Source organism: Dermacentor variabilis, chromosome 4 (genome assembly GCF_050947875.1).
Source record: "Dermacentor variabilis isolate Ectoservices chromosome 4, ASM5094787v1, whole genome shotgun sequence".
NCBI lineage: Eukaryota > Metazoa > Arthropoda > Arachnida > Ixodida > Ixodidae > Dermacentor > Dermacentor variabilis.
Window position 1 is genome coordinate 88253475 of NC_134571.1, and position 72089 is coordinate 88325563.

The following is a 72089-nucleotide window of genomic DNA, read 5'->3' on the forward strand; positions in this document are numbered from 1 at the left end:
ACGAATTACTCATTTCAGAATTATGCTGTAACATATGACTATTCCTATCTAATAAAATATTCCGTGTGCTGTATCGGGGATACAGTAGCACTGGAGTACTGAGCGGTCTTGTGCTTGCTGTTTAGCATGTAAGGACACTATAGGATACAAAAACGACGTTAAAAAATATACAAGTGACATTTTTTTCACGCATTCCAAAGCTTACCCTCTTAGGCTACAGCTTGTGGGAGTCCCGCGATCAAAATCTTGCAATCGTGCTCACTTCCTATTCGTAGCTGACCCCCCGTGGTCAAAGGTAGTGAGGGCGGATTGGCAACCCCTACTGCCCGAATCTCGTGACGCTGTTTGTGGACCCTACATGTCGAACGTTGGGGTGCCATAACCGAGCAACCTTCAAAATTTTCCAAGAAGTTGCGTACTTGCAAGCCTTATAACTCCAAATAATCACATACTTGAGTTTTGTTAATTATCCTGACTATGGCTGAGTGAGCTCTCTCAAGCGCGATCACTCCCGCTCGGAGCGATAAATGTAGTGTCATACTAGGCTTCTCCGGATGCCGAGCGAGAAACTGAATTTAACTTCGATTGCGTATGCGAAGCGCGTACAACCGCTTACATCCGCGTACGCGACACATGCGTGATCAAGTAATGGCTCCTTTTCTCTACGAAACGGAACTAACGTATACGGCGCATGGGCAGTACGATTGCGCTGATATGGGCAATATATAGTTTTACGTGTTTTTGTTACATTTCACACACATCCACACACATGCAACCTCACATGTGGCTGAACGAAATGAACGACGTTTCATCTAAAAAAAGAATATTTTGTCATCGTGCTAGGTGCTATAAACTGCTAAATATATTCTTTGAAACCAAGTGTTTCTCTCTCTCTTTCTCTCCCTCTATCTGTCTCTCTTTCTATTTGAAGACGGCTCGGCTTAGCGACCGCCTTTGATTGCACAGTTAACGCTGTTATGTGTGTGCATGCGTCACTTATTATACCTTTCCTTCTCCTTTCATCCCACTTCCCTGCCTAGAATTTAGGTTCGCCAACCAGGTCCAGTCTAGTTAATCGTGTTCAACTTTTCTTGCTTTTATTTCTAGATTCTATCCGTCCTGTTCGACCTCTCGTTGTCAACGACAACACGCATACGGTCGCAATAATTTATTATTGGGGTGAAGTATTCCAATTTATCCTCAAAGACACTTATTGATAGTCGGCGAACGGAAGGATAAGTACTCATCCGGTGCATAAACATACCGTTAGTTTATGTACTGACATTAGTTAGACCGCTTCTCAATATATTTCCCCTCTTCAGCAAGAGTCGTTTTTAAGGAGTCTTGCCATCAAACCCTGAACTCAGCCGTGTTTGCACGATATTGCTACAACCATGTGTATTGCAGGTTGTCGTAGGCTGTCGCCAGACGGTGCTCTGGTTGATTTGTTATTTTCTAGGGCGCCACAACATTAACCATGCAGCTGACAGGGAACACGGCTGCTGGCGCTCATCGATCAAGCGTAGGGCTTAAGGCAGGCGGTGTTTGCAAGAGCCCTGATACATAATCAAGCATGTGAGCGCGTTTACTTATTCATTGTTGAAGAGCCGCCGGCAACATATGCAAAAAAGAAAAGTGGAATGTAAAAGCAGACATGCGGTAACTTGAACGTTACCTGGGATCAACTTGTAGTTGTAATCGACTAACTGCATCGGAAATTGCATACGTTACCACGGGGCGAATCGAATATCTTTTTCCGGAACAGAACGCGTTTGGTCGCTGCAACATGACAAAGTTGGCCGTCCGCAATATTTGTGGGAACTTGGGGGGAGAGCAGGAAATCGGCAAGATGAAAACGAAAGGCTTGTTACCTTCTAACGAATAAGACTTTTATATTAAAAGGATGGATTTTTTCTTCTCAAATTTAAATACGGTCTCCAATAGTAATATGTATGACTACTACAATTTGTTACTATTAGTTGCTCCGCATGGTCACTAGTTGGCGTCGCACTTTTCAAGAGGCAATTTGAAAATTTCATACAAATATGATAACTCAAAGGGAAGTTCATTACTTTTCGAAGCGAGATCGGGATGCCTTAGAACACGCACCTATAAAGCGAGATATAGGAACGAAGAAGAAGCATGTACTTGCTGCGGTAAAGCTTGGGAAACGATGGAACATGTTTTATTAAAATGTGAAGATATCTGCCCAGCGGTCGATTTAGGCGCCACAGGCCTCCTTGAAGCCCTCGAGTTCATCGATAGCAGGGGAAAAGTAAAGATGTCCGCAATAGAGATTAATAAGACGTGATTGGAAGACTGGTGGAAGTAGGGAAACGACAAAAAACTTATACGTACAAAAGCAAAGTTCGCAATAGGGGATCAGAAAATTTGGTTGTGGGAGTTCATAGTGTTGTTATTTTTTCTTTTTGGTTCTTCTTTATCCTAGGTAGGATATTAAGCAGTATAATAACAAGAGCTTGGTGGCGCAACCTACCGCCCCGTTAAAAAGGGGACCCTCATAACATCCATCCATTCATCCATCCATCCATCGGCAACAACAAAATGTCACACCGCAATGTCCGACTGGGCGCCCGGGTCTTCAAGGGTTAGAGGGTGCGATTCAACGCACTGTTCGTTTCAACAAACAAATGCGACGCCGGAATCCGCTTTCTGTCATCTCTTCAAACGCATTTCGAACTTCCAACCACTCTGATCTCTCATTTAGCAACGCCAACGCAACAACCGAAGCTCAAGTGCCACTTTCTCGAAGTAGTGTATGAATTCTATCCGAAAGTGCCATTTCATAGCTGCAGGCGCCAGTCAGATCCAATCCAATCCAGCGGACACGCCATGCGAAGCCGGTCTGTTAGTGAGCGTGCGATCTCTCGAACAGAACGCCTCTCGTCGCCTTCTGCTCCTAGCAGACGAGTGTTCGGGTTGAAAATGATTGACGGGAGCATGTCGTCATTTCGAGGTCACCGAAAGAATGGCTGCCGACGTCGGTGAGGCCTAGGCTGCCATGACTAAAGGCTGCACGAAAGGATGTTGCCCGATTTTGCATGCTCTGCGAGTGTGTACTGTGTTTCCCAAGTGCTATTAGGAGTCACCGGATTCATGTCCAGTAGCATTCTAGTCAAATCACTAAGGGAATCTCTACTAATTGCAGTAAACGGTACCCCTTTTTAATAGTTAGCGCCACTTTTTTTTAATTTCTTTCTTTTTTTGTACTAGAGCTACTATGAGGTACGGCCATGGCCTAGTGGCACTCTTACTCATCACTAAGGCCTACCAGGAGTACGCAACTGCAAAGCATTGCCTAGAGTATTATATATATATTGTTGGCTTCTCATGACAAGCAAGCAAGGGGATTAACCGAGGGGCCCGATTTCTTATTAATCATATCATAAGAAGCCAACAAACACTGACACCAAGGACAAAATAGGGGAAATTACTTGTGCTTAATAAATGAAATAATGAAACGATAAATTAATGGAAATGAAAGTGGATGAAAAAAACAACTTGCCGCAGGTTGGGACCGCACCCACAACATTCGCATTTCGCGTGCGATGCTCTACCGATTGAGCTACCGCGGCGCCGTTTCCCCATTCACTTTCTTGGGTATTTATGTTTCCTAGTAGAACCCTGGGAGTGTTAGCCAGCGCCACCACTCACAGACCTTGGCGGCGGACGTGGAACGTCCTTTCTGCCGCAGGCGTCACGAGAACGTGATCTTTTTGGGTGAAGGCGACTGGTCAATAAACCCACACATGCTACCTGAAGGCATCAATGTTGCCGGATTCGAGACACTCGTTGTGTAATAAACGAGAAGGAAGGGAATTAAGCGAGGGACCCGATTTTGTATTAGTCATATCATAAGAAACCAACAAACAGTGACACCAAGGACAACATAGAGGAAATTACTTGTGCTTAATAAATGAAATGAAGAAACCATAAATTAATGGAAATGAAAGTGGATGAAAAAACAACTTTTTCCTAACCGATGATGGAGGGTCTTACCGTACCGATCAATAACAACAAACGGTTTCAGTAGCTATCATTTTCTTAGCTGGCAACAAACACTATATATATATACTCAACTCGCTCAAAACTTTAGGCATTCTCACTTCGCAATAATGAATTAGAGACATTTTGCAGAACCACCGCCATCATTGATCATTTATGTTCTGTAATAAATCAATTGCTGTGGATAAGTGGAGGGCAGGGGTGCCATGGCAACACAGTTTCTGCAGTAATTTATGCCTACACTCTGCATTTCAAGACTGAGAACTCTAGGTACGAAAACAGCAGATCAGCCATGTATGAGCAAACATCGACGCTTCAATAATGCTGTTACCTCCACCAAAATGTTACGCGAACGAAGCATTAAGAACTGGAGACTATTTGCAAAGCAAATTTACAAAGTATAACCGCAGCGCTGGCCAGTTCAGCCGACAACTCGGGAGCCAGTCCGTCGTCTTCGTCGGGGCGCCCGCGTGCATCGTCCACAAGAAATACGCAACATGCATGTATCAATATTACTTAAACGGTCAGGAGAAAGGCAAACTGGACAAATCAGTAGTAGCATATAATCTCAATAATAGAGACAAAATGAACTGCAAGCTATGTGAGAACTGACCAGTGTACGGTCGCTCTTGTTTCAGTTAAGAAAACCTTATGCAGGATGTTTCACGTAACGTGAACCAAGGATTTATTATATGTGGTTAGCCGCAGCCGAATGAAACCAACGGCATATGGTTTGCCGTCATCCAACGCTCCGTGGAGTATTTTTTTTACATTCCGCTTTATAAGTGAATTAACTAAGAATATGCAAAAATTTTATTATTCACTTTAGTGCACAGTGCGTTCTGTTGCGTCGTAGAGGGGATTCAGAAACGACCGATCCAATTTTTCTTTTTTTCCCCCACGCGCATGCAGCGTGGGGATTTTTTTTTCTTTTGGCTTTTAAGGAAAGTCCACGAAATATGAAATAAAACCACGTGACTGCGCTCAAGCGCTATCTTACTGCAGCGCTTTCAGCCACACTTCCTGCGCGAAAAAACCGTGTAGGCGGACCGCGGAGAAGTTACTACCTCCCGGGCTCTCTTTAAACGGCTAAAAAAAAAAAAAAATGCCACGCATCGTGTATGCTACCACAAAAAATTGGATCATTCGTTTCTGAATCCCCACTGCAACACAACGAAACACACTTGGCCCTAGAGGGAATATTAAACATATAACATAGTTCATCTCAGTTAATTAACTTATTAGACGTTCGCTAATTTTCCTGTCCCCGCCTTGACGAAGGTGAGACAGCTGATTGCATCAATCAGGAACTTAATCAACGCCTCACCTCAATACTATTCCTACTTTCTGGTTATTATCCTTTCACAAATTCGGGCTACTTCATAGAGCGGCGTGGAAAACGGTCTCCATTTCATTATCTGTTGTCGGTGCTAACGCCTAACGATACGAAAGACTAAAACAAAGTGTTGCTCGAAATTATTGGTGTACCGGCTGCTGCAAAAGTTGATCTGATGCTCAAGAATAACGGTTTCACAAGAAAACAGTGAAATACGACCAACAAATAGCTTGAAAGAAAGAGGTGGAGAAGTTTCACATCGTGGAGAGGGGGGGGGGGGGGCGAAGGGCTTCAGTAAACGCACTTACAGAGCCATGTCAGCTCGTTCTATTTGCTGTGTTTTTCGCAATATAAATGAAGGTTGCAACAAAACTACTATAAAAGTTATCGCTTGCTCCTTATTAATTTCAATAATTGTCCAGTTACGTTTCATTGGACAGAAATTTGTTGTGAGTAATCGCATAACGAATGAGAGAGTTAGACACAGTGGTCTACCAAGGGGTTTCGCAGGAGGCCAACGTTTCGAAAGGTGGACTTGCCTTCACCACGGCAATCCTGTTGCGACCCCGTCTAACCTGTTAGTTGTTACTCTGGCGAAGGTAAGTTCACTTCTCGAAAGGTTAATTGCAGTGATGTACCTTTTTTTAAACCTCTGTCCATCAAAACAGCAAGCTGGACGACTGAGTATCCTTGACATCTTTGAAATCATATCGGCGTGACACCAACGAAGGACGAAGACTCATACAACACATGCACTGAAAAGTAAATAACATTTAACCTCAGCGACAAGACTACACCTACACACAATTTTGGTCACTGCAAGTCGCCATCTTCTTGTGATCCTCTTCCTTGTTAGATCGAACTGGTTGCGGTAGCAGAGCTGTGAAGCTGAAATTTAATGTAAACTCATTGGTACTTTATATCGTTTTGTTTTCTAATGTCAATGTAGACGAAAATATGGATGTTAAGGTCATCTGCTGCTGATGTGGTGTCCCATTTAACCTAACAAATGCATCACTGACTCGTTACTTCTAATTTTTTCCCCTACTTACGCCATTTTCTTTCGCTCTTCCTCTTCTTAATTTGTCATTTACGCTGCTCTAGCGAGACACTTGTTTTTTGTAGAAAGGAAACGTGCTATTTTAAAAAAAAAGTTATTGACGATTCATTGCCAGAGAAATTTCTGCTCGTCGGCAATGTTAATTTTACGCTTACCCGTAATCAGCGAAAATCTGCTTGCACTTCTTTCTCTCCATTGCATCATTGTTGGGTCCGTATACGTGCGCATTGGCTCGCTATGTTCGCGCTGTTTGGGGCTGTAATCGCATGGTTCATGCGTGGGAGAGATGTCGTCTCGTAAGGGACAAAGAAAACCTGGTGTATTGGGATTGGTGCGAATCGGAGGCGAGAATTAATAAATAATGATGGCCCGTGAAACAACAATAACGCAAACAAAACAGGGTCCGGGCAAACAAGACGAAATATTTAATGTGGAGCGCGGGAACCCTGGCCGGTGAAAGCCCGTGTGCTCGAAGAAATCGAATAGTACCGGCAAAAACCGGTGCTGTCGCGTTAGTAATTTATGACGACATCATTTTCTCCTCAATAGAGGTTCATTCTTCAGCGCAGGTTTGTGTACACTCTCCTTTTGTCGAAACCATTATTGCAGCAGCATTCAAAAACATTTTTTTTTGGCCCTATTCATGCTGCACCGCTATGTTCCCCTGCGCAGCTTTGTCTTTTCAGATCAACAGCGTCTCGCCAATGCTTAAAACCCCGCTGCTCACAATGCAAACATTTCCAACAACGGAGGGGTCGCAAAAAAAAAAAGAAGGAATATCCGTGCTTCACCTCTTCCCTAACATTTCATCTTTGTTCATGGCATTATATTTCGCAGCCTTCTCCATTGTTGCCTTAGAAACATCCTGGCATGCTCATTAAAACGACCCGGTCGCCTTATTAGGCAGCCCATATCGATTGTCAATGTTATCCCTGCTGCATTTTCGGTTGTGTTTACTGGATGAGCGAGACCATTTATTTTGCACGTGTCACATCGCACGACGACACAAGACGAGCTTACCAGTTGTGTTCATTGTTCTTATGTTATAATTTTCTTCTTGCTTTTCTTGTTTTTGATGTTCTTTTTTTCTGGTTTCTGTTCGACGCCCAACGTCCGGCCTTTACGTTAATTCAGCAACCTCTCAGCGCGACGCTGAAAACACGCTTCGAAATGCAAGCGCTCTTTTCTCGCTCGTCCCACGCCCTCTGACAACATTGGGCCACAGCCTCATCCTATTAATAGTGCAGCATTCATTCTTCGCCAAATCATTAGCCCAGGCAATTGTCGACACGTGTCCCTTATCTCTCTACGCAGCCCTTACACGTATGATGTGGAAAATTGATCGGAATATAATTGACTCAGTAAAAAACAACTATATTAAGCAGCACTCATTGCCGACAGCGCGAAAATTATTGAGTGAAATATTTAAACGAAAGCGATCCGCGTTCCCTATAGGCTGAATGTGAATCCTCTACGCTAAGTTGACCTGATGGCAGAGCATTCGCGAAAGAAAAAAAAAATCAGTTTCGCCCTTCAGGTAAGCACTTATTGAAATAGCGAATTATTACGCAGCTATATGAAGTAAGGTTGGTCGTTTTGTCAGCTGTATATACTGCTGTAAACATTAGACTACTAACTAACTTAACAAGCACGTTGTTAGGCGCACACGGGCAACCACGAATACATCTCCCGCGCGCACGATACTGATGGCTGGGAGGGGTGGGGTGGGTACGCTTAACGGCGGCGGCTGCGTACGGCATGGCTGGGCGCAGCGCGGGCCCTATCTTGACAGCGATCCGCGATTTGTAGAAAGCCTGGATGCGCCGATGGCTGATAGCTTCGTCTTCGCTGTGTTCTCCCCGCTTAGGACGCGCTGAAGCGAGAGGCACCACGAAGTTCAATTCGCTCGCTGCTGCTGCCAATCTATCCCACGCAAGCGTTTTGACACCGAGGGTCCAGGTTCGCGAAGTGTTTTTATGCTTGTCTGTCCGCGCGTGATACCAGGCTTGTTAATGTAGTTATTAAGCGAATGTTCACAAGTAATATACTGCAGATAAAACCACTATGCTCACTTCGTAGAGCTGCCTAATAATTTGCTATCGCAATCTATGCTTCGTCTTTCGGGCGAAAGAGCGACTTTTTATCTCACTTGGACATTATACGGAACATCACGGTGACGGCGACAATGACGGTGGAAATTCGCCTGGATTGTCCCATACAATTGACATTGCCATATAAATATCGGGACCATGGACTGCGCGGTCATAAGCACAGAAAGCCACCAGAGGCTCGCTACACTTTTTAATGACTGGGCTCAGCGACTGCCTTCGAATCCATGGTGAACGCTGCTATCAATGCGCGCGCATTATTTGTTGTCCTTTTTTTCCTTCTTCTGGCTTTCATCTCCCTCAGTAAAGGGTAGCAAACCGTATGCAACATATTGAACCACTCCACCCTTTTCTCTTTTTGTCTCTCTCTCTCTTTACGATTTCAAGCCAATGTCTCAGCTAATGCGCTGGTGAATCTGCATTGTTACGTGCCAAAGAATTGCGGCAGGGTCTTAGACTTTTCTCAGGTAACAGGAGTATCGAAACCACAGGTTTTGGATGCCTTTATGTTCCCCTTGATATTTAAATATTGCTCGCTGCTGCGAATAATCATTACGGATCCCGCGTAGGTTGGCGCCATAGCACACGGCGTCTGTATGTGAGCTCTTCATCGTACTTGTCCTTCATTGTTTTCGTTCCACGGCAAAAATGATTTCATTGTCTCTGCAAAAGGACAATCAACACAACCACAAGTGCAAAAAGAAAGAGGAAGGAAGAGACTGCAGTCACAGTCACGAAGAAGTCTAGGGCCGAGACGGGAACTACGCACGCCTAAGCACCGTAGTTCTTGGTTCTTGTCCCCTAATGAAACGTTGAAACCCACTTTGGGGATCGGCCATGAATCGGTCAGTGAAAAGTAGCTGTCCAGCTCACTTGTAAAGTTACGTTATCCTAGCGGATTTCACAGGGTGTTGTGGAAAATCTCAGTCGTCAACCCAGCTGGCGTGTTGGCGATTTCATGTCAGAACATCTGCCGACTCTGCTTTCTTTAATTATTCAGAGGAACTGCCGCAAAGCGCAGTGAAAGGAGAATGAAATAGATTAAGTATAACCGCAACATTTCTGCATCCCATCGCTTCATGTCTACGTGTCGACGTCACCTCGAACCGCGTGCTCATTGTCGCCATTGCTCAATATCATCCAGTATAAAGCGGTTCCTCTCTCTCTCTCTCTCTCTCTCTATATATATATATATATATATATATATATATATATATATATATATATATATATATATATATATATATATATATATATATATATATAAACAAATTCACACTGAACATCACCACTTTATGCATGTCTAAATATTTGTGCAGGTCGGCGAAAACGCGAGAGAATGTGTAGCGGTGTCGCTCGCTCCTCTCGAAAGGACCCAGCTGACCTCTAGCCCAAGCCAGATGGCTGTACTAGAGACCTAATTTTGTGCGTTCACTTTTTGAGCAACTCATTTTAGTTGGTCGAAATGGACATCGACGAACAAATAAAAAATTATGGCGTTTTACGTGCCAAAACCAGTTTCTGATTATGAGGCACGCCCCAGTGGGGGACTCTGGAAATTTGGACCACCTGGGGTTCTTTAACGTGAACCTTAATCTAAGTACACGGGTGTTTTCGCATTTCGCCCCTATCGAAGTGCGTCCGTCGTGGCCCGGATTCCATTCCGCGACCTCGTGCTTAGCAGCCCAACACCACAGCAGCCACTAAGCAACCACGTTGGTTAAGATTGTAGCAGAACGTGGTTACATCGACGAGCAAATGAAATAAAGAAGTCATATCGAATTCCTTGTAAAACTGATCAAGAATAGCACCAAAATTTAGGAAAGGAACGGGCCACGGAAAGGATGCCGCAACAAAAGAACTCTTGTTCCAGTAGTTTCAGGGTTTCCGACAACGCCGTGAATACCGAAACGACGACAAAAGATCAGAACGTCTTTCACCCTTTTTGCAAAGTTAAAACATCAGTCATGCGCATTCTCTTGCACACAGTGACAGCCAAATAACTGTGAAAATTATATGAGAACCACGTGGTGTGGGAAAAATGTCCGTTCTCAGAATTCCGATAAAAAATTTTCGAATTGAAGATGCATTGCGCCAAGATAGTGCCAATACTGCTGACTCCTGTGCGAAGGCTACAATGTAAGTAACGTTGCATTTATTCTAGAATTTCATACGACAGCGATGAATTCTTGCAATGTGTCGTCACCGGTGACAAAACTTTAATTTGCGAATACGACATAGAGCTTAAGTTGCGGAGCAAGGAGTGGAATTCCTGCTGATTGCACTAACGCAAAAAGAAAAGGAGGGGAAGAACAATTCAAAAGTCGGTCATATTCATCGTGCTTTTTTTGATTGCCACTGAATTCTGCACCACGAAATGGTACCTGAAGGTCAAGCTGCCAATGCAGCTTACTACGTGGAGATCCCGAGGCGTATGAAAGATTGTGCCTGCAGAGTGCGAACAAATTTGTCGAATGCGGAGTGCGAAATACGGCACCACGGTAATACTTCTGCGCACTCACGATTGATAGAGCGTGATTTTTTCGCACGCAATTCCATAACTGCTCTCCAACACCCTCCCTGCTCGCCGCACTTATCCCCCCGGACTTAACCTTACGCAGATGTATTACTTGATTTTTCCTCCTCGAGGACATTGTCTTTTTTGTTGTCCTTGTTGATCCACTTTATCTAGTTTTAACAACGAGTTGACCTAACGGCCGAATTGCCAGCGCCAATCGAAACGGTGATTCCGCGGAGCCCTTGAAGCGCCTTTTCTACCGCAGACTGCAACTCACATGGCTGGATTCAGAAGTGCAAGCATCTCTGCAGAGGTTTCCGTAGTTAACAACACATACCCATCTGCTATCCCCACTTTTACCAACAATGTAACTCAGTCGTAACGATCGGATAGCTGAATGCTCTGTCTAAAGAAGGAGTTATTTGGAGAATAGCGCAATCGATTTGGCATTACTTGTCGCCCTGTTTGCTTGAATCGTCTTCCACAAAACCGGCAGGAACGTTTTTTTTTTTCGATTGACGTTGGGTCCTGGTTCAGGTACGTTCCTAGAATATCGTTTCAGGTTGGAGTTCAGTTCCGGCCTAAGTTCCACTTTTCTTCGGCATTCTGCTTCTCTCCCCTTAAGCTGCCATTGTGAACCTTTGAGATGTTCGGCTAGTAGTGCGGCTGTAAACGCACATATCCTTTTTCTTACCAGCCATGTTGATGCCGAAACCTGCTTAGTTATTCACTCGAAGCGCTTTGCAAGTACTGGACGTCCTGCATTCAGTGCTTGCATGCTTTCGGTAGGTATCACGGCTCCTCAATAACGAAGGTACCTGAGCCACGGCTGTGCATGTCAGTGGAGCAGAATGCAATGCGAAGATCTCTACAATACGTCACGTCGACAGGTTTCTGCGATATTTTCTTATAGACTTGCCAGGAATCTTCACGTGTACGCACAACCAGTGCTCTCTCCCTTCCTCCCATTTCTTTCTCTCGTTTTTCAAATCTTTATCTCATTCCCCGAGTCAACCATATGGGAGGCCTGTGTTCGCTCTCTCGGGTTACTACATTCATCCTTATTCTTTTATATCTGAGACTGCCACAGAGTTCAAAGGAAACACTATGGCTGACGTGCATTTAATCTGTGGGGTTTAACTGCTGCCTTTGAACAAAATGACTTAAGCAAGTGCTTGAAAGCGTTACACGGCCGCTACCCGCTATTACCCTGTGTCTTAAAGAAACTGCGCGTGACACAGAGTGATCATTCGGTGGGAATTCAGGTCGTGTTGGGGCAGATATGCGGTAAGTTTAATGTTTCTGTCCTGGCAAATAATTAGTGAATAATATTTCTTCCTATTTTGGTGCATTATACAGACGCCCATGCCGTCCTCATTGATCTAAATGAAGCACCTTGATTACGTTTTGTCAAAACAGGCGGCGGGTGATGCTAGTTGTGTAGGCAAAGTTCTGAGTGTGCGGCTTGATTACGGTCGTTGCATCAAATTATTTATGGAAGGACTTCAGAGCGTTATTAGTGTGTTTCAAGAACTACAAAGAATTCAGCTCGGCTCTTCTGAAAAAATCATAACCGCCTCCGACATCATATTTGCTGAAACTAGGGTAAGCATTATGGCTCAAGTACGTGGCGGAGTTCAAGGCGATTATGTGAAGTAGACTAAATATGCCTTAAGCAAGTGCACGAAATTGCCAATGCGTGGTGCCAGTGTGCGGTGTAATTACGGCCAACTGAAATTGCTCGTCCAACTCCTCCAAAGAAGCAGCTACGTGGGAAATTGGGCTGCAATGCTATCACGCCGCACACGTCTGCTGTATTGTTTTTTTCCCGGCAACATTGCCCTTTTGTTGGAGAGTGGCTTCCATTGTAAAATAATGTTGCTGCATCTCTACCAATCATGAGGAGGCCACCAGCTTTCAAGTCCATATGATCATATTGAATTTCATTGCAAAAGTAAACGAGCTGCTGATCAGCATTTTTTTTTTCTGCTTTCTACGGATTTCTTAGTTCATCATTCACTGGTGCATATGAACCAATTATGTACCGATGCCGAAACCCCAGCGAGGCAGTATGCGGAAACGTGAGCCATAAGTTAGAGAGAGAGAGAGAGAGAGAGGCATGGGGAAAGAAGTAGCGGAACGAGCCGGTCGCTATCGACCGCATTGCCTGCAGCTTCCGTTAATCGGCTCCGTACGAGCGCCCGGCCCAGAGCGGCCACCATTTGCGCGGCGTGTTCATTATTCACACCGGCGGGATCACACCCTCTCCGAGCACCTACCTCTCTTTACGGGGCATTTGAGAACCCTTCCCGTCACCCTCTCCCGGCGTTCTTTTCAATCGTTTCTCGGTTCTAACCTGCCTTGTCGCTCAGCCCTTGCTCTTTTCTTTTTCCCTTGTTCTTTGGTCTTTCTTTTTTCATTGCAACTATCAATCTCCATCGCGCTCTTTCCCTAACCTTTAATTTATGCTTCGTTCTCTCTTACTATGACGTTACCCTCTTACTCCATCATTCTAAACTCTTATATTTCATGATTGCCTTCGTGCCGCTTCTTTCATTTTATTGTATTAGCGATGCCACTATGGACACGCATTCAGTCCCGCGACAGCGCTGAAAACACGACTTTTGATCACGTGCCCGTGAATCCTTATTTCTTTTGTGTGTGAGCGCTATAATACTTAACCTGAACATGCCTAAGTGACGTATCGTACATTCTGCGGACAGTTTCATGGCGAATCCGCCTTCGAACTGGGAGCCTTTTTAATCATCGTTCTAAAGCCAACCTTCTCCTCGTTCGTTGGTATTTTGAGTTTGCGTGTGATATGTGAGAGTGCTAGAAGCCGATCTGACGAGTGCGCTTCACTTCTTACAGTTGCTCCCCACTTACGTCGAAATTTGGCGTCCTTTAGTGAAGATAATACTGCGACTTTTTAATATCAACGTAGTTATTTCTCGAACGCTATCGTGCCAGTGTGACTTTTGCTGCTTTGCTCCTCGCTGCTTCTTTATAAGTATAATTCTTGGCCTAACTGATTTGACGTCCTTGTCGATCGGATGAAATATGTAGTGGCCTACGACATCGGGCTGTACTTGCTCCAGGAAGTTGTCGGTGGCGGCAAGATGACAACAGAAACAGACGGTAACGGTGTGGAGGGTATACAACAATGTTTAGCTTCTATCCATATGCATGCGCGCATATGCATGCCCATGTTGATGAGCGATGTGGTTAAAATGTGGCACACATGACGGACCTGAATTGCATGTCCCCAGGGGATTTGTAGGTTGCGAACAGCACCTAAACATATACCTATTGCGAGAACCGTCGTCTTCCAGTGCCTTCCGGTGTGAAACCAGCGCGTTTTTTGACACTGGATTGCAATGGCGACGGTGGCGCTCGCTGGAAGTAACCGGGATACCAGTGAGAACGCTGGGTAAGAGGTGGCACACTAGACGAGACGCTGGCATGGCGCTGGGCGCACTGGTTTGTTTTGCACAGGCGCTAGTTCTCGCTGCAGTTCGATGGCTTGCACTGGAAACTGCGCTGGTTATGTTTGTGCCGCACTGGTTCCAGTACGCAAGGAGCGCTGCTGAATATCAAATGCTTTATATACAATTTCATCGCTTGATACTAGTCTCTTGTCCTAAATAATGCTATATCTTGAGGTCATTAAAGTCTATTTCATGTCGCAGCTTGGAATAAAAGTGCGTGAGCTGCTCTGTTTATGCATCCACATTTCACAGTGAAGATAACTTTCGTTTTTTGCATTTTCCCTTTTGACTGAGAGGAGAGCCAGATTCTTGAACGAAACGATGCAAACGCAAACGCCGCTGCGTTTTTTAGTAGTTTGCACGTAACCTATGACAGGGAGTTGTCGTTTTTGCAGTATTGTGGAGTCGACACGAAATCCAGAAGTCGTTCAGACTCGCTCGAACAGACCCCGAGTTCGAAGCTGATTGATATTACCTCACCGATAAGAAAGCTGAGGTGATTCTTGCGCTTCCACTTTCCCTAGTGTACTAAAACAAGGTTCTGAGGCTCGAATACGCACATTTTAGCTTTCGCCAGCTACCCGCGCGCCGAGATCGGTACCCACCGAAGCTTAGGCCAAGCCTATCCGCCAAGTCCATCTACACGCTATCGGCGCATCTGAGGTCAGGAATCAACAAGTCTAACAAGTATAAATCACTCTATAATTCAGCTTTCGCATCAGTGTTCTTAAATAAACCAGTTTTCCGTGTCTAGAGTGTCAGCACAAGAAGCGATCAGCGCCGATTGGACGCGTCAGAAACACAGGTATAAGTGCTGTCGCCGACGGCTGCCAGCACTAGCCTACGCTTCTCTCACGAAGATATATGACGACACAGACGTGTCAATTGAAACGCATCAGTGAACTACGAAAACGTTGCATATCCCTTGCGTGAATAACAACAAACGGCTTTCGAAATCAGCAGTAACAGTCCATACAGCGTCCCGGGTCGGTGGTTTATTTAGGAATTTTTTCGACGGTAAAATACTCATCACAAGCAAAAATTGATGTTGTGGCACTTCCAAGCATACTACTGAATACGGACAGTCACTTTTCTTTCTGGTACAGGCGTAAGTTTCAGTCGATAGGCGATAGCGCATCTACCATGTCTGTGCGAGGCATGGTAGATATATCTCTGTGAAACTAAAACTGCTCCTGGATCGTGTCATGGCAAGTTATCCAGCGATGTCCATCTGCTGGCGTGGCGTATTGGTAAGGTACCGGGCTTGGGATTGTAGGTGTGTCGATCGAATCATGGTCGAAGAACATTTGTGTATTCTTATTTCTTTTATTGCACTAAAACGCTTTTGGTATTAAAAAAGCATATATGCGGTGGCAAGGCACCGTCTATTTAACAACCTAGAGATATTTTTCCCACCAGTATGCCCAACGCCTCCCATGCAGTACGCCGCCCCTGCCCAGCGCCCCAGCATCCAGCATGCAACACTGGGCCCATAATCCGGCATGGAACTGGATACTGGGTACTGGGTTTAGGAACAGGGACGTTTTGTGCATGAACATTATAACTGACGTTTTAGTATTATATCTTATCGTTATTTCCGACGTCTACATTGTTTTAAGCCCCATAATTATACCAAAGGAGAGAAATAGCCAGCGCCACCAAAAGGCACCGGCCACTTCTTTAACACAGCTAATATTATTCATAAGAATATTCAGGAGATCTTCCCGTAAACATTTAGGGGAGTGAAGCAAGGAAGGAAAAAGTGGAGAAGGAAAGGCAGGGAGGTTAACCAGTTTAGCTTAACCGCTTTGCTACCCTACACATGGGAGAGAGATAGGGGAGATGAAAGATGGGGAAGGGGAGAGGGAGAGAGAGCACATAGCACAGCACACACACATCGTCCGTTGGAGTCCATCAATCTGGCATGGTACGTGATATCACTGTCACAGCCGCTTGTCCAATCCCGTCTCTTTGAAAAACCGAAGTAGTCCTTTCGTCGCCTTCACCTGCGATGTCATCTGTCGGCGGCATGTGAAAATCGTGTCGAGGGACAATGGTATAGTGTCAAGGTGTGCTAGAACAAATGCCAGGGACTGTCGCTGAACATTATATTCAGGACAGTCGCACAGAATGTGTTCCAGCGTCTCCTCGAAAAGACAGGTATTGCAGAGAACGTTGTCGGCCATTCCAATGCGGAAGGAGTAAGATTTCCTGAAAGCCACCCCTAGCCATAAGTGATAAAGCAGAGTCGCCTCTCTTCGGCGGAGTCCATTTGGCATATAGAGATGCATCAAAGAGGGCAGGTGGTATTGACGGTTGCTCTGGTTGGTCTGGCTGTTTGGTGTGCACCATAGAGAGAGCGTGATCTCCTGTGCAAGCACTCGAAGTCTGCTAGCTGCGTCGGATCGTGAAAGCGGTATGGCATCTTCTTGTGCGTCTTCAAGAGCTGCCCGAGCGGCATTATCGGCGTCTTCGTTGCCAGTGACGCCGCAGTGACTTGCCAGCCACTGAAACGTCACGTGGTGTCCTGTCTCCTGTGAATATGGAGTAGGCATCTAATATCGAATACGAGCAGTTCGAATGGCCCGCGACGCAGAGCTGATAGTACAGGTTGTATGGCTGCCTTTGAGTCGCTGAAGATTGACCACTGTCGAGGTGGCTCCCGATTGACGAAAAGAAGTGCAGCGCGAAGAGCAGCTAGTTGAGCAGATGTAGATGTTGTTGGGTGGTCAGTCCTTAAGCTGATGGTAATAGCTTTTGCTGGGACAACTACAGCACCGGACGAATACTGGATGTATGTGGAACCATCACTATAAATGTGTTCACTGTCCGCGTACCTCTCGTGCAGTAGAAGCAGAGACAGTTGTTTCAGCACAAGCGACGACAATTCAGACTTTTTCCCGATTCCTGGTACACTGAGGTGGACTGTGGGGCTGATAAGACACCAAGGGGGTATCGATGGTTTAGATTCAGCGGTGAAGCCCGAGGGAAGTTTGTCGTTGTACTTGATGATAGTTTAGAGAATGATGACTGGTCCCTGTCTGAAGGTAGCGCTGCAATGTGGTGATATGGGGCACGTGCAAAATATCTGATGCGCGTTCTCAGGGCTTCTACCATAATGTGAGTTCGCATTGGATGGTCCCGAGCAATCGCAAGAGTTGCCTCTGTTGACGTGCATCTGGGCAAACCAAGGCAGACTTTGAGTGCTTGAGCTTGTGCTGCCTGCAGAACACGAATATTTGTCTTGCTGGTGTTGTTCAGTACAGGTAGACTATATCTAAGAAAACCGAGAAAGAGAGCTCTGTAGAGTTTAAGAATTGCGTCTACTGACATCCCCCACGTCTTTCCTGTCAAGTATTTGACATCCCCCACGTCTTTCCTGTCAAGTATTTAAACAACTGGGAAGTTGCTGTCAGGCGCCGTTTCATGTAGGCCACGTGCGGGCTCCAACAGAGGTCTCGGTCAATAATTACGCCAAGGAATCTGTGGGTTCGGACATAGGAAATAGTCCGCCCATTGATTGAGATGACATAACGCGTCATCGGTTTGCGAGTAAATGCTACTAGTGCGCATTTTTCTGGTGATATGCTGAGACCCTGTTTACACAAGTAGTTCGCTGTCAAAGTGGCCACTCTTTCAAGTCGCGCCCGTATCTGAGGACGTGTGACTGCCGAAGTCCAGACACAGATGTGGTCAGCGTATATTGAAAGTTTGATGGTAGTTGGCAAGTATTCAGCAAGTCCAACAAGAGCGAGGTTGAATAGTGTCGGGCTGAGAGCACCGCCCTGAGGAACGCCCCTGCTGGTATAGCGTTGGGCCATCGTCAGTTAACACAAAGAATGATCTTGCAGATAGGTAACTTGCAATTCACAAAAAAACTCAACCACCTAGGCCAACCATCGCAAGGCCGCCGAGAATGGCCTCATGTAATACGTTATCGTATGCCCCTTTCACATCTAAGAATAAAGCTGCAGATAAACGCTTACGGGACCTTTCGTGCTGGACATATGAAACGAGATCAACTACATTGTCGATGGAAGAGCGGTCACGTCGGAAACCAGCCATGGAAATCGGATAAATCTTGTAGTATTCAAGGTACCATTCCAGGCGGCCAATGATCATCCGTTCCATCATATTTCCTACACAGCTGACCAGCGCTTTTGGGCGGTAAGAGGTAAGTTCTAATGGGGATTTGCCCTGCTTTAAGAGTGGCACCAGGCGGCTTACTTTCCATTCGTCAGGAACATTTCCCTCCTGCCATGAGGAGTTGTAAAGGCTCAAAAATTCTATCCGTGCGAAATCTCCGAGATAGCACAAGGCCCGGTATGATATGCCATCCGGGCCCGGAGATGATGAGCGCCTGCAGAGAGCTAGAGCCGCTTCGAGCTCCTCCATTGTAAAAGGAAGGTCCATGAGGCAATCACGGGAATGGGGGACGTCACCTCGGGCTGGAGGATCTGGACGAGTCGCTTGGTCTGCGATCCGCGCAAAAAAGTCTTCTGCGACATCGATGTCTTGCCGCCCTTGAAAATGTGCTAGCGCCTTGAATGGAAAACGTCGTTCCGGAAGGCAACGCAGACCTTGCACCGTTTTCCAAATGTGAGACAGTGGCTTGTGGGTGTCGAGTGTCTGGCAAAACGTTGCCCAATGTTCCGACGCTAATCTATCCATACGACGCTGAACCTTCTTTTGCATCCTCCTGGCTGCCCCAAGGTCATGAATTGATTTTGTACGCCGATATCGACGTTCCGTCCGGCGACGAAGCGCCCGAAGTCGCTCTAATTCTTTGTCGAAGTCATTTCGCGTGGAAGAGATTGTCATCATGCGAGTGGCGTTTTGCATCGTAATTTTAATCGTTTGCTCTAACCCAGATGGTAGGCCCTCGCGGCAGGCATCTTCCATCTCAGATTTGAAGTTGGCCCATTGAATCGTCCGAATGGTATTCCGTGGGCCTGATGTAGACGACAAGCCTTTGATGTTCAGATAGGTGGGAATGTGGTCACTCCCATGTGTCTCAATGTCCGGAAACCCCTTCACACATCTGGCGAGAGAGTTGGAGACGAAAGCAAGGTCGAGGCAGCTGCCGTATGTCACGCCTCGAAGAAAGGTGAGGCTACCTTCGTTCAAGAGAGTAAGACCATAGTTGTGGGCGATGCTTGCTAATCTTTGTCCTTTTGCATTTGTCCTTGTACTTACCCATGCTGGATGGTGTGCATTGAAATCTCCTATGATGATCCATGGGGCGGGACAAACACTCAAGATATCCGCAAATCTTTTGGTATCGAAATTGCTGGAAGGCGATATATACACGCCTATGAGAGTAAACAAGAGTTTGTTCTTTTTAACTGTGATGCATATATATCGATTGTCGTCGGGGGCGCACTTGTTTGCAAAACATAGGTGAGTTCACGACGAACAAAAATGACGATTTTGCTGCATGCGCCATTTGCTGATGACACGAAAAGGGTGGAAAAAAGTAAGCCCCTGAAGCATACGCACAGAGATACAGACATCGTGCCCCCATGGAGGGCGAAATAATTCTCTGTATCTTCACTAGATCTTGTTCAAGTACTGTCATCTCTAGAGTTGCGGCACGTACTTGGTCCATGAATTAACGCTACCTGTTGTTGCTGCTTTGGGAGACGAGAAACCTAGTCTTGACGCTGGCGAAGGAAAAGAGAATAACTTTATACAATATGTGCAGTAGTTCGCAAAAAATATCAGGACGATAGCGTTCATATAGCAGCCAAATCGCTATCAAAGGCCACCTGACCGTCTGGATCAACTGGCGGCGCTTCTCTTCCTCTAACAATGGACCGACACGACCTCAAATGCAGTTGACGACGCAGACACGTTGGACCCTAACGGTATGTAAGAAGGCAGTGCCAGTAGTAACGTTAACCTTGTCGCATTCCTTATCTCAAAGTACAAACAAGTCACTGAATAAACTTCAGTCATTGGCGCTGGCCGCGCCCCTGAGACCATCCTGCAATGAGCGGGGCATTTCCGAGAATTGCAGTGAAGCTCACATCACCGCGATCAAGCCTTGGTAGAGCTTGCGCACAACACTGTGCATCTCCCGCAGGGAACGCACGTTTAAGCGTCCTTTAGACCCTGGTAGTTTGTTGAGCGTTGTGGTGTTTTCTCCATATGTTGTGCACAATTTGTGTGTGTGACGTGCACTGTGCATAAATTTCTAGGTATAATTATACCCGTCTGTAGTAGCACGTTAGGTATGGCGCCAGGCCAACCGGTCCAGGATTCAAGTCCACACTCTCTCTCTCGCATTTCTTTGACGAATGCACGCGAATGTGCTTACAACGAACACTACCAGACGCGGAGAAGCTTCGTCACAGAAGCAATTTGCTGAAGATGTGGCCGTTTCTTAGGCACTCGACGTGTTTGGCATTCATTTCCTGCCTGCGATATACGACGCGTCTCTATGCCATTCAGAGTCTGTCTCACCCTCTAGCTCACTGAAGCGGCAGTGTTCCAGAGCTCGTATCATGCTGTGCGCGTGTCTCTGAACAGAACCGCCAGAAGGAGGCAACAATGACAACGACTGCCGCAAATGGCGCGGCAGCCTCATTCTAATTAGCCTAATGCACTTTCCTTTTTTACTGCTGCGTCCGCTAGGTTTGGCGCATGTTCTCCCCTTCCTTCTTACACGCGCTTTGGGGACCTCGCGTCGAAAATGCATTAGCCAACGCGGCCAATGTGGATAGGATTGTTATTTACGCTTTTAAGCGCGCTACTGTCAAAGTTTTTGGCGAGGACTGGCAGACTTTCTACAAACACAGTTCGTCACTGATTGTCAGGAGAAAATAACTTGGCGTACTCTGGATGTTGCGCTTTGTTGAATAAACTATCAGGCCGTAACCGCCAAACAGCAGTGACGGAAGTTATAATCCTCTTTGAAAAACGCATACAGAATGATTGCCCCCGACAATGTAAAGCAGGTGGATGAGGTTGCACGTCACAGTTACTTGAACGACCGGTTTTACACCACCACGGCATCACGACATGATGACAAACAAAACAGGGTGAAAGAGGTAGGCTATGGATGAAGTAAAACAACTCATTATGGTTGAAATTAAAGCTTCAGAGATTGCTAGATGGCCTACACGCCAGTGACAAAGCAGTCCACAATAAGTTGCTTGAGGACATATTCAAGAGAGAAAAAAGAAGAGTGGAATTCAATGAGAACGAAGCCAGGTTGTCGCCTTACTGTTCCCTCTTCCCGTAATCGTGCTCCGAACCAATCTTTCACTACTTTAAGCAGCGTGAGCGTGCTCAAACGACCACTCGGATATGCCACTAGAATGGGGAATCTGAAGCACACGTAAAGTTAACCAGTTTTCTTTCAAAGGCACAGCGTTCGCAGTTCGAGGGGCATTATAATAACATAGCAATTCCCCTGCGGCGGAGGTGGTGGTGGGTCGTAGCTTTAGCTATAGTTTGAAGCAAAAGCTTTGATGGCCGCAAACTTCCGATTTCGCCGTGGCGGTGCTCCGAGGAGGCCCATGACGTCACAACGCGCGCCTCGCCGCGGATATTTCTCTCGCTCTCGCTCCCTAGTCACTACTGCGCATGCGCCACTAGTAGCACCGAGCCACAGGTGTTCCGCCACTGCGAAATGCCGCGCCTTTAATTCCGCCGCCTCAGTTTGGTATGACGTCACATCGAGTTCCTCGTCGTTGCGCTCACCTCCGCTCGCTTCGCCAGCTGCGTCACATGCCTGATAACATGTCGGAGGGTTGAAAAGGAGAGCTCGCGTGCCCCGCAACTACAGGTGAGGCGGCAGTATGGGCGGCGACAATTCTGATAAGCAGGAGGAGGCCTGGAATCTACATCAGAACGAGATGAAGAGGAAACGAATCGCCCAGGAAACAGACGAACAGCGCGCCGAACGACTGACTAAACGCCGCAACACTGCTAGACAACCAGACTAACCTGGACTTGCAATCAAGATTGACCAAGGCTAACCATGCTATGCCTTAGCTTTTGCTACGTATACCCTGGCATAGCCGAGCTAAGCCACTGCCAAATTTTTTTTTCTTTCTATGGCAGCCAGATACAACCGATCCGACCGTTCACCACCCTCTCCTATCATCCTTTCCTACTCTCCCCCGTCCGCTAGCACTCGCGCCTGCTTTACAGCAGTGGGGGAGAGTGCCATCTGTATGGCGCCTCACAGCGGAAGTCGGAGGAAGGCTGACAGACTCGTGATAACCTGACACCTGACAGACGCAGGAACGGCAACAGCGCGCGCTCAGGCGCCCGCGTTACGCAAGCAGGCGTACCTAAATTAACCGTACCATCTGGGCAGCGTCGCATCGCGGCAACTTGGTCAACTGAGGCGCCTCAACGGCCACCATTGAGGAGCGAGCGATTGCACTGGCATTGAAAAAAATAGAGGAGGCGTTGATCGCCACTATTGCTAAAAACGTCTGGGGAAGCTTGGCTACCTTATTTTGTCGGCGATGGAGGGAAAGCTTTGGGGGGCGGAGGTTCTGCACGTGTGTTATCGCGCCACGTAATACACCAGCGTCTGACAGTGCTTTTGGTCGCACGGAACAGACGCTGAATCGACGCAGCTTCCACGTGCGACGTTGTCGCGTTTGCCTAGACGCGCAAGAGAAAAGCCGCAAAATAAGTAAACTTATACATTTAGTGGCATGTTTTGTCTTATTTACCTGTTGCTAATAAGGTGTTTTTGGTTTCTCTTCCCCAGCTAACTAAACATGGATGAAACAAAACTAACATGGATGAAAACACGGGACTCTTTTCAGAAGCGCTCTCACTTGTGTGCGCTTTGCCTCCGTAGTTTTTCCTTCATAGGCACAGAAAGTTGCCCGCGAGTATAGGAATAGCCTTTACAAAATCTTTCGCTTCCCGTAATAGAATTACTGACAACGCTGCTTGCGATGACCCTACGGTCACGAGGAAGCAACTAAACATGTTTTGTGCGACTGTCCTCGATACAGTGTAGCGAGACAATTGTTCGCGACTGCGCTAGCTCCTCTGCATGACAGACCATCGTCAAAGCAAATCACATTTAAATACCTACTTCACAAGCCATCGCAACAGCAGGCTACGAATGAATTATTAATTCTTACGGAATACAAAGTTACGAGTGTTACTTCCTATCTTGTGCAGTGAATGACAGTGATTATGTGCATATGCTTTGTTTCTCTCTTTCTCTATTTCCTTCTTACCGAAACCACCTTTCTTCGCCCCCAGATCAGCAAAGAAAACTACATTTTGTTTTGGTTATCTTTTCTGCCTCTAGTTTGTTTTGTCTCTGTCTCTTCAGCATGGTAAGCACCAACAAATTAACAAATAATGAACCTCGGCTGGGAGCATGCTTTCGATTCGGCATCATGCCTTTCTCCTGTATACCATAGCGATGGAATTGGTAAGCGGCTGATGTGACTGGTACGCTTTTGTACGGATGCTTCTAATAAAACTAAATATTGATTTATTTTGAGCCTGTTGCAAAAAATGGCGGGTACAGAAATGTATACCAAGCCCTTTCTTTTAGTGGGTACAGCACTGATATGGCAGAGTTGAAATTCGTAGTTTTTCTTCGCGTAAGGCCACCTCTGCCTGTCTTTTTCAAAGTTCTCCTGGTTCGTTTTGTTTCTTCGGTCCATTTAATGCAACTGTAATGTCACTACATTGCAAACTACAGCCGAAAACGTTTTTTTTTTATGTAGTCATTATGTAATCACTGTGCAGCTGCACCATCCAGCTCGAAGGAGGGACAAAGCTTGTGCATCTTTCCTTGTCGCTCTTAAGTCTATACGAAAAAAAGTTCTTCCTTTCGAGTAAGTTCCTATGATTGGTGGTATTCTCGGTCTATCGCTCGCAAAGCGTTTTATTCTGCATCGTTAAGGCTGTCAACGAGAAGCAGTCCACATGATTTCCAAGTGCACAGAAATACTTGCCTGTTGAATAGTATATGAGAAACCAACACTAATTGGCCTTTATACGATGTCGGTGTGTCCTATTACAGCGTCATAGCACTTCACTGACTTCATTTATGCAGCGCTGTAGTTCTCGTCTCATTAAAATCCCTGAAGACGAACAGACGATACGAGGGCCAAATGAAAAGCAGCTCTAATGAGATCAGTGAGCCAAGTTGAGTGGGAAAAAAAGTAATAATTACGGAGAAGGCTACCTCCAGTCTTTGTAATAAAATATGAGAATAACGGAAGGTGTACAGTGCCGTTTCGTACTTTCTCATTAACAATATATGATGTAGATTTCATGAAGGGAAAAGAATACAGGTGTACATCTTCAATTGGCGTCTTGAAATTGAAGATGTAGTGCCAGTATAACTGGAAGTAGAAATTAATCCATGGAGCATCAGGTATCATGGATTCCAAGCGGCATTCTTTAAATTATGAGCGATGTATCATCAGTATGCTTTGCTTTTCTAGCTAGAGTCCAGATATTTGGAAAAAGTATTGTGATTGAGGCATTCTATGTTTGCTTTCTTTCTCTGTCATAGTTTCAGTCACGTTATTTCACTGTGTCTTCCTGCTTCCTGCTATACCCGTAACTTGATCAGATTGTCTGCCATGGCTGGTCATGCATTCTTATTTCACGGAAAGAAATAGCGGTAGGAGAAGCACTGAGTACCGGGCGCGGTGTTGAGCGCAAACACTGTAATAGTCTGCCACTTTGTTTAAGCTGCTTCTTTTTTCTTGTCTTTAACTTAGCGAATGAAAGCATTTCCACTTCCTGACCACCTCTGAGTATATATTCTTAACCATTTTCAGTCCTCTGTAAGATGGTTGATACCAATATAGCTCGGATGCAACTTTCTTACTTGTCACACCTACGATAAACAATGAATTTCAGCTACCTGCTCGTGAATATTTTTTGGGTAGAGGCTGACGTATCTTAGAAAGACTTGCCGGAATCTTTTACTTTGAACGTTAGTAAAATGCATAGAACCCGGCGTGCCCAGCTAAGGCCTTAATGTAATTAGATCTGCAAATGGAACCTGGCTGATGTGTTGAGAAGAGAGATAGAGAGGCTATTTTATGTAATCAGAAGATCTTTGCATGTTTGCGAGGTGGCACGCATGTCATCTTACTTCAGATGAATGCATTTAAACGGAAAGATTCTCACAGAAGCTACGACACTCATCATCCACACATAGCACACACATAACGCAACATACAACATTTAGCAATACACTGAGAATACTGAGTGTCTTAAATAAAATTTAGAATGCCTTAGCAGCGCGGACGAACAGGTAACACTAGCCCTCGGTCAAAGTACACGCTTTAGTTCGAGGTGTGAGCCTGAAGGCACATCTAGTCTGGTCATTAGGACGGTCCTTTGGAGCGTGAAAAGGCTGCAATAGCAAAATAAATGTCCTATGTCTGCGCGTAACTTGCACACAGCGCACTGGAGCTATCGTACCTGCTTCATTTTACACGACATGTAGTTTTGCGGGACACCGTCCCAATAATTAGTCATGGTTCCACACAGAGGTGCGCGAAATAATCTTCCGGATAAAAGAAAGATGAGGAACACGGCACTGGACAATAGTGACGATTTGACAAGAACACAGTTCCACATATTTGCTCTTTTGGATATTCAAAAAAGCAAGAAGTTCGACTACGTGGAACACCGTTAACTATAGGCAAACTGTTTCACGTAGCTTGAACGAAGGATTAAAAGAAGTACTTAACCGTAGCTGAGTCAGAATAACGGCATATGATTTGCAGTCATGTGGCGCTCTTTAGAGTATTTTTTTATGTTCTGCTTAATTAGTTAATCAACTCAGATCAATCATGCAAAATTTAATGTTCACTTTAGGGCCAAGTGCGCTTCGTTGGGTTGTAGAGGGTGTTCAAAAACTACGTTCTTTTTCCTTTTTCTTGTGTGGCAACGTACATGCTGCGTGGCGAATTATTTCGGTCTTTACAGCCGCCGTGGTTGCTCAGTGGCTATGGTATTGCGCTGATGAGCACGAGGTCGCGAGATCGAATCCCGGTCACGGCGTTCGCATTTCGATGGGGACGAAATGCGAAAACACCCGTGTACTTAGATTTAGGTGCACGTCAAAGAACCTCAAGTGGTCCAAATTTCCGGAGTCCCCCACTGCGGCGCGCCTCATAATCAGAAAGTGGTTTTGGCACTGTTAGGGTTGGCGTCTGGCACCACGTGTTGAAAGAAATTTCAACCGATCATCTCACCCTGCCTCGTCGAAATGAGGCGTGACTTCGCCTGCTATTGTTGGCGTACCGCTCCACGTGCAGAAAGAATTTCTCTCACCCGACCTTCTTCCACCAGGCCTCGTCGAAATGAAGCGTGACGTTCTAATTCGCCATGACCATTTCGAGTGTCTGCCTGTCTGCCGGAAGCCCCCCTGTGTACAGGCCTCTTTTGTGTGGGTGTGCGAGTTTAGAGAGACCCTGTTATCGAATTGGACCTAGAGGAGACCTTCCACGAACCCGCAACGCGCAGAAGAGGCGGACAGGCGTCTATAATTTCAGGAGGCGGGCGACCTCTTCCTTTCAGCAGGCTCGGTATAACCAGAGGCGGAGGGGCCCTTTTTCTGTGCTGGTCACGTGACGTCGACGGAAGCAAGATCCCGCCCACGATTGTAGAGAGCCTATTTAAGGGGCTCTGAAATGTACTTTTGATCACTGCATTCTCTTCTCCTTTTTGTTCGTCTACATTTGAATAAACCACGAAAGTTTCGCACTAGAAATCGTCTCGCCCTTGCTTGGTCGCCAGGGTCTACCGGATGCCTGCAGCCCGCCGACAACGCCACGCTACCCAATAAGTAACGTCGGTTGAGCTTCGATAGGCAAGCGTCGCTACTTCTCGGCAGCAGTACGATAGGCTACCCTGGAGTACGCAACAGCACGTAAAACCCCATAATCTTTTTCCGTCTTTAAAGAAGGCCCGCCAGATATGAAATAAAACCGCGTGATTGCGCTCGTGCTCTATGGTTTCGTCGAACCTATCGCTTATAAGGGACGACGACACCACCTTTCAGTGTGCCACCGCCAAAGATGCTGACGGACTGTGAAGCCGATGTGTAGAGCCGTGGCCGCTCACTCCTCCGCCGTCCGCGTACACGGTTCTTTCGCAGGAAGTGCGGTTGAAAGCGCTGCAATAAGATAGCGCATGAGCGCAGTCACGTGGTTTTATTTCATATTCCGTGGGCTTTCTTTAAAAACCTAACGAAAAAACCAGCAAGCAGCATGTACGTTGCCAAAAAAAAAAAGAAATTGGATCGGTCGTTTCTGAATCCCCTCTATAACGGAACGAATCCCACTTGGCCCTAAATTGAATATTAAAAAATTTTGCATATTCATCCTATTTTATTAAGTAATTAAGCGAAATATAATAAATACTCTAAATAGCGCCACATGAAGCGATGCATATGCAGTTGGTTGCATTCAGCTGCGGCTAACATCTTTATTTTTTGTAATTACCCACCGTGGTTGCTCAGTGGCTATGGTGCTGGGCTGCTGAGCACGTGGTCGCGGGATCGAATCCCGGCCGCGGCGGCCGCATTTCGATGGAGGCGAAATGCGAAAACACCCGTGTGCTTAGATTTAGGTGCACGTTAAAGAACCCCAGGTGGTCGAAATTTCCGGAGTCCTCCACTACGGCGTGCTTCATAATCAGAAAGTGGTTTTGGCACGTAAAACCCCATAATTTAATTTTAATTTTTTATTTTTGTAATTTTTGATTCAAGTTACGTGAAACATCCTGTATGTTGCGATTTACTGTGGAACTGCGTTCCACTTAGGTACGAAGAAAATATATGTAAAAATTTTGTACTAATCCCTGCCATAAGAGCGGAAAGAAATTTATAGCGTAGGCGTGAGACGACATTAGAAAAACAACAAAACTAATACTGCTGTTATCGCTCTCCCCTCATTTATCTCTCTCTCTCTCTCTATCCAGAGTAAGAGCACTGATATCGCTTTTAAATGTGAACGCGCAAGACCTAATTAAGTTTCGCGTGATAACAGTGTGCGCCGAACGTAGTGCTGCGAACGATCCAGTTATGTGAGTAGTCGACCAACTTTTGACGGCCTTTTTGCAGCGTCCAAACAAACTAACCTGAGAGAAACGCGCATCGTTTTACATCGGCAACTGTTCGAGAGCTAGACAACAAGTAAGTAGAATAAACACCATCAATAACACGCTGGGCACGCTATGTTGGACACGATATGCCAGCTGCTCATAGCGCACGCTGGTACAGCTTGTCGCGGGCACCTTCGCGACGTTGTCGGTTTAATTCCAGTCACTGAATTTTGAGCTGCGGGCTTTGATCCCGTTTTGACAGATGGCTCTTTTTATTGCGATAGCAATTATACGGACACTCCAGGTGCATTTCTGCCTTCGTCGTCGGCGTCGCTGTGATGTTCTGTGTAAAGTCCAAAGTTGATAACACTGTCGCCGCACGTTGTACGCTGCAGGTGCGAGTGAAAGCAAGTGAGGGAAGCCAGCGATCGCGGCTAAATCTGGCGCGGGCGTAGGAAGGAAACAGAGTGCAAACGCGTCGTCGCCGACAGCGCTAAATGCCGTAGGGGGATAGGAGAAAGGGAGAGGGGTTGGGGCGGCGACAGGCGGCGTTGTGTCCAGCCAGGAACTCCGCATTTCGCAACCGGACGCAAGGGGAGCTGATGATCGTGGCTCAGCCTCGCGTGCCATATGTGGAGCAATGCAGGAGGCAGCGCGGGAGGGAAATGTGGAGCGGCTTCGACTCCGCCAGGTGCGTACTTTGTACGGCCGCGAGCAGTCGCGCGCGCCGTATCTTGAAAGAGGTCTACAGACGGCTCATGCCTTTGTGCACGCTGTGTTCTCGCCGCTCTTGCGTTGAAGCGATGGACCGCACTAAGGTAACTTCGCTCGCTGATAAGGCCGCGCTTGCTGACACCAGCGCTTTGACAGCGAGTGTCAGCGCTCATCGAGTGTGATGGGTTCATGTTTGCTGGTGCGCGCTAACACCATGCCGGTTAGTTCAGTGAGTAAGCGACTGTTTCCAAGTTTATACGGCCGATAAAACTACTATCCTTACTTTGCATAGGTATCTGCTAATTTGCGGTCGCATTCGGTGATACGCTTTTCGGGCGACGTTCTTTGTTCGGGCCGTTTCCATTTTTTTTATTTGAGGAATTGAGTAAAATTGAATTGAATGCCGACAGTTTGATTACGATAGGATGACGAAGGAATGTTAATGATAATTGAATGACGAAGGCGGTATGACGACGACTTCATGACGACAACGGTGTGACAACAATGATGAATCACGAAGTTAGAATCATACAGTAGAACGACCGCCATGACATCCCAACAGCCGTATAACAACGAATGCGTGACGATGACTCTATGACGACGAAACAATAACGAGAATGACATGGCAGTGGTGTCAGGACAATGGGATGAAGACCAGTGTATGACGACAATGGCATGACGAAGGCTCTATCACGAAGCCTGTATGAAGACGATGGGATGACGGCGACGGCATAACGAGAGTCGGAAGACGAAGCTCGAGTGAGGGCGATGGAACGCCCCCGACGGCATCACGACTGCGGTGTGACATGGAATGCATGCCGACTATGATGAATATGGCGCAGTGAAGATGGCATGGCGAGAGTCGGAGGACGAACCTGAAATGACGACGATGCCGCGATGACGATGGCATCCCGATCACGAGCCCATACCTAGTGTCCCAAGCTGTTACACAAGTTGAGCCATTCGGTTGTCGTATAAGGCGTGACGACAGCGACTCGACGAGAGTAAAATCGCGAAGCTGGATTGACGAAGACAATAGATAGATAGATAGATAGACAGACAGACAGACAGACAGACAGACAGACAGACAGACAGACAGACAGACAGACAGACAGACAGACAGACAGACAGACAGACAGACAGATAGATAGATAGATAGATAGATAGATAGATAGATAGATAGATAGATAGATAGATAGATAGATAGATAGATAGATAGATAGATAGACAGACAGACAGACAGACAGACAGACAGACAGACAGACAGATAGATAGATAGATAGATAGATAGATAGATAGATAGATAGATAGATAGATAGATAGATAGATAGATAGATAGATAGATAGATAGATAGATAGATAGATAGATAGATAGTTAGATAGATAGATAGATAGATAGATAGATAGATAGATAGATAGATAGATAGATAGATAGATAGATAGATAGATAGATAGATAGATAGATAGGCAGGCAGGGAGGCTCAAAGCTCCTAAAATAGGCAAATGATGAATATATTGTCAAGAAAATCCCTCTTTAACTACGGCGGCAAGTAAAAGCTGTACTGTAATATTTTTAATGTCTGAAAGGGGCAGCGTATAGAGCGGAAACATAGCCTTACTATACTCAAGAGCACTTCCTTGCGTGCGCTCCAGAATTGAAGAAAGGCAGCGCATCAATTCATTCACATATATTCTTTATGTATACTTTTCCATCGTGCGCACCGTACGATTATGCATTCAACACTACTGGCACGCCAAGGTGCTTCGCACGCGAGAAAGCACTCTGATTTTTCTTAGAGTTATTTTTTTACGCATATAATGCAGCAGTTCCAAGAGTTGGAATCTATATACAGCGAAGCTTTGTGTGAGTGCATAAATAGTCGAAACGCGAGTACACCTAGGCAGGCTAGCACACACACACACACACACACACACACACACACACACACACACACACACACACACACACACACACACACACACACACACGCGCGCGCGCGCGCGCGCAAGCGCACGCGCAGGTGAGCACAAATTATATCGAGCCTTTTGTTAAGCGGAGCTGCTGACTACTAGCCAATACGACGTATGTCTTGAACGCATCATGGTTTCATGGGCGGCATGCGCATACGTACGTAGCGCAATTAAAATCCACTCTATCCGCAAGATGGTTAACTTCCTCATTACCGTGGCACCGCAGATGCACGAAGGCGAGCTTTCTGGTTCTTTTTATTTATTTCGCCCGCGCGGTCGGCGCCGCCGTTCCTGGGGTGATGATGAGGATGATGATCATTTATTGGCACCCCCTTTTAAACGAAGGGATGAAACATATTCACATAGCCTGCTTTATTTACTCAGGTATGCTGTACATGTATTAAAGCCGCGAAGCTTTCTTTTCCTCTTCCTTCGACTTTTTCACGGCCGCGCCTGCTGGTGCTCTCTTGCATGTCGCTTCGGGAGATGGTAGAGAGCGTGCATATAAATGGCAGAAGCGCGTCAGAGAGGAAAGGCGACGCGAGAAGCTCGTTTGGCCATTTTCCCAGCGTCGCGTGTGCACAACGCCCTCAGGAGCTCCCTGGGCACCTTCACAATACCCAATTGACCGTTGTAATTATTCGCGCCCCCCCAACCCACAAAAGCTTTGCAGAAACTGCAGGTGTACATTTTAACAACGAGTAAGCGGCCACAGGGCAGGTGCATAGAATGGTAGAGAGGAGGTAGGGATGAAGAGTCAGAGAATGGGTATAACCGACGGATGCCACGAAACGAGTGAGTACTCTTTCCTTGTACCTCCATATATGAGAGGAGGAGAGGGAAAAGGTGAAGTGAGAAGGCGCGGAAACACTTCTACTATACACGAAAGTGAGGTTACAAACAGAATAAATTTAGGTTCACGGTGTGCGGTACGTTTCTATTTCTGAAAAATAAACACCATTAAAATTTGTCAAGCGAACTGACGCACGACATGCAGACTCAAAGCCGCACAAAAGCACTGTAGCGCGTAGGCGACATCCGAGCACCGTAGCGCGTAGGCGTCGCAAGTCAATTCAACACTTCTGTGCCCGCCGTGGTAGCTTCGCAGCTATGGTATTTCTCGAGGTGGCCGGTTTGATGCCGACCGCGGCAGCCATATTTCGACAGGGGCGAAATACAAGAACGCTTGTCTACTTAAATTTAGGTGCTCGTTAAGAAAATCTAGGGGGTCAAAATGAATCCGCTGTCTGCCACTACGGCGTGCTTCATAATACGACTGTGGTTTGGAAAGTACAGCCCCCCATAATGGAATTAAAGTTTAACACTTCTGCCACAATGAGATGTTTCGATGTGCCGCGCGAGGGAATGACAATACAAACCTTCTAGAAGGTTATGAACAATGGCGCAAAACAAGGACTCAAGCAAACAGCTCAGGCTGTGTGTTTTGCGTTCCACGCAGACAAAGAGCAGTAGGGCTCACAAACTAACAGTTACTATCGACTCACCACTCTCGTATTCCATTAACACTGAAGAAATTAAACTTCCGCTGTCAATTTCACCGCTCATTATCGTCAATCAAAGCAAACAGTGCAGAAAGATTAGGTCGATTCTGACAGTGCGTGGGATCCGCATTTTTCTTTTTAATCTACCAATTGTACACACATCTCCATAATATTTTTTTTTCAGAACTTCTCTATCTACCTGGTATCGCTAACTATGCATGTAACGAATCCGGTCGTATCAATCACTTCTTTGCTCTCCTGACACAAATACTTTAAACGTCTCTTGCTCATCTCGACTGCTGATCAGTTGATACTTCCGTCCACTTTAAATCCAAGCACTTGTGGAAGGTGCGCGTTACCTACGGGTGTCACTGGGTGAATCTCTTGGTATTTTATTTGGATGTGCTGAGTGATCTCCAAATTGTTTCTGCATCATACACATGCCTCATCTTCTTACGAATGTTTGCTCCGTTATGTCCTTGTCCTAAGGCAACCTCATCGAACCTCAAACAGCAAGGCACTGTTCTGTGTGCTATCGGTAAGATTTTCCTTTCTAATTTCTTTCTTTCATTCTTGTAAATATCCAAGATCTTTTTTTGCTGTGGCTGTTGTTGTTCACAGTGTTTGCATCCACTTCGCTGTCTCCGTTTTTCTCACTTTCTTTCTGGTGACCCTTGGTTGTCTTTTTACACTTTCAATAACCCTCTCCTTGGTTGCAAGCACCTTCACCGCTTCCTTCATTCTGTGTCCAAGCTTTTCGGCTACAGATACTTGCGCACTTTGGCCGCCCATTTATTTTTTTGCCCCCTTTCCTGAGCCTTTTCCTAAAAACTAATTTTGCTTTGCGCTTCTTTGAACTGAAAACAGGCACAAGCCCTGCCACCCTGCCCAGTCTCATTAGTATTTTTTATTTGGCGGATGTTAGGAGGCGAGCTCCGTCTGGTGGTGGTGGTTCAAGGAACCCAGCGGCGCGCGCGGCGCACCTGTTCCGCCATGACTGTTTGGCCTGTTCGGCAAAGGGACAGCCAGGCCGCAGCCATGATCGAGAAACCCGGCGAGGTGCGCAAAGCTTCACTTTTAATAGTAAGACTAGACGTCTGCAGCCTTGAAGCTATATCACATCTTGCAGCCAAAAGCTCAGCAATTGCTGACCATAACTGTACGCGTGAGTGAACGAATTGTCACTTTTTGCTTGAGATGGACTTTTACCTAGCTCTCCCATTGCGAATTTCGTCCTACAGTTGCTTTTGGTTCTTCACAGATTCTTATTTTTCGCTATCATTATCACCATCAATACCGCCTAAAAACTATAACCCCTTTGAGACCGTAATGACCTTGAATTTGAGTATATATTTGCGTTTATGTCACTGGGTATCAAGTGCGACTGCATATGACGTAAAAGAGAGAGAGGGATAAAAGGAAGACAGGGATGTTAACCAGTCAAGGGTCCGGTTGGCTACCCTGCGCTGGGAGAAGGGAGTAGGGGAATAGAAATAAGGCAGAGAAAGAGAGAGGGGGTAACATTTTGTAAAAAAAAGTCGTAACAATCCGTCACTAATGCTTTTATCTGTTTTAATGCAGTCGTGAGCACTTTCCTAACATAGTAGGAAAACGTTGCGGATATGTCGCAAAGAACATGTGATCCAAGTATTATTGTACAGCATGCAGCAAGGAATTTAGAATCTTGCGCCAAATGCAGCAAGATATCGCCTGCTTTGATTTCTTCAATGTCGTGTAGCAGCTTCATCACAATCAGGTGGACCCACCAACGCTGTTGGTTGATTTTCTTATCGCAAGAGCATTCTCAGAAGCATATAACTGCGAACTTTAAGTTCAGTAATCAAGAAGTATATAGGTTTGCAATATCAAAAAGCCATCTCACGATGAATGTCGACGGTAATGCGTTAGCGTTGAGTCATTGTAACCACACATCCTATAGCCACCATCGAAACGAATTATGTATGATGCGTGTACAGTAGCGGGCTCCTCTTTCGCGCTTTCCTAAGAACACTCGGCGCCATCTAGCGCCGCCGCCTCGAAGCCTGAGCGTTGCCTTCAATATGCATGGCGCGCCGTTGCATGTGAACGCTGAGAAAAGCATCATGCGGCAACCGGGTTCCTCTCTCACGCTTCTTTGTGGGCACACTGCGTCATATAGTCGCACGGCCGAGAAGTCCGCGCGTGACCTCCGATATGATAATTGATGTACGCCGGTGCCTGCGAACGCTGCGAACTGTTTTCTCACTTTCCGAAACTCAGGGGCACACAGTGAGTGACCAAAGCTGGCGAGAAGCACACTGAAGAGCGGTACATACGCTGTGCTTTCCTGACGCAGTTCACTAAATAAAGCGTTGGTCTGAAAGGCGTTCGTTGAAACGCGGCACGTATGCAGTGCATTTGTGTCGCAAGCCTGACAGCGCTGCGGGCTGTATTCCTTGAGAAGCCTTTGTAATGTGGGTTCGATTCCACTCAGCATCGCAGCGATTTAAGCGATCTTTTGCCTTATTGCATGGCGGCACATTCTCAGTGGAACGTAACTAATTACCTAAGATGGCGTCAAAGGCGGTTGTTTAAAAGTAGTACACAGCTGCCGGCAAATACCCCGTGACCCAAGCTGGCATCAAAGAGGTTCATTGGAGACCAGCACAAACCGAGTGACACATACACAGTGCTTCAAGTAGACGTCACAGAGCTTCTTCGAACACCGGTACCTACCGAGTCCGGCGCCTACATTGAGCATGACGTAGTGAAAGACGTTCGTTGAAGAAGAACGGCACGTACGTACACATTGGCACATACTTTAGCGACCGAAGTTGATCCGATGGTTGGTCTCGAACCGTGTCACCTCAGTACAGCAGCCTGATGCGCTGCCTATTCTACTAGTGAATACCAGCAACCAAGGTAGGCCGGCAAACGGTTACATACTAACATATAAAAGTAGATAGATAGATAGATAGATAGATAGATAGATAGATAGATAGATAGATAGATAGATAGATAGATAGATAGATAGATAGATAGATAGATAGATAGATAGATAGATAGATAGATAGATAGATAGATAGATAGATAGATAGATAGATAGATAGATAGATAGATAGATAGATAGATAGATAGATAGATAGATAGATAGATAGATAGATAGATAGATAGATAGATAGATGAAGTGCCACTAATAATCTGAACTCTTTAACATAATTTCATATTTGCACTGCCGGTGTACACACAAAAATTGCGTGTAGCTGCGTCTTCTGAGCGTGGAGTCCGAGATGACAGTTGCATTCTGCGCAGCACAGTCTACCACAGCCTCCACAGTATGCCGTGACGAGCCCTTTTGCTGCCGCGATACTGAACTTCTCGGCGGGTATTTGACCTCTCGGCTTCTCCGCTCTGCAGCTTACAGCGCGCTAGCGGAGACAAAAACGTAGATAAAGCCGCGTATCGGTGCGATAACTCCACCAATAGTTAAAGGATTCGAAAAATTTTTGCTACATGAGATTCGTGAGACAACGTCCTTTAGTAGGGAAGCCTTTATGCCTGGTCAGGTAGAAAAGTGTTTCAGGGCCGGTGATCCCTTTAAGCAAAGCACATATACAATAACCCTGCTTGCTAAACAATCCCTTTGTAATACGGAACACTATACGAAAGTCCCTGCATTGCCGCATGATAATATGGGAACTTGGGAGAGAGGAGGGATAGGCTATATTAACTTGATTTTATATGATAAGCTTCTTCCCCTGAAGATTGAGGCTCTAGAACACAGCAAACTCAAACTATAGTGATATTTATTTCCGAAGACCGTAGCTACCTTGGTGGGCAAAATAGCGCCTGTCAGCGTTCTCGCGCGCATCCGATTTGGTTAAATGTCTCGTCAACGTTAGTACTTGTACAGCTGTTTCCGTTGCATCCTATGCTCAGATTATTACTAATCCCTGCTCAAGACTAGCGCAACGTAACATTGTTGGGGCCCTTTGTAATCTCATAAACACGTTGGCATGACGTGTTCCTGACACACGGAACATAGTCGATATAGGCAAAACACCATCGTTGAGTTTTGTGTACGCTTTTTCTAGAACAGCTTGATGACGATGATATGGTGGGTTTATTGGCGCAAGAGCCAGGGATGGCCTAAGAGCACCATATTGTACTAGAGCAGCTTGTACTTTTTGGGACAATTAGGATTATGCGCACCTTGCACTTTGTGCTATTCCTTCCCTCGCTGTTGCTGTCGTTTTTTGTTATTGTTGTTGATAAGGTTGTTGTCGTTTTTGGATGAACAAAAGCCCGATGTGAAGCTCGTTCACAGAAACATTCTGTTTAAACTTGAAAAGAAATGCAAGAAAAGAACAAAGAAAGAAGCCTGCACACTGGGCCATTTTCAGATAAAAATACGATTTATTCTGCACAGTTTAGGAAACCTATGAGGAAAACTAAAGAATAACTGCTATATAATCCCCCCTCTGCTGCTTTGCCGACCTTATTCTACGATGCATGCCAGACCCCCATTTTAGCAGCGTCGTAAAATCTATCGACGCGAACAATCCGGACCATATACATTTTATGGTTCACCCCCGATGATATCCCGCTACGCTGGTCAATCCGACGGGATCGCTATTTCAAAACATCAAACTTTTTTTAGAAACTATTCGTTTAACGCCAGTGCCCGAGGTATTTGCAACGCCAGCGGCTGTTTTCTTTCTTTGCCACTTGAGGTCTTTCTTCCGTACAGAAGCAGTGCAGCCTGTAATAAAAAGTTCAAAATCTGGGTGAGGATAGGTGTTCATGCGAGCGAACGCGCGATTATAAAGTGCACACGCTTAGCCCACTGCGATGCGTAAATAGGTGTAATGATCCGAACTGGTAATGTAGTTAGTATTTTCGGTTAACTTCACCCGCTTTGCGATGTAAGACTGGTTTGTATATTTTCTCTTTCAAACCATGTGTCGGTGACACCTGCCATTAAAAAAAATATCCTTTCGGGCACTGCGACACAAATGCAGCGACAAGAATCACAGTGGGCGTGAGACGATCGCCTATCCACGTTCCGAGACCTCATCCCACACTACAGACTCTAAAGACGAACATTCTCGCCACCGCACGAAAAGTTAAACAAGAACGAGGCCGTAACCTTACGCTCGCTCTAGACACACACCTACCCTAGGCCCGCCATCCTACATCACTGCTACACGGGTTTATATTCAACAGATTCGTGTAAAGCTTGCGGACAGAGAGCAACGCTGCGACACATGCGCTGGAAATGTGCCGGCAACAACGGTACTAAAACCGCCTCCGTTCGCGACGCGTCCATAATCGCGGCCATTGCCAGAGTACGGGAAGCCTCGAGCTCGCTTCTTGGCGTCGGGAGCCGCCGGGGACCTTCTCCATCGGCGTCGCCGCCACTGGGAGGCGGCTCTCATAAGTTCAGAGTTGGAAGAACAGCTCTGGGCAGTCCGGCAAGGCAAAGATGCCGCCCGAGTCCAAGGACTTCGAGCCGCCACCTGAGGTCATCGCAACAGGAACTGCCGAACCATTCTTTGATAATGTTTCTTCTTCTTCGAAATGAGCCGGTGCTGGGTGGAATCGAGCTCCAGCCAAGCGGGTTCCTCAAGCACAGTAGACTGACGCTTCAGCGCTGCGTCACATATGCCTGCGTGGCGCTAGGGAATAATTCTCAGTGTTAGCGCACATCCGCGTGACACATATCTCGGAGGCCACACGCGGAATTCGCAGATGCGTCGTTAGGTGGCACAGCGTATCCAGAAGAAAGCGCGAGAGAACAGTCCCGGCTACAGTACGCCGGTCGTACATAACGCGTTTCGGCGGTAACAATACGGTGTTCGCAACATTGAAGGAACGCCAATCACGTCAATTAAGGTCAAAAGTCATCGACATATGTGTTCTGTGGGAAATTTTTCATTGGATGAGTGTATACATATTTAATACATACATTAATATTTCCTATAACTGTGACTTAGGTGTTTAAGAGCTTAGCCTCAGTGCCCTTAAGATATTCGTGATTCGAAAAATAAATAAATGTTGAGTTTGGGAATTCTGCTACAGTATGCAATGCGTTAGTTTAATTATTACGGTCTGTTCCGTTTGAAATGTATGGCAAACGTTTACACTGTAGCGCGCTGCAGTGCTAATTGGCTATATTGAATTATACTTCGTTTTGCGCTAGTGATACATCGGCCGCAAAAAAATATAACTATTCTACATGACATAATACAGAACACATACGGTTGGGACTCCAGAACTATAGATATGAGCTCCTGAAGAGGACTAGATGTCACACACACACACACACACACACACACACACACACACACACACACACACACACACACACACACACACACACACACACACACACACACACACACACACACACACAGGTATGCACATGCACACCCATTGCGTGTGTGCACACGCGCACACTAGGTGTGTGTATATATATATATATGTATATATATATATATATATATATATATATATATATCTGTGTGTGTGTGTGTGTGTGTGTGTGTGTGTGTGTGTGTGTGTGTGTGTGTGTGTGTGTGCGCGCGCTTTGCGGGGCGAACTTCTCACGCATGCACAAAATCAAGAAAGAACAGTTTCTTTTCAATACGTTCTCAGGCCTTCTTTCTTGGCCTAGTTAATGTTGCCGTCGGAACTGCCGCTTCCAACTTTTGTCGAGCGCAACGCCATATGTTGCTTGGACGCGGAGCCCCACACGGAGCGAATGCGCAAAAAGTTCGAGCAAAGCCACGCGTGACTGAGCCGACAATGTACGTATGGATGCGCAGAGGGCTCAAAAACGAAGATAAATAAGCACTTCTAGTTATAAGCAGCAAGAACGCGCCAGAGCACATAACGTCACAGATGCTGCATCTCAGAAGCGTGAACGACATCCCTGCGACAGATGCGTACGCTATGTGGGCCAAAGGCAAGCTGAAAAGTTCTCCAGCACAGATTTTGCTCTTTCGTAGCGCCGCATTTTTTGTGCTGCTTAAATTCTCGTTATAAAGTCAGCTCATTCGATGGCATTAGAAATCCTGTGATCATCTTTTATTTTATTTTTTTAATTGTGCGATAACAGAAGCAAAGCTTGGTCAGGGATTACGCTTGTTCTTTTATTTTTGCATTTCTTTTAAGTTGATGCTAAATCTGGAACTTCTTTAACCGAATGTTAAAGGTATTCGGTCTCCGACGAGAAATAAAGATTACCACAAGACTGAATCAAGGTACCTTAGCGCATAAGAAAGCAATGACGATAACCAATCAGGCGTTTCTAATGCGTAGCCTGTAATTTATTTGAATAAGCATCAATGTTGTCTGAAAGCGTGTCAACTGCTTGCAAGAATCCGTTTATCTGACTTTGAACGCCACATGAGGTCGTGTTCTTCCTGCAGAGTTAAGAGGTACCGTGCTCTGTCTTTCACGCGCGATAATCGGCCCGCATGGCGGACGGCGGACGGCATGATCAGCGAAGCTGTTGTATCACCTGATCCGACTGAGCAATGTGCCGTGAAATGGGTCCTGCCGAAACGGAGCACGACACAATTGTTCATATTGACATCGCTATTCATTTCGTCGCTCATCGTATTCGCGCTACTCTTCAGGTGTGCTAACTGCGCAGGGCTTGTTTTGGGTGAAAACGCTCCGTCCTACCTAGCCTGAGCACGACGCCCTTGCGGATGTTGGCGTTGCTGTTCCGATCACTACGCTTCCTGTTCACGCTTCCTTTTGGAAGTCCTAACTATGCGTGTTGGTTCCATATAACACTGTCAAAACACAAATGAAATCAGTTGCTAGCTGCGTTCTTTTACAAATGAAATTGTAGTTACGCCAGTGCATGCTTGGTATGCTAGGTTCCGCTTCCCGGTAACTGCAGCTTATGCAACCGTAGTCTTTACCGAGAAAGGCTTGCGGCAAACACTATGCGTGAAGGCGAGCTTCCTGGTTCTTTACTTTTCTTTTCCTCGCGTGGCCAGCGCCGCCGCTGCCGAGATGGATGGATAGATGGATGGATGTTATGAGCGTCCCCTTTGGCACGGGGCGGTGGGTTGCGCCACCAAGCTCTTGCTATTACACTGCCTAATTTCCTACCTAGGTTAAACAATAAAAAAGTAAAAAAACACTATGAACTCCCACAACCAAATTTTCTGATCCCCTATTGCGAACTGTGCTTTTGTACGTCTCCGCTTTTTTTTTTTTTTTTGTCGTTTGCCTACTTTTATTCCACCAATCCTCCAATCGCCTCTTACTAATCCCTATTGCGGACATGTTTACTCTTCCACTGCTCTCGCTGAACCCAAGGGCTTCAAGGAGTTCAGTGGTGCCTAAATCGACCATTGGGTAGACGTCTTGACATTCTAATAAGACGTGTTCCGTAGTTTTCCTAACTTTACCGCAGGAAGCACATGCTTCTTCTTCCTTCTTATATATCGCTTTATAGGTGCGTGTTCTAAGGCATCCCGGTCTCGCTTCGAAAAGTAATGAGCTTCCCTTTGAGTTATCATCAATTGTTTCTTTCCTGATTTCGTTTTTTCCTCTTAAGTAGTTTCTTAAGTAGTTTCTTTCGAATGCGAGGAGGCGAGCGCCAACTGGTGCTCCTGTAAGGAACTTAGTGGCGCGCGTGCCTCCCGCTGTGATTGGTTGAGTGTTTTGCCCACGGACCCGACAAAAGCCCAGGAAGAGGGGGGGGGGGGGGTGAAGGTACTAATTAAGTTATCTGACTATGAGGCACGCCATAGTGGAGGACTCCGGAATGTTGGATCACCTGGGTTTCTTTAACGTGTACCTAAATCTAAGTACACGGGTGTTTTTGCATTTCGCCCCCATCGAAATGAGGCCGCCGTGGCCGGGATTCTATCCCACGACCTCGGGCTTAGCAGCCCAACACCATAGCCACTAAGCAATCACAGCGGGTCGGGAGGTAGAGGTATACAGCTTCACTGTGAAAACATTGGCGCCTGTGAATTTTTTTTTTTTTTTAAAGCAGTGAATGATCAGGGGCCCAATTCACAAAACTGTTTGTTCGTCAGTGCAATTTGACATTTGTCGGCTGCCATTGCTAACAACATGGAATAGTATGTTCAACATCAGAATCGGCTTGAATTTGCTGGAATAGAAATAATTCTATCGTAAAAGCTTTCTTTGTAAATATAGTTCATCAGGTGCAGAAAAAGCTACTGTACAAAGCTGAGTTTTCTGTCGTGTTACATTGACTTTTCAGTGCACTCAATTCTTCCTCCGGCTTCCCGCACGAATATATATATATATATATATATATATATATATATATATATATATATATATATAGCAGGCCCTATAGTCTTCATCTTAATCTGCTAGATAGGCCAAATAAATTAAGTGGTTTAGCGTATACTTCACAGGCATCTCCGAGTACTGACAGACGCTTGACTGCTGTCCTTGAAAAGCAATGACTATTATAATTGAAGGATTTAGTTAGCACTGCAATATTTAACGAGACGTATTCTAATACGGTATGTTGTTATAAACGCTTCCGTCTTTCTATGCCCTTTTTCTGCGTAATCCTAAAGTTCCATTTTTGCGACGCTATGGAATTGTCAACGAGCTATGGAATGAAGAATGATAGGTGTAACGTTAAGAGATAAGAAAAGAGCAAATTGGGTGAGGGAACAAACTCGAGTTAATGACATCTTAGTTGAAATCAAGAAATGGAAATGGGGCATGGGCAGGACATGTAATGAGAAGGGAAGATAACCGATGGTCATTAAGGGTTACGGACTGGATTCTAAGGGACGGGAAGCGTAGCAGGGGGAGGCAGAAGGTTAGGTGGGTGGATGAGATTAAGTAGTTTGCAGGGACGACATGGCCACAATTAGTACGTGATCGGGGTAGTTGGAGAAGTATGGGAGAGGCCTTTGCCCTGCAGTGGGCGTAACCAGGCTGATGATGATGATGATGAAAGAATTGTCTAGGCAATTGGAGACAAAGCCCGCCTTCTAACCCTGTTGAAATGCACGTGCTCGGAATATTTTTCTACTGTGGACATGGAAGAGTCAGCACTTGGAGGATAACAGCATGCATAAAAGCAAGGTAAGCGCTACGCCGAGAGACGCAAACAAAAATTTTGGGCGCAGTGCGAACGGATATAATGAGAGCAGTGTTGGTCAGAGGCCGTACGCCCAGCGTACTTATACTTCCCTAGAACTTCAAACGACCTCAACAAAGTGTTCATCTAACTGAATACCTTTCTCTTCCCCTGGCGCAGGGTAGCAAACCGGAGGCTTTAATTCTGGTTAACCTCCCTGCCTTTCTCTCATTTGCGTCTCCCTCTCTCATCTAAGTGAAAGTTCACTCGAGCGAGTCATGAATACAGGCGATTGCAAAAAGTGAGAGATTTTATTAGCGTTCACTCATATCTGAACAGTTATTTGGGACATCTTCAATAAAAGCTTATTTTTTTTAATGATATACGCTTTGGCGGTCTCAAAGTTGAGGTAGTAAAGTTCCATGCACTAGTGTGATGATGAACACAAGACATCGAAGAATCGTCAAACTGGAAAATCCACGGCAACGACGTGGCTCTGCTAGCGCAAGAAAAGTGTAACTAAGAATTCCTTAATGTTTAGAGACAGTGATAACGTCACAGGACGCAGAAATAAGAATGGGACACACACGGCGCTGCGGAAAATCACCAACTCGCCCAATATGCCGTTGTTCGTTAAGCATTACCTTATAGGCGAACTCTAGACGTACACCATGCTCAACTATCCTTTTGCTGAAAAATATGATGTAGGTTGCATCGCCAGTGTTCAACGGCTGCATAAAAACAACCCTTTATTGCAAGTACTTTAAAGTTTTCGCAGTTTGCCTGTTTTCACCCAGCAGTAGCATTTTTCTGCTGTACAAAAGTTAACACATTATTTTATTCTATAATTAGATTATATACGCGTCCAATGACTTAGTAGAATTTAGAGCAAGAATTAAGTTTATTCTCACACTCTCTTTCATTCTAGATTATTTTCTTTATTAGAGTGCCCACAGTTTTGCATAGGCGGGCGTCATTGAACTTAGGCCATCACATGAGACACTAATACATGATGGTTGCTTCTTCGGTGAACAGTCGTTTAGCTATATGTTATTACGTGGAAAAAACGACCATAAAATAACGAACAAAACTTCTCACACTTAACGCCCAAGTAGGAATCTGGTTGAACAATAAGCTAAACTGAGCCATAGTATTTCGTAATAGAAGTACGATGATAGGGTTGTAGTTGCAATAGAAGATTGTTGTTTGAATATGTAATCTGATTTACCTGTACTGTTTTTCTTTAATTTTAAGCTTGCGTATACTTCCCTACGTTAACCGCTTCAATTATTTGCCTGTATTTGTCTCGTTTATGCAATTTCTTTTCTGACTGCTGTTATAGCCATATAATAGGGCTGTAAATAAAGAAAAAAAAACGACTAAATAAGTAATAACGAACTGCCTGAAGTATTCGCATATAAAATGAACGTCAGGGGTCACAGCGAAGTCTGGCTACACAGTACCGCACGGCGGAGGCGCCGAGATCTTCGCGTCCGGGCTACGGCTGTGTTAGATGACTTTCTTGCAGTGTCATATCGCTTTGCGCTGTTTCGCGAACCCGGTATAGTTGACGCCGAGCACATCATTTTAGTCGGGATACGAGATGTACTGCGGGTAATGAGTCTGAAGTGGTCGCACCATGCGTGCGAACCTCCGGTGTGACAGCGGACCCGCACGAGATCGTCATGCAAATCAAAGATGTGTTGCGGCTCCCCAGACACGTACACAAGCCCCCCCCCCCTCCCTCTCCGCCCACGCCACTTCTCCCCGCACACATTCCTAAAGCGCCGCCAAACCAATCTTGAGACTTGACAGTTATTCGGCGGTGAACATTTTGTTGCCTTTTTCACTCCTTTTGGATGGCGGTCATTATCGGCATCCTCTGGGGTTTGAAGGCCAGTTTTCTCGTCGATTCGGTGCCCGAGCTATGAACTCGAGAAGCATTCAGTTGTCACCATCTATTCAACGGCCACGCGCATCACTGTTGCTTCTTTAGTTCAACCTTCTTTGTTTAGACTGATTCAGGGACCAGGAAAAGGATTCGGTTTGTAGTCAGCTGGTCTGTATGCTCGTGGAACGAGCTGCGGCCGGAGAAAACGCCAGTTGCGTTTGACTTTTTCTTTTATTCGTTATTTCCTCGAGTGACGGCTCGCCGCGATGCTGGCAGATCCTCGGAACTATAAAAACGTGATATGGCGTAGATAAGGTGGACAATAAAACAATACGAAACAGCATCCATCATCAAACCCTGCAATAACCGTTAAACACATAAGCAATATGATTGTCACCTGTTACATCGTCTGGTTCTTCCCTAATTGTACAACACTTTTCGTGCAAAATTAGCAACCGGAAGCAAAAGTCCAAGGAGTTTAGAAATCTTTTTTTTTTATCTACAAAAAGAGAGAGCAGAGGTAACAGCCAAACAGGAATGAAAAGCGAAAATTAACAAATTTGATCATTGTTTGTGAAAATATTTATGGATCAACATCTTTTTATTTAATAAGGAAGTAGATAAAACGTTGCCGGAAGTGGAGAATAATTCCGTGTGTTTTGAATGACGCTTCTACAGCTGTCAGTCGAACAACCTGACGTAGCCACTTGTCTGCTGTGCTTATGTGGGTGTGTTTCCATCTTTCCGCAGTGGGCGCAGTACGTCTGTAGCCGCAGCGCCCTGCGCTCTACGAGGTTGTAAGGGATTGGCGACCACGTATCGTTACGAAACTTCGCAAATAACAATACGAGTCGGTTTTGGCACTTCGTAGAGCAGTAAACGAATGATGCAAAAGAATTGTGATTGTTCCGCAAATATACATTTCTCTATAATTCTTTCGAATCTAATTCAAAAAACGCTACTAGAAATCTTTATTTTACACTTTCGTTTGTTCACTTGTTCTTGGCAGTGTTCTTTCTGTGCGAGTCTAATTGATGTGGTTCCTTGTTTGCCAAGTAAAGGAAAGGTGTATCTCACAGGCGTACCTGTCAGACACACCTTATTTCATTTCTCTTTTGCAGGTTTACGCGTCTTTATGGCGAATGGTGGGTATAATTCATAGTTGTGCAAGTGAAGGCACCACCCCCCTCATTTGCATAGAAAAGTCAGCTTGGGTTGAGCCCCCCCCCCCCCCCCCCCCATCCGCCTCCCGAAAAGAAACCCTGGGTACGTGCCTGCGGTTCCCATTGGTCGCGGAGGCGAAGTATTCGTCTACTGCTATAGATTGCCGGAAACAAATCCAAGGAAATTTGTGGGGTTTCGATTTGATATAGTCCGGCATTTCGAGCCTGCGAGGCAGCGGCCACCGATGTCGGAAGTGTCTCGCCGGTGACGCCACGATAAATAAAAAAAAATATAAAAAAGCACAATAACCACATAAACGCAAGTGCACAAACATTTTCGAATCTACAGAAACTAGCAACGAGAGCTCAATTCACTAAATACAGAAGATCACTCAGTACACACACAAAAAATAATTATGGGGTTTTACGTGCCAAAACCACTTTCTGATTATGAGGCACGCCGTGGTGGAGGACTCCGGAAATTTCGACCACCTGGGGTTCTTTGACGTGCACCTAAATCTAAGCACACGGGTGTTTTCGCATTTCGCCCCCATCGGAATGCGGCCGCCGTGGCCGGGAGCGCAGTACACAAGCGTGAAGGAGTCCAAGCAAGTCTCTTCATATACACAAGGGGCCAACGGCACCACGTGCTCAGCTTGTTCAAAAAACAACCACTAAGTAGAAGACAAATTGTGCGCGTAGTGGGATGCAATTTTTTTTAATTTGGATTTTATATCAACTGTGCATTAGCGCGTTCTGAACTTTCTTTATCTACATTTTATTGTAATACTTTCTCTTGTTTCTTTTGTTTTAGCCCGCTCTTTTTTTTTATTGATATGACCGAGGTTGTTGGAGAAGTATGGGAGAGGCCTTTGCCCTGCAGTGGGCGTAACCAGGCTGATGATGATGATGATGATGATGAAGGAGATGTTGGCGCACAATTTAAGGCGCCGGCTTCTCCTCATCTCTTCAGTGGTTCCGTCATACAATGTACAGGGTTCAAGATTACATATCAAATAATCTTTTCACACAAGCATTAGGACTTATCACGCAACGTTTCCACAGGAAGACTATGACGCAAGGAACACATGGTACATACAATGTACAAGGTAAATGTCTCCACACTTATGTAGATGATTTACATTTGTTATATGCTGTTTGCCAAAACGAGAAGGCGTAGTTTGTGGGTACGATCCATGATGCTAACCTCTCCTGCACACACAGATAACAACAAAAAGAAAGACAGCACGTGTGTGCGTGTGAGAGTGGCATGGGGGGGGGTGTTAGGGGGTGTATCTTCGTTTTGTTACATTCCACAACCTGAGTTCTATTGACCCTGTAAGTGATAACGTGCCTCCCTGTTTTAGCCAGTCAGAAACCACGGTGCCTGCGTCAAGCACAATGGCTGAATTAGTGTCCACAATGACTAGCAAGCTCAGAGGGAAGAGCTTCCGGTCGAAAAAGAAACAGGTGCGAAAGCAGTACGCCATATATGGAATGGTCGACAAAGCGTATGGGTACGGAGAGTGAACTGCTCGCCCAGCTCTTCGTGACGATACTTTCGGCTTCGGCGAGCACTAACGACAGTTTTTTTGCGTCGACAACGAGCAAGGCGAGAGGGTTCCCGGGGCGGGAACGGACCAAAACGACGCGCCAGAGGTCGCACCCATCGATCCATGGAGCTACATGCAAAGGAAAGAAAGTGCGGGAGTCACCAAAAAAAAAAAAAGCAGGAAGAGAGAGAGACCTCGCCCCCGGGGGTGGCAAGCAAGTGAACGAGGGGAAACGCACCGGTTCCGACCCGCGTGCGCGCGAATGATGAAGGCGTGTTCACCGGAGCGACATTTGCTTTTGACGCGATCTGGAAGCAGCCGGAGGAAGTAAAGAGCCGAGAAAAGCCGCCGAAAGGGAATCGATAAGATCATCGAAAATGCTTGGTTATATAGCAACAGTGGGTCGCAGAGGGATGTTTGGCCATGTATCGAGCCTGCGCGCGAAAAAAAAAAAAGAAAGAAAAAATGCGGCGCCAGTGCGGAAAACGGTGATTTGGGGCTTTTGGGGAATATGTCCGCAAACGATAATAACCTTTAAGGATATTGCGTAGAATATAGTATTAAAAATCTAATTTAGCTTTGCTAGAACAGCCGACATTAGAAATATTAAATAAAGAAACGTCGTTTTGGCCAATCCTTTAGTGCTGCGCGTTTAGCCAAAATCCTAACAATGTGGTTTTATCCTGTTTAACTGGCAATAAATCAGATCACACGCACTTCGAGAGGCCTCTAAGCCGGTAGAGGTAATGAAGTTAGCTGAAACTAGGCTTTAGCCGAGTAAGCTTGTCCTAGAGATTTATTCACAAATATTATTCCTGCAATCAAACTTAAACATTAAACACCGTTAAGTTGAAAGGTGACAGTATGCGCTGAACAGTTTTCAGCCAAATATAAGTTTCGTGATTTCTGGGCGCTGCCTTTAGCCAAGGCCAGCAAAGATACCGCTGTTTTGTTACTCAGAAAAAAAAGAAGAAGAAAGAAAACAGGAAAGTTGTATGATAATACACCAGCTGTAGCTAGAGTGTGCGTCCTTGCTATTACTTTTGGCGGTTGTGCAGCAGCTGGTTAGAGATAGAAGTAGGCACATCCTCCTGCCGTCCAAGAGTAACCGATTACAAAGGGAAGCGCAGTTTAGTGGCCAAAAGCGTGCACTCTCTCTTTATTTCGTCTTCCGTTATCTACGACCTGCTTCAGCATACAAATTTTCCTGCGCGCGCACATTCACAGTTTGGTGCGCACACTAAGCTATGAGAGCTAGAGAAGCCTCACACTTGCTTAGGTGCATTGTATAGATCCGTCATTGTAGCTCGATTAACGTGCTAACAATGGCTGCCGCACTATCTTTACCACAGGACTTAATATATACTGTAGCTCGATACACGCATTTAGTATGCACTTTGCTCAGACTGGAACTACTATGCGAGCAATTAGTACATGCTCGTCGAAAATTAAACAGGCTATACTCCGTGCTCCCTTTTTTCACGCACATGAGCACGAAAGTTTTCGTGAGCCATCTTCATCCTTAAAACGGTTCACCATTGGCATTCATGTTATGATTTAAGCTGTTAGTGAGATAAGCTGTAGCTAAGACTTTAAAAGAGGCAGTTCGAGATAAAATGCCTACACGAAAACTCCGCTGTTAACGTTTAAGCCACAAATGCACTTATTTGCCTTGAAGCTGGGATGGATGGTTTGATGTGTATTTGTGAACAGATATGGTGCATTCGAGAAAAACGAAATCAGAGGACAACTAAGCATTAACGTCTAACTAAGCGCCGCTGAATGGTCCTTCGAGTTAGGAACTCCTCACGCGCAGGCCACCTCGTTGAGACGCTTGGCCAACGCCTCCTAGGTAGCACAAGGCCGGTGAACTTCGATCCATGACGTCATGCTACCTTGCCTGACTGCGATGGAATTTAATGGTGACGCTACCGAGTAAGCCGCAGTGATTTTGGCGTCACCGCTTTCGTCACGCCGGGCTTTGCGATGCAAAATTCGGTCTAATTAGCATGATGTCATGAAGCAGAGTGCACAACGCTGCCATCAGGGAGGCGCTGGTTTGGCGGAGCGGGCAAGAAAGAGCCTCGGCGTCTGAGTGTGGCGTCTTAGGTTCGAAACTCACTGCCATCAACGTTTTCTTCGAAATTATTTTGTGTATTTATACATTACTTTGTTTATAGCGATTACCGAGGCGAACTTAGGACGCACGCGAGAGCTCGCGCGGACAAGAAGCGCGCGGATAACACAGGCTTGCGAAAGGGAAGGTGGCGTGACGACACGGCGATTCTCTCTCCTCACACGTAATAGCTGGTGCGACCGCGGGTGTTCACTTTCACACGCATTGCTCCGTCGAGACGTGACGTGGCGTCGCAGTCAATGAGAATTTAGGTGCCGTTTCACTGCCACAGACGCCGCCCTTTTCGCTCAATGGGTCCATTTGACGCTTATGCATAAAAAATACATGGAAAAGGAAAAGAATATATTTTTGTTCATGATCGATTTTGCATTCAGCCCATATTGAATCACAGCCACCGTAACCATGTCTGGGGTACGTGCGATTGACGTACAGTTCAAAAACAAGTAGGGCAGCTGCGATTCCTGTGTAGGAGTAAGCGCTTGAACATATTTCACTCCATTTTCTGCGGGTTTTCGAAATCGCCGATGCAGTACGTTCGTTCCGCTTACACACTATCGAAACTCTTTGTTCAGGAGTTCTAAAAATTTCTTAAAAGGGTGTTAAACATGCGAAAATAATTTACTTTCGCGAGAAGAAGTTCGAAGCACTCCATTGTTTTAGACAAAACGCTTATTTTATAAAAAAAAAAATCACTACCTCGCGTAGTTTAATACCCACCGAACATGATGCTTCCTGGCGCTTTCCTTCAGCTGTTTGAATAGACCTGAATATATCACACGAATATGTGTGCCCAATACAAAACATCGCATTCGCGTAACGCCTGAACTCGCGCTAGTCGCTAAATCTACGTCTACATTGTTGTTGCATGTACAAAAAAGAGAACAGAATTTCACAGTTTGCATTCAAAAGGTCGTTTCTATGGCATGTTTCAAGCTTTTAGGAATTTAATTCTCTTTTAAAGAAAGTGAAAATATTGGCCTTGTAGCCATTTCTGCACCCGCCCAGAATCCAGGACATGGTCTCTTCTCCCTACAGTTTAGTACCGCCGTCATGGCAGAGAAGAAATGGTTTAAACGAAGGCAGGAGAAACGCAAAAGCTAATATATTGCGGTAAGTCCCGCAATCGGCTTGAAACGTAACATCCACAGAACACTCTTTCTTATCGATGGCAAAACGCATTAGTATAATGCAACGGGAATTCGATCACCGCGAAAGTGCTTTATGGTCATTAGCTGAAGCAACCGAGTATTGCTTTTACGATTGCAGATGTTTCACAGCATAAGTTTTCTTTCGTTGAGTTAATGAGTAAAAAAAAAAATTCACAGCGTTGCTGAACGCTCGTGGTGGCTGAAATAAAAACAAAACTAGCATGAGGTTTTAAAGCTTTGCTCAAGCTCTTTCAAACAGTGCGTGTCGCTCAAAACCCGAATGACGAAACAGCTCACGCGCCAGCTTACTGCGACAGGCATAAGCATCAGACAGTTTTCTCCAGTGAAGCAATAGGATGAAGCCGAGGCAGCTTTCCCAAGCAATTAACGCAGGGCAGTTCGAGGAACATTACTCCGCCGGCGCTTAGGCCAAATAGAGCGCAGTGCCGCACTCATCTTTGCCAACCGCTTGGCAAAAGTCCGCGGTAGACAGACTCCTTCCCGGACACAGTAACCATGAATCAGGCGGCGCCAATTACGCGTACAAAAGCGCGTGTAGAAAGCTGCCGCGATGTGCCGGCTCTTTTAGCAGACCGGCGCGGCGGCGGAAGGTTGTTTCATTAGGCAAAAGCGGGCCTCTCATCTCCGGCGATGGTATAGCTGCTAGCGGAGAGGGCGCAACTCGTGTGCCTTCGGGGAACGAAGACAGAAGAAGGGAAATAGCTATCTCCATGTGCATTGTCGGATAGGCCATTTGCTCGGATTGGGCATCGCTCCGGGGAATTGGAGCTCAGGACACTCTGGTATCGCCGGAAAAAGTCAGAGCAGGGATGTTTATGTAGGATCCCCTCATAGCTTCCTTACTTCTCGCCGTACGCCATGATATCATCCTGTCGTGGCTTCCGATTACTGCGTCCATATCGAACCACCCGCAGAGCCTCGAGCTCATCGAAAGGTTCTGTGAGCAAACACAGAACCTTTTTTTTTTTGACACCGAGAGCATAAATAGCATACATTTGTGGCGCCTTGCTGTCGATAGGACATTGTCTTTGCGTAATTTATGTAGCTGTTTTCTTCACTTCTCTTTCGTCATGTCTGAAGAATGCGGACAGCAATGAAACAAAGAAATAGCAGCAAAAAAATTAAATTGTGGGGTTTTACGTGCCAAAACCACTTTCTGATTATGAGGCACGCCGTAGTGGAGGACTCCGGAAATGTCGACCACCTGGGGTTCTTTAACGTGAACCTAAATCTAAGTACACGGGTGTTTTCGCATTTCGTCCCCATCCAAATGCGGCCGCCATGGCCGGGATTCGATCCCGCGACCTTGTGCTCAGCAGCCCAACACCACAAGCAACCACTAAGCCACTGAGCAACCACAGCGGGTGTAAATAGCAGCAAGGCTAGTTATTTTGGTAGTCGTCTTCAGCTCGCAGCTAAAACAACGAGTGACTCTGTGATGTATTACGTGTTTAAAAGGACATGTTTGGGCAGCAAGGCTACTGAAACACTTCGAAAACGAATAAAGTTAGCTGGCTTTCTCAATCAGAGAAAGCAAAATGTGGTCGGGAAGTACATTTACAACATTCGCTTATCAGCGTTACTTTCATCAGTAGCACGAATCACTCAGCAAGTGTGGAAGAAATGAAAGTTATCCTCCTCGTGTAAAAAAAAAATGTACAAACTATTAAGCCCAGTTCTAATATTCTTTTAATGCTCCGCTTAGTGCGCAGAGTGTACAGCCGCCCTGAACAACGAACTGCAGGACGTTTGCTAACTCTTCTCGGTGATAACATCTTCCAGAAAGAATTTGATCAGTATACAGAGAAATCGTATTGCAGAGTCGCACCTGTGTGATGTAGACACGTGCGACTCCCAGATAAATGTGCCGCGTTCTCTTCCCGTGGCGGCGCGAGCCTTTTGGTTCCTTTAATTGCCTAATGCAGATCTTGCGACACGGTTGTCTGAAACTTCTACGCTGCAGCAGGTGCGCGAAGAATGGGTATCTTTACGGGCGCTAACAAATGTTCTTCCAAATGACAAATTATGAAGTTAAGTTCGGAAAAGGAACATTAGACTTACCTGGCTCCCACAGCAGCAACAGACACAGGGATGCCACGATGAAAATGGGACAGTCTCTGTAGTAAACACTCATGTTGTCCTTGTGATAGCAACGGTGAGCGAGGCAGTAATCCAGCTGTCACAGCGGCCCGACCACAAACACAGAAAATTCTAAAAGGACAATGATGCCGCAGAGTATCGCTGAGCTGCCAAGAGGTTTGAATTGGAAACACTCGTCTATTTCAATATGATTTACGGGAAAGGGTTTCACAGAACGAGCGCGCTGAAAACAATCCTAGGATTCCTAAAAACACAGCTAGCGGAAGCTTTGCAGCGAACTTGACGGTATACGGATGGACGCACCAATCGAAACATCGTTCAGCAAAGTCGCTGGCAGTTGAAAGTTAGGTACGTGCAATCATGCACCAGGAAAAGCTTGGAATGTTTACATCCAAGCGTTGGCGGTTGTCTAGCTTGATTTCTGTAGCTTCACGAGACAGGCGCAAGCTGATAACACAGATATTGCTAGTTAACGCCCCTGAGCACTTTTCTATCACAGTCAAGCTCTCTTTTCTGTTCAATGTAAGAACCGATTAGAACAAACTAGCGTTCGCTTCAAGACACTCGTCAGATTGGAACACACTAAGCTACTTCGTAGAATGGAAGCAACCAGATGGAGCACGATGTTCGAAGATGCGCGAACCACTTAAAGTTTGTTCAAGTCAGAGCCCAGCCGGAGGCAGTATGTTTCGGCACACGCAGATCCGATCGCAGGGCCACGTGCTTCGCGGTATCGCTCAGTGCCAGCATACGTCACGTCGGTTCGTCACTTGGGAACGCACGAACAACGCTAAGCACACGCTTCCGACGCGTGAAGCAGACCAGAGCGCGGGGAACGTCGCCAGCGACCAAGTAGCCGCGACGAAGTGGCGCGCGCGCTCGCGGCCTCCGGACGAGCAGGTGCGCGTGCGGCGGAGACACCGCCACCGAACACAGGCGCTACTCCGGCAAGCCGACTCCTTGCTCGGCTGCAGCCGCTAGTCGGGGCTGCCTACGCTTCGCCTCGACGCTGGCGCCCCGACGTGGTCGGAAGCCTGATACAGAGAGCACACGTGCATGAGTGTCCATGTGTGCTTCTGCTAGAGCGCCGCGGCTCGTCCTTTCGGCGTCACTAGAAACCCTTTTCTCCTCTCTCCTCCTCCCTTCGATTCCCTCCCTCCCTCCCGAATGCCTGTTTTCCCTTTACCCTGCGCCGTTCGCGGATAGAGGAAGGCGGCGAGCTGGTAAAGGCGTCCGGTCTTTTCTCGTTAACGTTTTTCCTCAATTTCTTTTTTTTTTCTGCGCCTTGTCCACAGAGCTAACTCACACTCGTCCCACAACCGGATAACGTAGTTGACGTTCAGTGATGCTTGTCTCTTTCTCACTGTTTCTTCATCTGCTGAAACAAATCGCAGAGCAGTTTCAGAAACACACTGCGTCCTGTGTTACCTTTCTGCAGTTTCAGAGAGCTTTCGCATTACCAACAAAAACAGGATTTAGCCTGCGCTTGAAGCACTACCATGCTTTCACCTGCAAACCTTATTCTCACGAAAGCACACGGAGCACACGACAGCAAAGTGTATTGAATATAACGATGGGCAACCGCACTAAATCGTTGCTTGTTCACTTTATTCAACGCAAAGTGCAGATAGAAGGAAAACATTTTTTTTCTCACAGTAACTCTATTTATAATTCAGCGGTCTACCGCTGAATCAGAGAAAAAGTAGCATTCTCATAGGATTACCTTGTAGCATGAGAACCGCTTCAGCTTTCAGAAATAGTGCCACGCAGAAGTGAAACGAAGAAGTAAGGTGTTCCATAACCATTCTTCCATGTTTGCAGCATAGAGTAGAACATGCTGCTTGGTACTTTTCCACTGAACAAGAAATTCTGCACTTTCTCAGCAATGCTATTGTTCTGCTTTCAGATGTGCTCCTCCATTGTTTATAGACCTGTATTATATAACTCTCTTAAGAACTAATGATGAATTAACATTCTTGTTAAAATTGACGAATAATTATGAATGGCATGCAATCTACCTTTTCTTGTTTATGTAAATTTTTCAATAAGACAAAGTTGGATTTTTTTCGAAAACGAGACAGGACTTTATTAGTAATATGACGTGCACTAAAGGCCAAGAATTACCGCTGTGCGCACGCGACAAGGAAAGACAAGGCGGCAGGACCCTCCAATTTTAGCGCACTGCAAATATTAAGTGGTGTCACAGAAATGTTTCCGTGAAAAAAGCTTGTTAACGAGAAGTTCTACAGGCGAGCTCATCCTCGAGAAACAAGAGCATATACTCAGACTGACAGACAAGGTTCTAACACACTGTTGCCGAAACGTCTTGTGTTTAAGAAGTTTCCTTTGGTTGGTGCACATCTTTCATTGTCAAGGCTATTCTTTAAGAAAACTGCGTATAGTATCAAAGGAATGACGCAGTCTCTGCCTAAATTTTTCATCAGCCCGTCTCTGTTATTCGCGAGTGTTCATCATGTGTCAGCAGGCCGTTTAGGTTGTCAAAAGCTGGAGCAATCGGAGCCATTCCTTCTCCGTGCTCGAAGCGAACCTGATCCCTGAACCGAGCAGCTTATTCGGCTCGTGTTTCAACAAGTGTCCTGCATGCGCAACCATTGTTCTGTTCAAATCGGAAAAATTTGCAATTTGAAAGTTAAAATTTGGATGGTAGCGGAAGGTTGAAAGCGCGGAGTTATATTACGGTTGTATCCCGAAACAAGTCACCTATAGTGCCGCACGCGCACTGACTTGGACGTTGCGTTGAATATCCGGGAATAAGCGAAGCTTCGTCGTGATTTCGTTTCTGAACTAAGGTTTGTGTCAGAGCTAAATCGTAAGGCAGCATCAGCGTTCTACACGCTGAGAGCGATGAGAGAGGGTGCGATATGCTCTCAGGTAAGCAAGGGTAAGGCCTGCTGAAAACACCCGGGGCGGCGTGGACGAACATTTAATAACGAAAAAATAACTAATTTAAGAACGTGTTCTTAAATGTTCCATAGACAACGCCTAGGCCGCACAAGAGCGTGTTCTTAAATTCGCTATTATTTTCGTTATTAAATGTTGGTGCAAGACGCCCCAGAAGTGCATAGCGCGCGGCCGAAGGCTTAAATTATCTAAGCGATGAGTGTACTCACATATGTTATGCCAGCGGGGGCCATTTGTTGCAAGGATTTTTTCTTTCTTTTTTTTTAATTCTGTTCACTTAGCACTCCTCCCGCCAAGTGCTCGATCCCGGTTACAGTGGGGATGCGTCGTCGCACAGGGCAATTCTGGAAGGCAAGAAGAATGAAATCTAAAAATTATCGTGTCAAATTATGATAAAAAAAATCCTTGTAAGCTACCAAACCCGTGTTCAGTCGGAGCGGGCACAGAAACGGTACATTTTATTCAAGTGGCTCGGCGATGGAATCGCCTGCACTCCATGGAGCTGTGGGTAGATTCTTATTTTCTGTTAGCATTGAACAGTTTTTGACTCGTACCGCTGTATTTCCACTGCAGTTGCATGCATGACAGGCAAGTAATGTCAACTCGTTTTTCTACGTCACAAAGTTCGTAGAAAACAAATATATAGTAGTAGAAAGGGTCAGTTTCTTTTTATTTCTTATCTCCAGGTACGTCAGAAATTACTATAATCATGTTTACATATTACGTTTTGATGTATTTCCCCGGCTGTCCTTGCACTTGCGTGCGTTGCTGCGTCTCTCTTTATGTTATCCTCGTTTTTATTTATTTCTGGCACGTCACCTGCCCAACACGTCGCGATTGTAATTACGTGCATTTAATGTCTTCTTTGGCATTTTATGCTGTGTGTCATCTTTATATGCTATCAAAATTACATGGGCATTTTAATTATAACATTTAACGGAATTGTATGCTTGAGTACTACTATTTGTTTAAGGCAAAGAAAATAGTTGGTGCTTTTAAAGAATTAAGAACAGAGGTCAGAAAGAAAAATTAAGGAGGGAAAAATCAACATTTGTCTTAGGTTTAATGGCCTGGGTAATAGAAGAAGCTCACTAAACGTTTAATAATGCAAAGCTCCCCGTAAGATAAAAAAAGTGGCAATCCTTTATAGTCGGCCTGTTTGCCACTTTTTTATCTTCCCCGCGGTCATTTTATTTCTAACCGTCTAGCAAGGTCGTAAATAAACTGCGTACATAACGATTAGCATACGGCTCGCGTGTTTCCGTAGCAACGCGTCTTTTGTTTGTCACAGCGGCGGCTGTGACCTAGGGAGCAGCGGCAACAGAACTATTGGGGGCGATGCTCTCCGCAGAAGATCGCAGCGTCTCTCTGCCTCGTCAGAAGGCGTTTTGCAGTACGCTTGCATCTATGCACCGGACGTGTACCAGGAGTGAAGCGGAACACAAGATTCTATTGCACCTAGATCTGAAGTGGAGGAGCAATCCCAAACGCACATCTTTAAGAAACACGTATCATATAAGTTAAATGTTCTCATTCACGCCACCTTACCTGCTCAACATTCCTGACACAATGACGGGCAGAGTAGCCAAAGTCGGCAATAGCGGGGACACAGCTTCATGTGAGCAAGGGACGAAGGAGGAGAAGTAATGGGGAAAGAGAGGAAGATTATCGGAGACAGCCACAGGGGGGTATGTGAAATGCCCTCAGCACGCTGTTAAAGGTGCATGGGACTAAAAGTATAGAAATGTGGCAACTAAATACATACAATACAATACAATACAACACAATACAATACAGTTTTATTCGCCCGTTTTTTTATACACATGAATCTGCTGGTCAGCCTAAGCACATAGCGCTTGTCGGCTGACCTGGCATCTGGGGGATACATGACATTACAAACCTTACATACCTAACTTAAGCTACAGCTACTGGCGTTCCTGCTGCCTAATCTGACAGTCGTTCTCGCTCCCTGTTCTTAGTAGGCTCGCCGTGATAAAATGTGGTGGGTGCCATTTGGCATCTCTCTCTTGCTGCCCAATTTGTTCACCCCATTTGCGGACCCTATAGGTATCCAACGCATGGTTTCTATAGCCAAGCAAGTGAGAAAACTCTGCAAAAGAATTGCACACTAGTAGGCTTTGTAGTTCTGTTTGAGCTCAGGTTTGCGTTTGATGGACGATACCTATTACGGCTGAGTGAGTTCTCACAAACGTGACTCCTACCGCTCAGACCGACAAACGCGCTGCCGAACTGTGCCTCCCTGAACGCCGAGCGAGCAACTAAACTTCTGCACCGATTACATTATGCATGGAGCGAGAACTACGCCATCTGTGAACATGACGAAAGCATGATCAAGTAACGGTTTCTTTCCATTATATAAGCATGCCAAAGTAAAATGCATAGGTAGGTAGCACAGTTGCAAAGATATAACCGATAATATTAAAACATGTTTTCCTTACATACAACTTTATGAAGCGACACCCTATGCTTACCGAACTGAAGCATGTTTCACGTCAAATATTTACGAAATGCGACTCCAATGCAGGGGCCGAATTCGCAAAGGTCTTCTTTCGTAAGTGCTCCTAGCCATTGGCTGGTCGCATCCAGTAATAATATGTCCGACAGCACGACTGGTTCGTTTCTTCTGTTACGAACAATTTTAGCTTAAGAAGGTTTTCGTGAATCAGGGCCCAGTTTTCAAAAAGGAAACAACTTCCGCTGGACGCCTACAATCATCAGCGAAGACGATTATTCAGGCAGTTAACATTTAGAGTGACTCATCACACTTTAAAATGTTTCCGCAACCGATATGGATGACAGCAAGTCGCTATCGCAGCTTTTCTTTTGTGAATTGTTTTTGGCATTGGCCAGTCACATTTGGTAATAATATGACCAACAGCGCAATTGCATGACGTTCAATTTTATGAGCAGTTTTTACGGAAAAACTTTTTTTCTTGTGGGGGCCAAGATTCGAGGGAATTTACTCCGCAGCGCCCTTTATTCCTAGAATAACGAACACTGCAGTGTGCGTTCCGCTAAAACTCACACAAACAGCTTTAATAACCAAAGTACTTGACCAGCGTAATTTCCTGATAGGAGCAGTATCATTCATGTCCTCTTGAGCCTTTTTACACGCAGGGCGGTAAAAACCACATGAAAGCGGGAAAAGAAAATGACTTGGCTAGTCGAAGAGCGATTGCTGCGGTACTCTTTTCAGTATATATAGATGAACACTTAAGTCGGGAGATGAACTGTCTCGAGAAGTGCAGAGGCTGGCAAGGACAGATAGCACGAGAAGATAAAGCGAGAAAATGGTAGTATAGGCAGTAAACAGAGTCCCCGCAATAGAAGATCCCACGTCACTCTCTTGCTGCTGTAGCACGCCACTGCTCTGTCCGGGGGCGGCTAAGGCCAGAACTCGAGAGGCGGAAGAAGAGGCAATCAAGCCCGACTCTCTTCTCTTTCACGCTGTTCTGCACCGCCGGGTTTCTCGCTTCGAGTGGTGTGGCCCGGCTTCGTGCAGGGTCATTGCGGGTATCTCTGTGCAGTGCGCGGCCTTGCCAATCACCGGTCAGGCAATTTTCGCTGATGTGCCACGTTAGAAGTTTGACCCCGTATTCACAAAAGCGTTCTCACGGTAAAACTTTCTCGTAAGAGCAGGTGCCAACCAATCGCGAACGTGTCATTACCGCAGGTAGCCGGCACATTGTAAACATTTTGCTAAACACAGGAACGCAGCACCGTATGATGTCGCGCTACAATGCTTCCCTCGTGTTTCTCACAAATTTGCTATGTACGAATTCTCAGGTAAGAATGGCGCACGAACATTATTGTATGGGTAAGCATTGCAAAGGAAGTGACAATGTACATCGCAATATAAACGCGCTGCGAAACTGCACAACGGAGTGTTAAGAGCGAAACTGACGCTTCATGAATATGGAGTTATAAAGCTATTGCACTTTAAGGCACTTATGTCGTGTGCAAATATTTAGACTAGCCTGCACATTATTGTGTGTGAATGATTCGACAAAAGCGAAGACTGAAGTAATGTACAACTGCGTAATGAAATAAAATGGGTTCCCAAAACAAGAAGCAAATATTTGGTAACGGTCTGGTAGGACTATAGTTGGCGACAACCTAAACATGACAAGGAAGCTCCCCCTCCCCCCCCCCCCCATAAAAAAAAAAACTCAGTGGACCTATCCTCTATCTCTGATAAATATACGGGCCAACATGAGTACACTCTGAATATACACATGGTATATGCAGCGTTCGCTGATTTTCCTAGGGCCAAGCGGTGCCGCGTGTTTGAAGCACGCAACACACGTATATTTCCCGTACGGATAAAGCTCAGCCCTTTGTTTGCCCCCCCCCCCCCCCCAAAATATTACCTTAGAAAAAAGCATGTAATGCAATCCTCTTGAAAAACCGAAACGAATTAAGTTTTTCATCACGACAGCAAGAGACAGCTGGTAAATACTGCAAAGCATAGAACAGTCACATCGAAATGAAGAAACAGCCGCTTTGGGCAAGTCAGTGTATCCGCAAACGAACGAAGCTAAACGCTGCTATTGAAACCAAGATGATTGGGTTGAGCGATACAGCCTATCATCTCGACAGAGAGAGCTGGCTAGTAATTAGTACAAAGCAAAAGACAAACACATTGAAGTGGTGGAGAATTTCTGAGGTGAGATGAGGGCTTTGTACACGTGTACATAAAAATTATACGCTGCTGAATAACGTAGAAGATTATTTTTAACTACCGTAGTTCTTTCACGGAAAATGAGAAAAATCTGCCAACCGTCATTCGAAATGAAACGACTTTTTTCGGACTCTTGTGGTAGAAGATAAGATTGTGTTTGTAGCTGTAACAATGCTTAAAATTATAACATTTCGTTTTGTTTGCCTTTGAGCACAACTTCTTACTTCGACATGCCAGCTGGTACGCCTCATTCTCTGTATTTCTTATTGTTTGGCTCCATCTCCGTGCACATCAGATTCTCTGGAAAACAAACTGATGAGGTGTCACGAATGTCCCCTTTGCCTGTCACCTCAGTTTCAGAGGGCTGCCCGCAAGGGATTTTTCGTGAACTTTCGGAGGCATTTCTAGGAAAATGGTGCCGCTACTAGGTGCTACGTGGGAGTAGTCTGAAGAGTAGAAACGAAAAACCAGTTCGATCACGCAGAGAATATCTCGTAGGAGGTCCCGACCGTGACATGAAACTCGAAAATGCGTACAACTGCAGAATATTTACACAAAGGAAACACGATTACCCCTGCGGTTGTTTTAGGTATTGACATCTTTTCTTTTTCATGTCTCTACATATCCTGCAAGTGAACATCTTTAACTCTATCTTTGTGCATTTATGGCGTAAGCTGTAGAAAACTGGTAAGTGATGGCCCTTCCAGGATAAGCTATTGCCGTTCGGCACAGATTCGATGTTACAAGAAGAACATGAGCTTTTACATTCATTATGCTGTTGTGATTCTGCGACCACAAAGAAAAAGAACAAGACAGACTTGGTGACCTTTTTTTTTTGGATACTGAAAACTCCAGTGTTTGGAGAAGAAGCCGCTGTCTTACTAAGAAGCTTTACCTGAGAAACTCCTATCTAAATATAGGAATATAGGTAATATAGGAATCCTGTCACACGGCGTCTACTGAGACAAATTGGATCTAGTGTGTTGTATTTAAAAGGAAAAGTTAAAATCTCCTGATAGCAGGGAATATAGTTTTGTATTAAGAGCATCAATTTCAGTTTACTAAATCTGATGAAAACTAAAATTTAAGAAATCTGAATAGTCAAGCCTACGACTCTGCAACTCAGAAGTAATAAAGATCACAATTCTGCAAACTGCGCCCTCTGAAGTTCTAAAACGTAGAACGGGAACATGTTTTACACTTCTCAAAGACTTGGCAGCTTTGAGTAGAACATTTGCGAAACCCTCGTAAACAATTCACCGACTTAATGTATGCCGTGAACTCAAATACCATATTTTGCCGTTTAAGATGCTCTAATAGTTGCGGTTCACAAAACAGCGACATCTGTTTTTGATGTAGAGTTGGGTATCTGAAAACTTATCTCATTTCTTTTAACTCGACAATTTTACACAATATATGTAGAAACTCAGAGGTCCTCAAACAACATTATGCTTCCATCAGTGGGCATAACTCGGCATTCTCTCCTAAATGCCAACAAATTTCATTCAAATCACTTCAGAAGTGGCTTATGAAGGCATTTCTATGTCTCACGTGGACTTTAAGGCAGAAACTGCAGTTGGGCCCTTGCTTCAGGATCCTCTTAAAGGTTCTCCAAGATGAATCTCTGGTTTACTATAAAGATCACAGAACGTTTTTTTACTATTAACCTTGCAAAACCTAAGCGAATATATACTAATCAAGTGGAGAGCAAAAATTGGGAGAGGGCTTAGGACACTGTTCTTTTCTCAGGCGGCAAGCATTTAGTGAAAGAGGCCTTGCCTTGGATTACGCTCGAGAAAATACTTCTACTTTCAGGGTCTGGCTTAAACACGGTATGCACCCACAGACCAGAGGGTGTATTTCGTAACAGAATGTTCACGTTAGCTTGCTTGATTGTATGACGCTACGTGTAAGATACCTTCCTGCAAGACCGCCTGAATTATTTCGCTTTGTAGCTGTGAAGGAAATTCTTCCCCCCCCCCTCCCCCCGAGTTCATAAAACTTCAGTCGGCGCATCACCTGGAAATGCTAGTTTATATTGTTTCTCACTCAAGCGTCGAATTCCAAACAATGTAAAATTTATTAAGTCAGGGTAGCAATTACTGGAGAATTCTACAAAGTGTTGCACAAAAAGGACTTATACTTAGGAAAACAGCACTCTGTTATGTTTTCATCTATTTATGTTTCATCTATTGCTGATATCAGACAAGATGATCGCTATGCTAGCTGCCTGACAAAACTTGACATTCGTAAATATTCTTGTCATTCTTTTTTAGTTATATCGATTGTTCAACATTGCGATTGGCTCGAAGCTCCTTTTGCGAACAGTTCTATTGTAAGAACTCTTATAAATACGAGCCTAGCATATTATTCACACTTTTTTTCTTGTTCTGTGAGCATAGAAAGTTATGTACGCCGAACAGTGTACTCTGCAGATAAAAATTGCTCGGCATTCCTATTTTCTTACAATGTTGTGTCCAGGTTTTATTTGCCTCGTAGTACATTGTCGGTTTAATAAGTTCTGAGCCACTGGAACTACGACGATCAAAATTAAGCTATATCAATTTCTCAAAATTAGGTACTGAGAGGTACGTGAAATCCACTTCTGCGTATGAATTATGGGACCAAGGGTACACAAACTGGCATGATAATTGTCGCCGTCAGGCACCTATTTAACGAAAGTTGACGAATTGTTTTTTAATGGCTGCTGTAAGCGAGCATGCTTCCATTGTAAGCTTACAGGCAATAATAATCCCGCCCAGTTCCATTTCATAGAATTATTCTTGCATGCCCATGTTTCGAGATATCCATCTGCAAAATTTCACCTTATTTGTTAAGTGCCACGCACGCAAGATCGTGATAATCGGTGGAAAGCTCGACTACGATGTGGGGCAGCTGTTGAGTCGCACTCTTGCCGCATGACGTATCACCTAGCCACATAACCTCTGTTTTATATTATATTTAAGCTTAATTCGAAAGAAAACGTGTAAAGCTTAGCTTCGATCACCGTGCCGTATACCAGAGCTACAAAAGCCTAGGTACAAATCTTGAGGCAAAATTTACATAGCTTTCTTCCGCGTAAGAGCTTTCTGTGATTGACCATTAACTGTTGCTAGTGGTATGTTTGCTATCACGATTGCTTGGCACTTCTTACAAACCTTTGTTACTCACAACATAGTTGTGAATACGGAGCCTCCAATCGTATTCACAAAATTTCTCCCACGTAACTGACGACCACAATCATGCTATTTTTCGGATGATTCCTAGCTCCCGTCACTTAATATCGTTAGTTCAATGGGCCGGAATGCCGGCCAAGTGGAAAACGCGCTCATGTTTGCGAATACAGGTGCTGGTATTTCGCAAAGTTCGCTCACTTCGGGGTCATGCAGGCATCTCGTCGCCACCGTCGCTACCACAGAGATGAACTTCTAAATTCGAAGTTCCTGCCATGACCCAAACAGCGACATAAAATCACTGGCTCGAATTTTTGGCTAACGTAATTTGCGACACCGAGAAAGGTCACCGTACCTGTGCCGCAATCGACGTAGGCAGCTCACGTTCCGTTTATAGCAAAACTATGCATTCGGGTTAGTCCAAACCACTCGAAGACTACCGCATGGGTTACACTTTGTTCGGTCGCGCTTACATCTGAACTTCCCTCAGAGTGTTGGTTGAAGAATTTCTGGAGATTACCGTCCAAAATCAACACTCCGGGTATGACAGCGTGTTGCTTGTAGTTTAGTTCAAGGGCTTCGAGCCACTGATCAGCACCCGTTTTCACAATTTGTTCGTAAGACCCTGTCTACTAGCCACTTGATATGTCAGACTGAATATTAGTGAAGGTTACCGGCTAATTATAAACAGTAGTTAAGAACAAAAACATTTGTAAATTTTAACCCCATTCCACCCTATTTCGACCCAACTTTCATGGCCGAGAAACAAACTGAAAGTGTGTGCTCAATAATTTCACGTTTCAATAATATTTCAAGTAATACTGCAGTAACTTCGTGTTGATAAGCTTTCGCACTCTCAAATCAGCTGCGAAAGAGATTACCGCGTCATTCATTACGTCTGTTTAAGTTTCTAGAATCAGCTCCTATGTACAGGGAGAAAGTCGTTATGGCTGCATAGTACGTAAAAAAAATTCCGGTTGATTTTGACAGTGGACGTAGTATTACTCATGCCATGCTGCGTATCACAAATGTCTAAAAAAAAAACCCGTAGATTCTGCCACTGCAGCCTACACTTCGGTGACAGAGAGCTGCCTTTGTAGCTAGATATATAGGACGGATACAGCTGCTGAGGTTGTTTTTCTTTTGTTACAGCGGAGAGGTTCGTATATTATGTCCAGAATTTTTGTCATTGCGACAGTTCATATGTATCAGCTTAATTGAAACCTTCGTGACCTCTGTTTGCAATGAAAGCTAATATTTTTTTGCTCAACGCATGAAGCTGCTAGACGGCGATCTATTGAAAGAAATAAAATTTCAATACTTCATAAGCTTACTTCCAGTACCGTCAGAGCAAATGCCTCGGAAAACATAACACGCGTCTTTTTTAGTTTAAAATATGCTTATACGGCCAATACGTTCTCCTCTAATGTTCGTTTTGTGCTCATTACAGGCACATAATTTTAAAAAAAAATTTTAGTTTACCATTGCTGTGTTTCAAATACCGCAAGCGATAATAAACTTGCAGGAAAATACACACAGGTCACTGCTTTAACGGAGTCTTGTAGAAGAGATAAACATTCTAGCCGTGTAGATGGTCCAAAAGCGCGATGTCTGACATTCGACTGAGTACAGTGTATCGTTCGCTGTTGCGCCCCTAGTGTGACTGGCACGTGTGCCTTTTAGGGGAATTGTTTCAAAGCATACGCAACAATTACGCGTGCAAGTAGAGTGGTGACGCTCACATTTAGTATAGCTGACAATCCAGTAGTCACTACTCTGTAGGACTACATTGAGCTCGATTTCCACATTGGCACTGTACCGAATTTCCTAGCAAAGTAGTACAAACAATGCCATAACTGCAGACATCCCATGTTTTACTACAGGCATAAACGCCTAGACGAAACGCCGGACACTGAAAGTGTATGGCTCAATGTATATATATATATATATATATATATATATATATATATAAAGTAAGCATAAAAACAGGCCTAATGCAACAGAATGTGCAACCCAAAGGGGTGCCTTCGGCGTGCATGCGACGTTATTGCGCAGCCAGCCAGAGGCAGGCTATGCTAAAGAGGGCAACAAGCAGCTCGTACTTTATGTACGTCGCAAGCCCCCCGTCTTCTGTTGTCCGGGTTGGGTGTCGGCCACGCTACGCGATAATTACGTTGCCTTGCTCCGGGAACCGCCCTGCGACAAGCGAGGAGCTCGTTTACGCTCCCAGTTCACGGCTGGACGGGGCATCGCCGGCAGTTTGGCGCTGCGCGGAAACTAAACACCAGCGGCGACCGAAACAGGAATATATGAGAGGGGGTCGCAAAAACAGCGAGAACTCGACGTGGGAGGAGCGAACCCTGTCAGACGTGGTCCCATAAACGTGTTTGATAAATGGCAGTTTACTGCTTGGACCCGGGCGTCGTGGACGTTGTGGCGGCTGCGTCCGCGATGGCTGGTATGCAGAGACGCTCTATAGTTGCAGCCTAAGATTAGTCACGCATGAGTTTCAAATGTAGCGACAGTCGCATCCAGATTCAACCCAGCTATGCAAAAGCTTGCTTGTTTATGTCTCCTTTTGTTGGACGCGGATCGCGACATTAGCATTGCAGTGGTTATTGGGATGAGGACGGAGCAGTTCTTTTCTGGCCTCGCGCTTGAAAGGCGAGAGTCACAGAATATATTTTCCTACAAGTTTCATGCATTCTCGAACGTCGCTTTATGCTCCAACGACCAAGCTCTAACGCTAACATAATCCTAATCCATAAGAAACGGGACGCCAAAGACTCGAAAAATTATAGACCAATCAGCTTACTGTCAGTTGTCTACAAACTATTTACTAAGGTAATCGCAAACAGAATCAAGAACACCTGAGACTTCTGTCAAGCAAAGGACCAGGCAGGATTCCGTAAAGGCTACTCAACAATAGACCATATTCACACTATCAATCAGGTGATAGAGAAATGTGCGGAATATAACCAACCCTTATATATAGCTTTCATTGATTACGAGAAAGCGTTTGATTCTGTCGAAACCTAAGCAGTCATGGAGGCATTACGGAATCAGGGTGTAGACGAGGCATATGTAAACATACTGAAAGGTATCTATAAAGCGGCTCCACAGCCACCATAGTCCTCCATAAAGAAAGCAACAAAATCCCAATAAAGAAAGGCGTCAGGCAGGGAGATACGATCTCTCCAATGCTATTCACACAGCGTGTTTACAGAAGGTATTCAGAGACCTGGATTCGGAAGAATTGGGGTAAAAGTTAATGTAGAATACCTTAGTAACTTGCGATTCGCTGATGATATTGCCTTGCTTATTAACTCAGGGGACCAATTGCAATGCATGCTCACTGACCTGGAGAGGCAAAGCAGAAGAGTGGGTCGAAAAATTAATCTGCAGAAAACTAAAGTAATGTTTAACAGTCTCGGGAGAGAACAGCAATTTACAATAGGTAGCGAGGCACTGGAAGTGGTAAGAGAATACATCTAGTTAGGGCAGGTAGTGACGGCGGATCCGGATCATGAGACGGAAATAATCAGAAGAATAAGAATGGGCTGGGGTGCGCTTGGCAGGCATTCTCAGATCATGAACAGCAGGTTGCCATTATCCCTCAAGAGAAAGTTTATAATAGCTGTGTCTTACCAGTACTCACCTACAGGGCAGAAACCTGGAGGCTTACGAAAAGGGTTCTACTCAAATTGAGGACGATGCATCGAGCTATGGAAAGAAGAATGATAGGTGTAACGTTAAGGGATAAGAAAAGAGCAGATTGGGTGAGGGAGCAAACGCGAGTTAATGACATCTTAGTTGAAATCAAGAAAAAAGAAATGGGGGGGGGGCATCGGCAGGACATGTAATGAGGAGGGAAGATAACCGATGATCATTAAGGGTTACGGACTGCATTCCAAGGGAAGGGAAGCTTAGCAGGGGGCGGCAGAAAGTTAGGTGAGTGGATGAGATTAAGAAGTTTGCAGGGACGACATGGCCACAATTAGTACATGACCGGGGTTGTTGGAGAAGTATGGGCGAGGCCTTTGGCCTGCAGTGGGCGTAACCAGGATGATGATGATGATGATGATGATGATGATGATGATGATGATGATGATGATGATGATGATGATGATGATATAATGCATCATGTTCTCCAGCAGTTTGTTCGCTACGTTCCTACTGCGGTAATCACGAACATGGAGTCTGCAATAAGAACATTTGCAAATTTTGACGACCAAACATGGTTTATGTGTCACCCAACAATCATAAATCATTCGTAGGTTTGAAGCATAAGTGCAGAAACATGTCACGTATCCTCAGGTGAACGTGATACACCAATTATTTTCTTAACTATTGTCAGCATAAGAGCTCATTGCTCCCCCATCTTTCATCCGTATAACCACATTCCACATCAGGCAATATTTGTGCACGTATTTGAAACAGACAGCATTATTTTTGCTTGCAGAAATTTACAGAACATGATAGCTAATAATAATACGTTTTTGAGCCTTCATTGCGATTATCACGACGCTCATTCTGTACAGAAACGAAGTATAGTGCACAAGGAGATATCCCGCTTTCAAAGGGACATTTTTGCGAAAGCCTTAACTCATAGACTCATGGTGATACTCATTCATTATATGGAAAGAAACGTTAAGGGAGAACACTTGCCGCCCAGATATGTCAAGCTACACCAACTGGTGGTGGTGGTCGTGGTGGTGGTGGTGGTGGTGGTGGTGGTGGTGGTGGTGGTGGTGGTGGTGGTGGTGGTGGTGGTGGTGGTGGTGGTGGTGGTGGTGGTGGTGGTGGTGGTGGTGGTGGTAGTAGTGGTAGTAGTAGTAGTAGTAGTAGTAGTAGTAGTAGTAGTAGTAGTAGTAGTAGTACCGTCATCACCACTGCCCCTTCAACAACCACGAAATTATCAACATCTGGGACGCTGCTACGGAGCGACGTCCCGAATGTCGCCGCGATGGGACGTCGCTCCGTGGCAGCTGCGACACGGATGATCCAACATAAATATATTTAACGAAAATAAGTGTCGCAAATTCCAACACAGATGTGCTTTTTAGTAGTTCTATGTCTCCAATACTAGCTCATAATATTTTAAAGGTAAAACGAAAGCGCCACAAAAGCCAACCTGACGGAAATGCAGTTGGAAACGAGTAAGGCAGCCGCATACGGAAAATTATTCATATCGAGCTCATAAAATTGAACTATAGCTCCTTCTGCGACGCTACTTTAGTCTGCAGTGTAAAATCTAAAGATTAAGTTGTCACTATCTCTGACCGGTGACATTAGCTGGTTTCCGCTGAAAACGCCTACCTACTTGACGGCACCGAATAACCTCATAATATATACTCTAATAAAAATATGTTTCTAATAATAAATAAAACCTAATATGTTTGGCGTTCAGAGTGCCTTACTATTTCACAATAACTTAACCAAATCTACGTGCACCAGTACACAGTGTAGTATATGTCTGTCATGTTAAACGGGTCACTGGCGATTGCGAACTTGTGAACAGGCAGCAGTGGTACACGAAATAGGAAATGCGCTGAAATTGCATTTGCCTAGTCCATAGAAAGCAACGTCAGTGCCGTTATTAGTGTATATATATAATAGTAGAGGTGACAAAGGCAGGAAGCTTAACTGGAAAATGCATATCCAGTTCGCTACCCTGCACACTAGCAGACACGCGGTGCCTATAAACGTCTCCTCATGTCGATTGATTTCAAGAAACAAAAAGAAAACTGTTTGTAGAATAGATGAATACTAGAGATCTTGTTTGGTTAAGGGGAGATCCTTTCCAAACTCAGCAACAAGGAACATAACCTGTCATCTGCTTAAGGGAACATCCTACGCAAACTTGGCAGCCATCATCACAACCACCCATGCTATTTGGTACATGTATCATTTTGCCTATTCAAAAAGGAAACGGACAGGGAAGTCGATCTCGGCCTATCAAAACACAGACATCCATCGATATATATATATATATATATATATACTGTACATGTCGACGCTTTCTCTATTTGAATTTCCATTCTTTCTTTCAACTCTCTTTCCTTCGTGTACGGTAGCCAGCCAGACGGGCGCCAGGCTCATCTCTGTTGGGTTCGGGTATATCTAAGTCGAAGTGGAGAGATTCATGTAGAGACTGCCTAGGCCTCTACATTTCTCTACGTTACACACAAAAAATATGGAACAACTAAATAAAACATGAAAAAGTACAGTAAACTAATAAAGTTCATGTCGCAATAGAGAGTTCAGTTGAAGTCTGTCCATGTCAGTAATCCAATGCATGCACATTTTGTAGTCGCCAGATATTGATCCACGAACCCTCAGCATACTAGCCTCTCATTTTCCTTGTTTATTCCCTCTCTTTCGTTTGCTAATTTCTACGCAAGAGTGGTCGCAAGGTATAATAAAACGTTCCTAATTAGATATCATGTGCGAACGCGTCTGATAAACAGCGCTGCTGAACACACGACCCATGTTTGAACTGGTACGCGGTCTCTCGAGTAGATCAATCGGTCGCTATTCTAACGGGCGCCTCTGCCTTTTTCAGAGAGACCTTTGCGGTTCGACATTTCCTTGTTTACGCGAAGCCACGCCATTAGGCACCCAAATAGCCCAGCTATTTTTAGGCAGCAAAAAGAAAAAGAAAGAAAACATTGTCGATAAAGAACGGCTGCCTATTTCAAATGCCATCCATGCTTACGAGGTAGCTGAGTCAATTTATTAGCGCTGTTTTTTTTTTTGTATTTGTGGTTCTCTGAAAGTGCGTTCACAGAACTTTTTGTTCGTTAGTGTGTTCCCTTGGTTAATAATACACCCGACATAACGTTTGACTCGCGCCTGATATTAAGAAAAGTTCTAAGAAATCGAACACTGCAATCAACGCCGATTTGCGAAAGCTGAAGGCCTATACTGTCCAAGATGTCGTTATTCTCACGGACCCAAAGTCAGTGCTACAATGATTATATCCCGTCCTGCCTCGGCAGAAGTTTACTAGGCAATGTCCGGCGCTTCCTAACGAGCTTAGAAGTTCGGTGCACAAAGGGAAATTTCTGTAGATCCTACCACATGTTGGAGTTGAAGGTAATGAAAAAGTTCACTATATTGCGCGCAAAGCGCTATTATGTGCCACAAAATTTAGGGCAGCAAGGAATTTGCTGAAAACTACCGACGCAATCCGCAACCATTTTCGGACGCTCCACATCAAGAATGTATAGTCCGAGGACTTACTTACGCAGACGCTACCCTAGAGTGTCACAATATAGCCAACTCCTCTCACACTAAGGCTTGGTTGTTTTGAGACTGAAGAATTCCTTTCCCCACTTTCGGCTCTCATATCACCATCGGTGATGTGGAACACTTCATGTTGTTATGACTGCAGTTTCGCATGGTAAGAAATGTGTTGCTTGACATATTGCAAAACAAGCTTCTTACATACGCTACTTATGAAGATGTGCTGTTTCCTGTGTTACCCGCAGTAATTAGGAAGAGAATGCTGCGACCTTTGCCTATCTTCCTTCGAGACACTGAGTTGGGTAATGTCTTGTGACACACTCTTGCTAAAAATGTATGAGATACTAACACTTGCCGGCTAAGCATGCCACGCTAATCCCGCCTGCTGTTACAGCACGATCATCAGCACTAAGAACAGTTCAAGAGTAAGATCTTTCTTGCGAATAATGGTCGTCTTTCTTAGGATGGCGTACGATGGTAATAAATGCAAAGAAAAGTACAGCCGGGATAAATGACTCCGTCGTGCATTTGCCTATGGCTTAAGTTTCGCTTGCTTGCCGCACCCGACAAAAACAAATCCTCGCGCATTCAGAAAAATAATCTCAAACACATATGCTATTCTTGTCTAAGATTGGCGAGGGCATTCGAAAAGCACGCATACTTTATTTAACTTCTATTACCGCGACTATGAGGAGCGTGATTGTGCGTCCGCTGGGCTCGCTTCTTACAATCGCATATTCGCTCAGAGAGCATTATAGTGAGGGGAAAATAATACAAATTTAATACAGCAATAATTTATGTTTGATAGAAACACATGCCCTGTAGTATAATGTAGTGCAGGAAGCATAACTGTTTAAAAAATGTAACATATATACATATATAAATAGACATGCACGTGCAAACATAAATATATATACTTACATTGCACATATACACTCTCATACATATGTGTGGTAGGCGAGAAAACACGAAAGAAGTGACATCAATACATACGAACTGATCACATGAGAAACAGTTCATTCAAAAATGCTGCATTTGATGTTTTAGAAAGGGTGTCCTCAGGCAGAGCATTACATTCATTAATGGTTCTGGGGAAAAAAGAACAATTAAGCTTGTTCTTTCCTTCATTGGCCTTACTGTTGGCGTATGTTCACGGC